This window comes from Podarcis pityusensis, assembly GCF_964106645.2.
Source record: "Podarcis pityusensis genome assembly, chromosome: 8".
Classification (NCBI taxonomy): Eukaryota; Metazoa; Chordata; class Lepidosauria; order Squamata; family Lacertidae; genus Podarcis; species Podarcis pityusensis.
Window position 1 is genome coordinate 15,882,401 of NC_138033.1, and position 51,974 is coordinate 15,934,374.

The window sequence follows — 51,974 nt, forward strand, 5'->3', positions numbered from 1 at the left end:
AAAACCATAGCTTTAACTATACGGACCTTTGTTGGCAAGGTGATGTCTCTGCTTTTTAAGATGCTGTCTAGGTTTGTCATTGCTTTTCTCCCAAGAAGCAGGCATCTTTTAATTTCGTGAATGCTGTCTCCATCTGCAGTGATCATGGAGCCCAAGAAAGTAAAATCTCTCACTGCCTCCATTTCTTCCCCTTGTATTTGCCAGGAGGTGATGGGCCCAGTGGCCATGATCTTCGTTTTCTTGATGTTGAGCTTCAGGCCATATTTTGTGCTCTCCTCTTTCACCCTCATTAAAAGGTTCTTTAATTCCTCCTCACTTTCTGTCATCTGCATATCTGAGGTTGTTGACATTTCTTCTGGCAATCTTAATTCCGGCTAGGGATTCATCCAGCCCAGCCTTTCGCATGATGAATTCTGCATATAAGTTAAATAAGCAGGGAGACAATATACAGCCTTGTCGTACTCCTTTCCCAATTTTGAACCAATCAGTTGTTCCATATCCAGTTCTAACTGTAGCTTCTTGTCCCACATAGAGATTTCTCAGGAGACAGATGAGGTGATCAGGCATCTTTGTCCATGGAGTTTTCTTGGCAGGGATACTGGAGTGGCTTGCTGGTTCTTCCTCCAGGTGGATCACGTTTGGTCAAAACTCTCTACTATGACCTGTTCATCTTGGGTGCCCTGCTCGGCATAGTTCATAGCTTCTCTGAGTTATTCAAGCCCCTTCGCCACGGCAAGGCAGTGATCCATGAAGGGGGGAATCTGACTTGGACTGAGTCAAACCATTGGCCCATCAGACAGAGTATTCTCAAGCAGGGTCTCAGGCAGAGAATACTGTATTTCCATACCTACCTGGAAAGGCCAGGGATCTGAACCTGGTACCTTCTTCATACAAAACATTTGTGATGGCTGTTTCCCATTACAAAAGAATAATTGTATTACAGTGGTACCTTGGGTTAAGAACTTAATTTGTCCCGGAGGTCCGTTCTTAACCTGAAACTGTTCTTAACCTGAAGCACCACTTTCGCTAATGGGGCCTCCTGCTGCCGCTACACTGCCGGAGCACGATTTCTGTTCTCATCATGAAGCAAAGTTCTTAACCCAAGGTACTATTTCTGGGTTAGCGGAGTCTGTAACCTGAAACATCTGTAACCTGAAGTGTGTGTAACCCGAAGTACCACCGTATTTGTAACCTGCACATCTGCCTGGGTTATCTACTTAAGAGAATTATATAGGGTGGAAGGGGCACCGGTGTTGGCCACCCACCTGCAAGGGAGGAATTGCAGCTAAAGCATCCCTGACAGGTGGTTATCTGCTTAGAAACCTCCATTTTTGCTTGATTGGCCACTGCGTTAGACTCTATTGCAGGAATGGGGAACTTAGGACCCTCCAGGGGTTGGATTCTTAACTTGCGTCCACAGCACCAGTGTTGGCCCACAGTCAGGGATGGTGGTGGTTTCAGTCCTGCAACATCTGGAAAGCCAGCAGTTCTCCACTCCTGCTATAGCACCTGTCAAGAGGTGATTCTAGAAGAACAGTCGTATGATGAAGCATACTAAAGGAGTTTATTCAGGAAGGATATAAAGCAAAGAAATAGCATTTTAAAAAAAGTTAAAAAGCATGATGTGAAGTGTCACTGCAGTGCCCCTTGATGCCGACATCCATCATTTGTAGCTTAGAGGCAACTGAATGTGTCATGATGATGTTTGATGCTTGCTGGGAATCTGCTGCAAAAAGTAACCCCTTGCCAAGGTGTCTTCTCACCCTAATTCCCACAGCTCAGATGCCATCGGGTGCATGGTTGCCCTCACACAACCAGGGCACCCTACCTGCCCAAACTTGATGCCACTTGTATATCTCGCAGCGTTGAGTTCACAGAATCGTCACAGATTTTGACGTGCCCCCCCTCGGCCTCCCTCGGAGGGCACCCTGAGAGGCAGGGTTTTCCAACAAGTCCTCTTTCAGCGTCTTTATAGTCATGCCTGTGAAAAGCTCTGTGGTATCTTCATCCTTCTCCCATTTCTTCGCCACCAAGTGACAAACACCTGTAAGCCAAAAGGAGCCCATTTCAGTTGCTGGGTGCAAGTTGCCCTCCTTCCTGCGTGTCCACCTAACTTCACGGCTTTTGGCCACTTGACTATATACTTGTAACATATAGTGTTGGTGGCTTTGCCTGCTCTGTTGCTTTGGCCCCACCCACTTTTGTCATGGGTGGCGCTGTGGCTTAAACCACAGAGCCTAGGACTTGCCGATCCGAAGGTCGGCAGTTCAAATCCCCATGATGGGGTGAGCTCCTGTTGCTCGGTCCCTGCTCCTGCCAACCTAGCAGTTCGAAAGCATGTCAAAGTGCAAGTAGAGAAATAGGTACCGCTCCGGTGGGAAGGTAAACGGCATTTCTGTGCGCTTCTCTGGTTTGCCAGAAGCGGCTTAGTCATGCTGGCCACGTGACCCGGAAGCTGTATGCCGGCTCCCTCGGCCAATAAAGCGAGATGAGCGCCGCAATGTAGGGATCACATGGGATTACCATGAGGAATTATAAAATATACATCAAGCCGTCGTGTCCATGATGAAAGCATTGTGTTGACTGGGTTTGATATATTGACGATAATTTCTGATTAAATCCCATAAGATTCTACATTCATGGCCTTTTCATGCCCTTTTGACTCTACTGCCCATTCCTCTCTTCCCCACATGTCACGTACACAGCAGTACACAGCAGTTGCTTCGCCAGGCAGGCATCCTGTGCCATAAAAAGATAGTGGGCGAGTTCTTTGATGTAGTTTCTTAATCTTGGAGCCAGAAAACAGATCTCACATGAAGGTGATAGTGGTCTGGTCTTTCTGGCCATCCTTCTTATCATGGTTATTTCTCAGCTCTGGGGTTGCCAGATGCACCCCTTTGTAGTTCTCAAGTTATTTACTACCCCTTTGTAGTTCTCAACTTATTTACCCCAAAATATATGCATGCTAATTAGTGTTGTAGTGTAACTTTTTCCCCACGTGGGGTTTGATGAAATGCTCAGAGGAAATATGATTGGTTCTTACGAGCACTGTGTAAAAGATTCTTTTGCTAATAAAATGGCCTGGCGAGGGGTGTGGTGAATGCACTTTCTCCGAGAGCCTTGCTGGTCAAAGCCTCGTGTCTTGTTTTTAATCAGGGTCCAGTCCTTCCTTTACTTTGCGAACGCAACACCGCAACCCCAGAGTCGGTCACGACTGGACCTAATGGTCAGGGGTCCCTTTACCTTTACCTTACTTTTGTCAGGCGGCCCCTGGAAAGTGTGCCATGAGGCAATGTGGCCCTTGGGTGTAAGTAAGAAAGCAGGCAGGGTGAGGCTGGGTAAAGGCAGGTTGAAGCTTGTGGGGCAGTGCCCCATTGGACCAGCCACCACTTATTTTTTGCTGCATCCCAGGATGCTAAATCCAGTGTTTCAGAGAGACAGATTTTACAACTGGGGTTGCAATTAATTGCCTAGTGTGCACTGAGCCCTTCTCTGCTTGCATTCAGGAAGTCTTCCCCACCTAAGTCCTGTCATCTTTCCATAACCCCCCAGGGCTTTGAATAGCTCGTACCTGCCATGGTTGCCAGAATGACAGAGAACCACCCTGGTGCCAGGGACCACGAAAGGAAAGTGTTGGTCATCTCGGTGGCAGCCCTCATGTAATTGAAGAGGCCCATCGCTCCATTGAAGCCTGCAAGGTGAGAGGCGAGAGAAGCAAAGAATGGGAAGGTCAAGCACTTGAGTTCTTCAGCACTCCAGTCTTTAAACAGCCATAGCTTCCCCTAAAGAATTCTGGGAACTGTAGTTAAGGATGCTGGGAGTTGTTAGGAGACCCCCTATTCCCCTTCCAGAGCTACAATTTGCAGAGTAGTTTAACAAATGCTTCTTCGTAGGGAACGCTGGGAATTGTAGCTCTAGGAGGGAATAGGGGTTACCGAACAATTCTCAGGACCCTTACAAACTACAGTGTGTGAGTACATAACTATAACTAGTTTGTGAACTGCCTTGGCATTTCTTCTCAAAATAAAAGCTGATATTCTTCTTATTTAGCAATCCAACACAAATAATTTGAAAGGACCACAGTGGAGTAATCATATTGTTTTAGGTCTGTTGTGGGGGGTCGTAAATGCCTGGGTATGTTAACTGGTTAACTGATATGTTAAAACAGGATGTCAGACCGTATGGTTCTGTCTTAAGATAGATCCATGCATATATTAGGTCATGTGTGAAAACAGCTTCAAACCCCCTGGAAGTAGCATGTGCGAAGTGTTAATTAACCTAGGCAAACTTGCTAATTTGTGTACAAGCCACCCCTTTAATGTTACCCAATGAATATGTGTAAAAGCTAATTAGCACAACAAGGCATCAAAAAACTAGGTATGATAATTCAGATGAGTGGGGCGTCTCTCTCTGTGTGATACAAAAGACCAGGGTTTAGGTTAGCAAGATTAGAACAGGTGAGATGTGACAATTTTTGGAAAAAGGCGAACTGCCAGGGCAAGGATGCTGCTGTGCCTATAAGAGGAGCAACCTCTTGCTGCAGGAATGCTGTGGTCTCCTCCATTGTCGGCTTCAGATTATATACATGTGTAAATAAACCATATACCATAAAGACACCACAGTCTCTGCTGTGCCTTATTGTCCCACTAGAAACTCAGACCCTGGGGTTACAGAGCATCTGGCATCCCTGGAACCTCACACTGCTTAGTGATTGGGGGGGTGGGGATTTTCATGGAACACTGCTGGATTTCCAGAAACCATCTCACCAGTCTCTTTATTTGGCCTCAGCAACCCATTCTTGTGACTGGTCATAAGAACATAAAAAGCGCCTGCTGATTGAGGCCAATGCCTCATATATCCCAGCATCTTGTTCTCAGAGTAGCCAACTAGATGCCTGTGGGGAGCCCTTTCTCCTGTGGTTTCCAGTAACTCCTATTCAGAAGCATTACTCCCTCCAACCATGGAGGCAGAACATCATGGCTGAAAGCTATTGATAACCTTTCCCTCAATGAAATTGCCCAGTCCTCTTTTAAAGCCATCAGATTTTATTATTTTTGCATTTTATTTATTTATACTTTTCAAAGTTTATACATTTCACTAGTTTTATACATTTCACTAATTTTACATTCATTTTGACTTTTCAAAACTCGGCTCCCACCCCCTCTTTCTGTGGTTCCTTAAATTTGTTTTTAATATCTTCTGCATATCCAAATTAACTTAATTTACTCATATGCTCTTATAAAACTGCAGGTTGTTACAATAATCCTGTCACTGTTTTTATCTGTTTATAATTTATCTGTAAATATTCAATAAACCATTTCCATTCTTTTATATACCGGTATATAAAAAATGTTACCTTGATTTTTTATTCTTCCGGTAAGTTTTGCCATTTCTGCTTATTCCATAAGTTTTTTTATCCTTTCTTCCTTTACTGCAGTGGTGGCCAAACTTGGCCCTCCAGCTGTTTTTGGACTACAGGTCCCATCATCCCTAGCTAACAGGACCAGTGGTCAGGGATGATGGGAAGTGAAGTCCCAAAACAGCTGGAGGGCCAAGTTTGGCCACCACTGCTTTACTGGGACTTCTGCTTCTTTCCATTTTGGGGCAAGTAACATTCTTGCCACTAGTGGCATACATGAATAAGTTTCTATACATTTTAGGTATCTAAATTAGTGGCCATCACTGCCTCCTGTGGGAACAAGTACCATAGTTTAACTATGCATTGCATGGAGATGTGCTTTCTTTTATCTATCCCAAATCTTTCAAATTTGTTGGTTGTTCCCTACTTTTAGTGTTATGAGAGAGGGAGGAGAACTTTCCTCTTTCAGCTTTCCCTATGCCACACATGATTGTTCACACTTTTATCAAGTCATCCTTCCTTTCCCTTTAAACTAGTGTTTCCCAAACTTGGGTCTCCAGCTGTTTTTTGGGTTTTTTTGTACTACAGTTCCCATAATTCCTGCTAGCTAGGGATGATGGGGGTTGTAGTCTAAAAACAGTTGGAGACCCAACTTTGGGAAACACGGCTCTAAACAAAAAAAGTCCTAAATGCTGCAACCTTTCCTCCATCCCTTTTGATCATTTTGGTTGCTTTTCCCTGCACATTTCCTGGACAGTCGAGGGCTAACCGCACGAAGTCTTTTTGGGGAACGAAAAGGGGAGGTGGCGGGGTAAATAAGAGTCAGAAGATGGCTTCTCTTACCCGAGACAAAACAGAGGCCGATGGTAAGCGTGGGCCACGTTGTCGTCCACCACTTTGGCGGTTGGATGGGTGTGAGGCAAAGTGTCCCAGTGACCACAGACCCATAGGAAGTCGCAACAGAGAGCAGCATAAAAAATCTAGATATGTAAATATAGTCTAGGAGAGAAGAAAGAAAGAAACTTTATCCTAGTGGCCCTCTGTTCGTCGCCCCCCTCCCTAATCTCAGACCTCGGATCCTCCACTACCACCACAGTCCCGTCTCTGAATTGCTCCGCAAGAGGGAGGCTCACAGCCCAAGCGCCATCCTAGCTTGAGGAGCAATTCTCTGTGATCCACGCAACGGTCACCTCCAGACTGGATGATTGTAACTCACTCTCCGTGGGGCTGCCCTTGAGACAGACCCAGAAACTCCAGCGGGTGCAGAATGCCGCGGCGAGACTCCTTACGGGGTCCTCGCTGTGGGATCACATTCACCCAGTGCTATACCAGCTGCACTGGCTCCTGGTGGAGTACAGGATCAGGTTTTAACCTTTAAAGCCCTATACGGCCTAGGACCCTCGTACCTATGGTACTGCCTCTCCTGGTATGCCCCACGGAGGACCTTACGGTCTTCAAACAAAAACATCTTGGAGGTCCCAGGCCACAGAGAGGTTAGGCTGGCCTCAACCAGAGCCAGGGCTTTGTTGGCTGTGGCTCCAATCTGGTGGAACGCTCTGTCACAAGAGACTAGGGCTCCGCGGGACTTGACATATTTCCGCAGGGCCTGCAAGACGGAGCTGTTCCACCAGACCTCTGGCCAGGTCACAGCCTGACCCCATCCTTTGGCAATCCTCACAGAACTCTAGCCCAATGGTTGCCATTAATCTGATTTGAACTGATTTTCTAATGAAATGATTTTAGAATGTTGTATCATTTTACTGTTGTTAGCCGCTCTGAGCCCGGCTTCGGCTGGGGAGGGCGGGATATAAATATATTATTATTATTATTATTATTATTATTATTATTATTATTATTATTGAGGTGTGGCCACCTGATGGGCTACCACAGTTCTGAAACGCCTCCTGATTGTTCCTGAGGCAGGACAGTCCCACCACAGTCCTTACTGGAACTTCTGGAATGGAAAATAAATCGGTTGGCCGTTTTTAACAGCTGATTCCGTCACTGAAAGAAAGGTGCCTGGGCAGAGTGATGCCATTATAATTTATTCTAAATTTCTTAAACCACATAACGTTTCAAAAATTGTCTTAAGTGGTGCACAGTTGTACAAATCAACATTCAACTGCTGCATCAGTATGTTTAAATAACAGACAGAAGTCCAATGATATATTTATCTGTGGCCATGAAGAGGAATGGCCAAGACTGGCTTAGATACTGTGTGACTCCAGTCTTGTGTTTTCTTTACAGTTGGTCCAGGAGACCAAGTTTTGACCTGTGCCCCAGCCCTGCCTTGCCAGGGACGAGGAGATGATTGCTTGAACTTCTGCTGCTGTGAATGCCAAGGATGAGGAACCTGTGACCCTCTCAACCAGCCTTGCTCAACCTTGGGTCCCTAGATGTTGTTGGACTCCAACTCCCATCCTTCCGAGCCAGCATGACCTGTGGTCAGGGATGATGGGAGCTGTAGTTATTTATTGAATTTATATACTGCCCTATACCCGGAGGTCTCAGGGCATTTAACAGAATAAAATCAAAATATAAAACCACAAAATACATACCATAGATTCCGGCGTATTAGGCGACTGGGCGTATTAGACGACCCCCCCAAATTGGCAGCTGCAATTTGGGGGTTCGTCTTACAAGCCCAGTCGCCTAATACGCTGGGCAGCTCCGTGCCGGGAGAAAGGTGGGCTCCGCTAGGGGGCGCATTGGAAGATGGCCGACAATACCATCTCTCCGACCCACACGGGGTAATTAAGAGGCTGTTATGGGAAGAGGCAGCCTCCCTTGTTGCCCCAAGGAAATGGGGAACACTGCCCTTGCCTGCTGTGCCCATAAATCACCCCCTAATTCGAAAGAAGGGGGTGAGAGCCCTAGGCAGAATGCCCCCGTGTGGACATCGGCTCTCCCGGACGCTGTCTCTGATCGCGCACTAGTTGCAGCAATTTGGAATAATTAATTACAAAAGAAGCAAATTCACATATTTCAAGTGAAGAAGGGGAGTGAAGTCTGCTAATTTAAGTGACCTCTGCGAAAGAAGACGACGGGTTGGAGAAACAGGAATATTTTACGATGAAGATACACCAAAGGCGGGGTATGTTGACAACGGGGCTGAATGGGGGGGGGGGAACCTTTTTTACTTTCCTTCTATGTGATTTACAAGAACCCCTCCTCATTAGAACCGTCGGTTGAACTGACCCAAGCAGGATGATTAAGGTCTGTGTGGAGATAAACTTTAACCAAAAGTATGCTTTATGGAGACCGAGGAGCAATAAGAGCTTTTGGGAATGGTGCAGCAATTAATTCGGAGTCGCCATCTTGCCAAAGGATTTATAGCCGGGAGGAAGAACGGATTTGTTTTCAGACTGCATTCCTAGTGAATCTCCTCAGAAGTTTTGAGAAAGGAGGCAGATTGGTGAAGATATATGACGCTAAGACTGTTTTGATGTATGGAAGTGATGTTATATGGAAAACGTCTGGATATGGCTACTGGATAAAAAAAATAATATCCACGCAGGATTACAAACTGTTCTAACCAGCTTGCGGAGACTATCAGAGGTCACAAAGAGAAAGGAAAAATATATGAAAATAACAACAAGAGATGTGGAAAAATAATAAGAAAGGACTGGATAGTACTGTGAACATCATAAGGTTAGATTTGTGGACATTAAAACAGCAGTAAGAAGCAAGAAGTTGATTGGATCCCTTCGGAACTTGAAATATGGGTACCCCCAACAAAAATTTAAATTTCGGCTGTGTAATTTGGAATTTATGTAATTTGGTTTGATTTGATGTGATTGGTCGGTTAATAAAAAATTATTCTTTAAAAAAAAGAAAGGTGGGCTCCGCTCTGCGCCGCCCACACCCAGCGTATAAGACGACCCCCGACTTTTTAACCTCTTTTCCGGGGTTAAAAAGTCGTCTTATACGCCAGAATCTACGGTAATCAAAATAAGAACAACAACCCAATATCCCCTCTCCAGGGGTTAGTTGAGAGCAAGCTGAGGTTGGTGGGGCAGTGGCCCATTCATCACAATGGACCAACCTTCACTGGTGCTGGATGGCAGAGGTGGCAACCGACTTGCATTGTCTTTTAAAAAATCACGGAGGATCAGGCTATCATTGACTACGAACTCTGATGGCTATGTTCTACCTCTCAGAGGCAGATGCTTCTGAATACCAGTTTCTGGAAACCACAGGAGAGGAGAGTGCAGCTGAGCTTAGGCCCTGCTTTTGGGCTTCCCATAAATAAGCATCTGGCTGGCTGCCGTAAGATCAGTCTGATGGACCAGATGGGCTGCTAGTTTGATCCAGCAGGCTCTTCTTATGTGCTTATGACTAGGATTCCACTCACCTTCCCAATATCCTGTTCCTTTCCTGCCTATTCTCAGCGCCCGTGAGGTCATGGATGGTGTACCATTCACATACTTGGTGTGGGCTCCCCAGAATAATTTGTTCGCCCAGTGTGGGCAATGGGATGCTGGACTAGATAGATGGACCTTTGGTCTAATCCAGCTGGACTCATATTCCTTTTGGCACAACACTAACCAAGTTGCCTCTGTACTTGATTCTGCCTGCTGTTTGTTTTGCATGGCAAAACCCACCGGGAAAGGTGGTACTAGCTCTGATCAAACTAGGGTTGTCTTGTTTGTTTGTTTGTTTTTTAAATTGGGCTTCAAATTCAAGGTATTCCTGGGGACCATGATTTCCCTTTCCCAGAAAGGGGACTAAAGCTGAATTCACAGATATCTGCGTAAGGATGTTGCAGGAACTGATTGGCTAGTGCCTGTACAGTTACTGGAACTGACACATGATCCTCAAATCTCAGAGCATCTTTGCAACTTTTTGAAACATATATGTTTATTGTTTAACGATGCATGCATATGGACATAAATGCATCTCTTGCTCTTTGGGGTAGGGGAATCTTTCCCTTGCAGAAAAGCCATGCCATTTCAGGGTGACATTAACATATGCTGATGCTGGGGGGAAATTTCTTAAGTATACCTACCCTGGATTCTCTGATCAGTGCCAGACTCATGGGTTAGGGGAACCCCTATTTTAAATCCCCAGTGGAATACCCTACCAGGGCACTGTGGCAAATTTACTGGAGGTTAGAAAGCATGGAGCATGGGTAGGCAAACTAAGCCCCGCGGGCTGGATCTGGCCCAATTTCCTTCTAAATGCGGCCCGCAGATGGTCCAGAAATCAGCATGTTTTTTCATGAGTAGAATGTGCCCTTTTCTTTAAATGCATCTCTGGGTTATTTGTGGGGCATAGGAATTCATTCATCCCCTCCCCCCCCCAATATAGTCTGGCCCCACACAAGGTCTGAGGGACAGTGGACCAGCCCCCTGCTGAAAAAGTTTTCTGACCCCGGCATAGAGCGACACTACACAGGGAGCATTGTGGGAAATCAAAATGGTCGCTCTCTGCAATGATTGCACTTCCGCTTTCCTTCCTTGTTGCCAGGAAGTGCCCCACAATTGTGGGAGAGAGTTTACAAAAAGGCGCTTTTATAAGTGTCCAATCAGAATTGGAGCTGGCCTTGCCAGCAATGCATGACAGCATGGTTGAGGGTGCACTCTCAGTTCACAGTGTTGTTCTGTGTGCAGCCTCTGCATGCGTGGAAATCCCACAAGGCACACAGGTTCTGTGAGTTATGCCCAGGGATTCCTCAGCAGAAAGGTCCATGTGTAAGGGATTCCGCATAGGTAAAAAGGTATAGGTAAAGGTACCCCTGCCCGTATGGGCCAGTCTTGACAGACTCTAGGGTTGTGCGCTCATCTCACTTAAGAGGCCGGGAGCCAGCGCCGTCCGAAGACACTTCCGGGTCACGTGGCCAGCGTGACGAAGCTGCTCTGGCGAGCCAGCACCAGCGCAGCACACGGAAACGCTGTTTACCTTCCCGCTATAAAGCGGTACCTATTTATCTACTTGCACTTAAGGGTGCTTTCGAACTGCTAGGTGGGCAGCAGCTGGGACCGAACGATGGGAGCTCACCCCGCCGCGGGGATTCGAACTGCCGTCCATGCGATCGGCAAGTCCTAGGCGCTGAGGTTTTACCCACAATGCCACCCGCATCCCTCAGGTAAAGGTAAAGGTACCCCTGCCCGTACGGGCCAGTCTTGACAGATAGAAACTTTAAAAACCAATTAGACGGGGCCACTGGCAAAAGTGTCTTTTCTGAAGTTTCTTTCCTGAAGTGTTATGAGCTAGCCAGCAGATGGAGCAAAAGGCTCATACAATATTGGGTAAGAACATGGAACTCTTGTGTACTGGAAATGTCCAAAGCCCGATGCTGCTTTTAGAATGAACAGAGACTCTTTAGAGCAATCTTGTGGGGTTTCCATTCCATGATGTGAGCCCTCTTTGCACTTGAATTGCAAATGTACATACCCACCAGCAAGCTGAACAGCCTCTGCCACACTCTGTTTTTTATACACAAAGGAGGGCTAAATTGCCTTGTCCTTCCTTTTAAAATACTTGCAAAACTGTTCCAGGGATCTGCGGGGCAAGGTGTGTTGATAATAACTCAGGCACTAGCCAATAGGTGCTTCCACAGCTGGCTTCTATCCCCATTCAAGTACTTTGAAAACCTGCAGAAGCAAACCCCGCTCCCTCAAGTAGAGGCAATAAGAATTCAGTATTTCCTTTGCTTACAAAGAAGGAGAGAAACTATCAAGTTGCCTGTTCCACTGTTTAAATGCTTCTATCACTGGCAGGAAATATTGAGACCTTCTACAGTGATCTCTAGTTCAAAATTCTGAGCATTATGTCGCCCTTACTTGGTCTGTCGGCCAGATAGACACAGTTCCCCAAAGAGCATTCCTGCCACAATCCCTGGAACACGAAGATTCCCCGAACAAACCGCTTGACCCAGGATACTGTCGAGATCACTACCACAAGCAGAATGGTCTCCAGGCAAGAGATAGCGATGCCACCTATCCGCAGCTTCTCAGTATTTGTTAGCTTCTTGAACCACGTAAGCAAGGGCCATTTGGAAGTGGTAGCAGTACCAGGACCCTCAGCTTGGGGTTGACGGAGGCAATTAAGGCAAGCACCCATCTTCTAGCCTCGGAGCTCATTTCCCTTGGAAAAGAACTGCATTCAGCACCCCCAATTCCCCGACCTTTTGGGTGTCTGAGCTCCAGCCAAAGGTTCTACTGATGAAGGTTGGAAGACCATTGCTCCCATAGTAACTCCAGCATTCTGGAACCTCTCCAGATTCCTAGATGGTTCTTCCACAAGAAAAGAAGGAGGTCCCATCGGTATTTCCTTCTGCCAACTCAGGACGTGAGCAAGCCACCAACAACCCAGCCAGACTTCCCCTATAATCAGTTTGGATACGGTCAAGATTTGAGTGATTTTGGACAAGGCTTTGCATGCAGTCCAAAGCATACCCCAGTGCATTCATTGATCCAAGTTCGAGACTGCTGTATCGAGTGCTTTTCACCCTGGTTCTTTTAAGAATGGAATGTCTAACAATCAGAAGCAGCATAAGCATTCTTAAGTTCCCATGAACCGAATCAAGAGTTGTTTCTGGGTAAATGGGCTGGTCCATAAATAGAACGGAAAACCTGATTGTGGAAAAATGAAATTTAAAAAAGCTTAAAATTCAGAAAGTCAGGTTTGAAACCTGAAAACAACCCCTCCCTCCTCAGGATTTCTGAGTCTGCACAAAATTTCTTTCTGCTTGAGCCCTAGGAGGAAAGCTTTAGTTAAAGCTACGGTTTTCCCAGTAGTGATGTATGGAAGTGAGATCTGGACCATAAAGAAGGCTGATTGCCGAAGAATTGATGTTTTTGAATTATGGTGCTGGAGGAGACTCTTGAGAGTCCCATGGACTGCAAGAAGATCAAACCGATCCATTCTGAAGGAAATCAGCCCTGGAAGGACAGATCCGGAAGCTGAGGCTCCAGTACTTTGGCCACCTCTTGAGAAGAGAAGACTCCCTGGGAAAGACCCTGATGTTGGGAAAGATGGAGGGCACAAGGAGAAGGGGATGGCAGAGGACGAGATGGTTGGACAGTGTTCTCGAAGCTACCAGCATGAGTCTGACCAAACTGCGGGAGGCAGTGGAAGACAGGAGTGCCTGGTGTGCTCTGGTCCATGGGGTCACGAAGAGTCGGACACGACTAAACGACTAAACAACAACAAAAGGCCTCATTCAGACCATGCATTTAAAGTGCCATGGTACCATTTTAAACAGTCATGGCTTCCCCCAAAGAATTCCGAGAGCTGTAATTTGCTTAAGGTGCTGAGAGTTGTCAGGAGATCCCTATTCCCCTCCCATAGCTACCGTTCCCAGGGAACTAAAATCCCCCTTCCCAGGGAACTCCTTTCAAGCCTTTCCCAATGCAAGAGCATAAAAAAATACCCCCAAATAGCCCAGCTGGATCAGACTAGTGGCCCATCTAGTCTAGCATCCTTTTCTGACAGTGGCCCACCAGATGCCTATGGGAAGCCCCCAAAGCAACACTCTTCCCACTAGTGTTCCCAGTAACTTATATCCGGAAGAATACTGCCTCCACCAGTGGAGATACATCATAGTCATTGTGGATAAGAGCTGGAGACCCTTCCTGAACCTCTCTCACCCTCTGTTAAAGCTACCTAGGTTGGTGGCCATCACATGTTTTTGCAGGAGCAAGTTCCATATCTACACTGTGTGAAGAAGTCCTGGTGTTTTTTGGGGGGTTTTTTGCCTGCCCTGAATTTTCTAAGTTTTGCCACGGTTAGAAATTAAAGAGGAGGCAAAGGCAAGGATGAGAGAATCTGTTTTATTTTTCCAGCCTTACATTTAGTTCTCCACATTTCCACATCGGTTTGCAGTTTGGTCGGTGGCCAACACCACTCCCTGCGAAACATCTTTTGTTTGCAACCAGTGATTCCATGGCAGACGCTCAACCTGTAGACAAGGAAATGCAGAAAACGCTCCCTGAAAACAAGGCAGCTCGGATGCCCTATAGGGGGTGCTGTGAATGGATTGGGGATGAAAGCACAATTGGGACAGTTGGGAAGGGGATTTCACTGGCATGGGAAGGGGGTGGGACAGGTTTCCTTTGTGTGTTGTGTGTCGACTGCATCGCAAGGTTGCCTTTGCTTCTTAGGAACCAGGTCCTCACACATTCTCATAGCCAGGCCTCGAAGGGCACAAGTGAGCAACAAGGCTGAAGATACCTGCAATGACAGAAGGAGAGAACATGAGAGGAAGAAGTAAATTCCAAGTGGAACGGCCTCAGGAAGCCAGAGCCAGCCTCACATGGCATTTTGTTTATCAACCTTCTGACTCTCACTGGAGGCTGGGTGCCTCTGACCATGTGCAGAGTTCATTTCTGTCCAAGGGAAAGCATTTGTTTTTAAAGAGACCTATGGACAAAGTGCTAATGAGCATGTGCGAAGTCCTTCCTTTTGTGTGAAGCGAATGTTTCCTTACTTATCCAGAGACTGCCTATAGGCTGGTGGTTGTGCAATGCAGAATCCAGAACCTCAGAGAGCCAGTGTGGTGTAGTGGTTAAGAGCGGTAGTCTCGTAATCTGGGGAACCGGGTTCGCGTCTCCGCTCCTCCACATGCAGCTGCTGGGTGACCTTGGGCCAGTCACACTTCTTTGAAGTCTCTCAGCCCCACTCACCTCACAGAGTGTTTGTTGTGGGGGAGGAAGGGAAAGGAGAATGTTAGCCGCTTTGAGACTCCTTAAAGGGAGTGAAAGGCGGGATATCAAATCCAAACTCTTCTTCTTCTTCTTCTCAGGTAGCTTGCTGAAGGTCCATTGACAGTGCATGTCACACATGTGAGGTGCTGCTATAGAGCTACCTACTTTGCAGAGCTACGCGGTGGCAAAAGGGCATTGGAATGAGCGTTCACATTGCCTACACAATGCTAGGGTGTAGGTGAGTCAATCCATTTTGGTCGCTCATCTTTGCAATCTTAAATTCAGTTATCTCCAGTTCTGAATCAGTTTGTGGGGTTGTTTTTTAAGCTGTCATGAAAATTCACCAGCATTTTAGTGCAAATTTCTCCTTAAAATATACATGCTTGTATGCAGTTTTCACTCACGCACACATCGTTGCAAAGCAATTTCCTTTGACACAATGCATTCTTGCATGTTGTTTTCACTAATACAGTGGACGCTTGGGTTGCAAACGTGATCCGTGCAGGAGGCACGTTCGCAACCTGCAGCGTTCGCAACCTGCAGCGCCATGCCTGCACATGCATGGGTTGCAATTCGGCACTTCTGCGCACGCGCAAAGTGTGATTTAGCGCTTCTGCGCGTGCGCGAGCGCCAAAACTCAGAAGTAACCAGTTCCAGTACTTCCGGGTTCAGCGCAGTGCACAGCCTGAAAATGTGCAACCTGAAGCATCTGTAACCCAAGGTATGACTGTACATGCATCTTTATATACATTTCACCTTAGTACACATTTTTGTACACATTGCATTGCTGGAGAAACGCATTGCAAAATTCAGAGGAGTGCAAATGTGAACGGCTGCTTCTGTTTCACCTTGCGTATTGTTTCAGAAAGCACAAATGAGGCAGGTTTGCCTTTAAATGTGAACTGACTCTAACTCCCTTCCCCACCCTCCCTACTCACCAGTCAGGAACAGCATGGGAAATGCTACCCAGGCAAGATAGAAGGACCATTCATAGGTGAGCTGGATTTGAGGGTCCCTGTTCTTCCCCCAGGATTCAGTGGTGAATACGACTACACCAACCAGAGTGAAGAGTGCTACAAAAGAGCAGAGGAGTCAGGGCAGCCAACATAGCACTGATTCACACAGGCAATCTCACCACTCAATTATCAAGGGCTGGTTGGTATGTATGTTGCAGATCTAACCCTACTGGCTGGTGCTCATTGATGCTGATAGGGCAGAAGGCAGGGAGACGAACAGTAGGTGGCACCGCCAGAGGCAGTGAGGGAAAATCAACTAATTCTGGTTTTGGCCCCTCCCTCCTCCCTGCTGAATTCTACAGAAGAAACACCGAAGCTGTGAAGGAGGAAGCTAGCAGCTGGGGCCTCCCCCTAGACTGGTCATAAGTCAGAAGGCAGGCAGGTGAGGGCTGCCTGGGGGCAGACAGGTTGGCGGGGCAGTGTGCCCCATTGTACCTCCTCAGTCATACCTCCTCAATCATAACACAATTTTTGGTGTCTCCATGTTCTTGTATCATCATCGTCATCTAAAAAGATCACAGCATGGTTCACACATCCAAGTGCAAACTGTAGGTTATTGCACTAAGGGTACATGGGTCCTACTGCATCTGATGGGTTTCCCCTTTGCTTTCATTACAGGCGTAGGGGTGGTTGGTTTAAATCAGGATTGCAATGTGAGGCTTATCTCATCCTTTCCCAACTATGAAGCTGATGCATAGGCTCTGTCTCATAGGGTAGGGTTGCCATATTTCAAGAAGTAAAAATCCAGACACAAAAAGTTGTTGAGCTTTTTTAGCGGAGATTTCAAAAATCTGGACATTTGGACGATTTCCCGAAGTTCCCCCTAGACCAGTGGTTCTCAACCTGTGGGTCCTCAGATGTTGTTGGACTACAACTCCCATCATCCCTGAACTCTGGCCTTGCTAGCTAGGGGTGATGGGAGTTGTAGTTCAACAACATCTGGGAACCCACAGGTTGAGAAAGGCTGCCCTCAACGCTAAGTACGTCATTGGAATCCCGGAGGTATTCTATTCACCCCTTTCTATGCTCCAGCAGTCCTTTCCCCCTTACAAGATCCTCTTTCTCAATTCTAGAGCCATGCCTGATCTCTTTGCAGGATAATAATGTAAGAAAAGGCGCACAGCATCAGCTGAAAAGCCTATCTAGTCCAGCGTCCATTTCTCCCAGGGGAAAACCAGGTGCTTATGGGAAGCCCAAAAGTAGGCCCAGAACACAGCCGCCGCCTCCTCACTTGCAATTCCCACCAACTGGTCTTGAGGGGCATACTGTCTCCGATATAGGAGGTAGACCATAGCCATTGTGGCGAGTGGAAGCTGACAGCATGTGGGGCATAGCCATGAGGCTATTTAGCACCTGCGACTGTGACCAGGTTCTTCCTCATAATCTTTGGCACACCTACCACCTGTGAAGGCAACGATGGACATGACGAAGACTCCGCCAAGGAAGCCGCAGTCGCAAGGCATGAAGGAGGCGGTAAGAGAAATGACTGAGGCCAAAGCTGCCAGGGAGCCCAAGATCAGGAACGCACGTGTGGCAAGGATGTATTCTGTAAATGAAAGCATTGAGGGGAAAGAGTTAGTTGATCGTGTCTTCATTCCTTGTACCCGGAACCTTCCAGAAGCCTAAAAAAGAGAAAAGGGGTTAGTTATGCCCAGTGAGTAGACCCATGTAAGGCAATAAACTTATGTTACTTGCCACAATTGATCTTAATGGGCACAACCAAGGTTGGATATCACCCATGATATGTTGAAGGTTTAGTTATTAAAGTGTAACTTGCCAGTTTAAACTGAAAAGGCTTCAATTTCAAAGTGAAAGAGGACCAAGTGTGAGAAAGAGGATATTTGCCTAAGGTTACAAAATGTAACCTTGGCTTGAGGTGAATATAGTTCCCCCATCTGTTGTTGTTGTTATTATTATTATATCAAAAAGTACACATAGGTCCCGCTACCTAAACGTTCATTATACAAAAATTCACTTATCCAAACAGGAAGAGTAAGCACCCAGATCTCTCTATACACCACAGATTCAGATATCCAAACTGCCAGACCTGTATGCAGTACTGTAAACGAATAAACAGCCTTAAACAAACCTCATTTTTGTGTTTTTCTGGTCTGTAGTGGCCATTTGTCAGAAACCATGGTGGGTGGGAGGGAGACTGGACAAATAAGAGAGCTCCCCCCCTTCCTTGTTTGCCTTTGGAAGGTTTCAGATGGTTTTCCTGAGTGTTTTCATCATTACAGGGTCAAAATTCTGTGGTCAGGAATGCATTAGAAAATTTCCCATAGAAATCAATGGAAATTGTCAACTCATTGTGCAAACACCTAACGAGCAATTTCCTGAGAATGCATTGTGTTCTGATAACTGGTCCTGCGTGTACCACATGCATGGTGGATTTTCTGAGGGGATTTTTTACTGAGACTTTTTGAGAGTGCCACAGCAGGTGCCACCAGGCACACTGGTGCCCCTGAGCACCTTGATGACCCCCCCTCAACCCATAACCTTTGTGAATTGGGAGGGGGTATCCCTTGGCAGTTGCCACCATTCTCCTTACCATTAGCCTTGGTTGGCGTCCAGCAGTTCCCATCCATGCACTCCTGCCAGAGGCCACTGTGGGCGATGCCAGCTGGTCCGTAAGCCACCAGCCAGTAATCGGTGGTCAGGGCGATGAACAAAGCAATGATGCTTATGGAAGCCACCGGTATGCTTAAGATTCTGCAGAGCAGCATCCTTACGATTGTACGGAAGAGCCTTGGCAAAATTAAACCCTGTAGGCTGGTTTCTTGCCTGGAAGGACCCTGAGGGCACAATCAAGAGAATGGGATTTAACGCAGAAGCAGAAAGCATGGAAACAACATTGGGTAACAAGGTGCCAAAGGCAAACAACCTGCTACCAAGCAAAGAAGCAACCATGGTGGTGTAATTTGGAGCACAAGGTGGGGAGGGATCAGTTCACAGACATTCGTGCCACAGGTGGCGCAGTGAAGGGGCCACTAACCAGGTGGAGTGAACTGTATTTTCCTAACATTTATTTTAGTATTTACTGCGTTGGATGAAAAAAAAAGTGGGGTTGTAGCCAACTAAGTTTTCCTCACTGTATACCCATTGAAATGAATGGACCAAACTTCGGCATGTTCATTTATTTCAATGGGTCTACACTGAGGATGATGCCGTGTGGCTTGAAAGACTTATAATAGCATGAATTTTGCACATCAAATATTAAACTACCCATGCGTAATTAATAAAACTAAAAAAATACCTAGTGCTTAATAGTTTTAGTACTCCCTTGTGGTAAGTTTGATTATTGGCAAAACATCTTCAAGTGTATGCAGTTATAATGTTTTTAGCTCATATTTACTGTTGATTGCATTAACGTGATTTTGTGAAATCAGGTTTTTACTAGAGCCTCAGTTTAATTAGATTGAACTATGGATGAAATTCAAAGACTATTTAGTTAAATATGTTAAGATAACTTAATTGGAAAAAATTGCAAATATCAGATAGGCTTAGGATTTATATATGTATTGTTAGAGAATAACATGTTTAAAGGTAAAATGAAAAGAAAGAAAGATGTTAAGTGATTAAATTAATTTTATGAGAAAATTGGTTTTGGAAAACTGTTAACAATGATATACACTGAAATTCAGCCAGGGGGATTTGAGGAAGTCACTTAACAATGTTACTAAGATTGGATTAAGTACAATTAAGATGTATGTTTGTTTGTTTGAAAATTTTGGAAAACCATTTTTTTAAAAATAATAATAATAATAATTAGATTGAACTAACTCGCCTTCATAAAGCCATAGTCTGGTATTTGTGACTTTTCTTACAGAATTCTAAATCCAAATCTGTGGTTCTGATTTAAATAAATAGCAATAGCAATAGATAGCAACATGATTCAGGGGAGGGGGAGTGCAATAGATTTCCTGAGATCCAAGTCCTTAGGCCCTTGGAGCCAGTGTGGTGTAGTGGTTAAGAGCAGTAATCTCATAATCTGGGGAACTGGGTTCGCGTCTCCGCTCCTCCACATGCAGCTGCTGGGTGACCTTGGGCTAGTCTCACTTCTTTGAAGTCTCTCAGCCCCACTCACCTCACAGAGTGTTTATTGTGGGGGAGGAAGGGAAAGGAGAATGTTAGCCGCTTTGAGACTCGTTCAGGTAGTGATAAAGCGGGATATCAAATCCAAACTCTTCTTCTCTTCTTCTTCTGTGAGTATACACTGGAGGGTGACATTCCTACAGGTATGGTGTCAGTGTGTATCATTCTTGGGCAATAGCCAGAGTTCGCAGCTTGGGCCACCAATAAAATTTCCCAGGCTGCCTTGGAGAAACCTGCTGCTGTTCCATGCAGCTGGCTGTGGGGCTCTCCAAATAGTGTTTTGCTGCAGGACCCCTCCACCTTGGGGATGGTCCTCCACGGGGTCCCCCAGAACAAAGTTTGAAAGCCACTGGCTGGAGAGGCAAGGTTGAAATGTGCTAAGTAAATAAAACTGTTTCTTTCTGGAGGGACATGATGAGGGGGGTTGAATTCAGTGGTTATGATGACAGCTCACAGAGTCAGATTCATATTTAACCTTAAGCCACTTCCTGGAGCCTTCACGCTTTGAGTGTTGATGACATCAAAGGAACCTTGCTTCTGAGTCCTGGTCTCTGCATGCAGCAGGATGGGTGGTAGAATAGACTGCACCCCTTCAGACCTCAGAAGTGTGTGAGTGTGTGTGTGGGGGGGGGTTACATATTTAATATATCTGTTGCAGTCAAAAGTCCCTGCAAACAGAAACCCAGCATGGCAGGCAAAGGGCTGGCCTTGAACATTTCCTCTTGAAGTGTTACCTCTTCAGTTTTCAAAGAAATAAGTGTGCAGGTGGCACTGTGGGTTAAACCACAGAGCCTAGGACTTGTCGATCAGAAAGTCAGTGGTTCGAATCCCCGCGACAGGGTGAGCTCCCGTTGCTCAGTCCCTGCTCCTGCCAACCTAGCAGTTCGAAAGCACGTCAAAGTGCAAGTAGATAAATAGGTACTGCTCTGGCGGGAAGGTAAACGGCATTTCCGTGCACTGCTCTGGTTTGCCAGAAGCAGCTTAGTCATGCTGGCCACATGACCCGGAAGCTGTACACCGGCTCCCTCGGCCAACAAAGCGAGATGAGAGCCACAACCCCAGAGTCGGTCACGACTGGACCTAATGGTCAGGGGTCCCTTTACCTTTACCTAGCATTCAGAAGCGTTATTTTTCAATGGGGTGGTATACATATCAATCCAGTAGTTTTCCCCTCCAGAACTACATTTCCCACCAACCTTAACAAAATAGTTCCCAGGATCCTTTGCAGGACAGGAAGTCATGTGCGGTAACTGTGGCTTTAAGTGTATGTTGTGCATGCCGCCTCAATCAAATTCAGGGCCAAGAACAGATAATCTCAGATATTCTCAACCTTTCAATGGACCACCAGTGGTCCATGGGTTACATCTGAAGACCTCTGGTCTACAGTGGCTCTCCAGAGTTCCAGTCTGTCTTTCCTAGGCCAACCCTGAGATGAATCTGGCTCAGTATTGTCTACAGTACACAGTTGGAAATGAGGTGTCCAGGGTTTTAGACAGGCCACATTCCCACCCCTGTCTGGAGATGCTGGGGACGAAACCTGGGACTTGCTTCTCTTCCACTGAGCTCAGGGGTGCCAACTTGAATAAAATACTGTGGGGGCCCAGGTTAAGCCCCGCCCTGCATAACCCTCCCTTGATGCAGTGCACACACACCATTTGCATGGGAATGCCCATCAGCTTTGTGGGGGCCCGGCCTCTTCAAATATTTTATTGTGGGGGCCAAAGCCCCCATGGCCCTTAGGAGTTGGCTCCTATGACTGAGCTACAATTCTTCCCCTTTAATTCAGCCCTTATTTATTTATTTATTTATTTATTTATTAACTGTATATAGCCTGCCCTTTCTCTCTGAAGGGTTTCCAATGAATTCCAATCCAATGAAATCCAATAACTGAAATAACAGCTCTATGTGCCTTAAATGTGCCTTGAATGTATCGTGTGAATGCAGCCTTATTCCAACTTTTACTCATGCCATGATCTACAGAAATAATCCATAGAAAAAGTTCAAATCAGCACACACACCATTGCAAAACAGCAGTGGGCAATCCTATGGCATTTTTGTCCACAGTGTAAGAAGAACGAATTTTGCAAATGACAAAATCTCGCCACTGCAGGAGCAAAGGAAGCAATTCCTATCAGAATCTCTATCTCAGCACAACTGTTAGGCATTTCCTCTTTGCCTCTCCTGCCTCCACCTGCAGCAGTAGGGACTTTTGCACCCCAAGTAGGCTGAAGGAAGGATGGAGCTTTGTGAACTGGGCAGAAATATTTGTCAATAATCACGATGCAGAAAGCATATCACTTGTGCAGGTAAATTCTGTATCCAGGGCAGCTGTCTCCCAGCTTCATCTGGTACGCCAGCTGAGACCCCACCTACCCGTGGACTGTCTTGCCAGAGTAGTGCATGCTCTGGTTGTCTCCCGCTTGGACTACTGCTATGCACTCTATGAGAGGCTACCTTTGAAGGTGACTCAGAAACAACAACTAATACAGAATGTAGCAGCTAGACAGGTGACTGGGAATGGCCAGCAAGACCATATAACAATGGTCCTGAAATACCTACATTGGCTCCCAGTATATTTCCGAGCACAATTGAAAGCATTGGTGCTGATCTTTAAAGTCCTAAATGGCCTCAGCCCAGTGTACCTGAAGGAGCGTCTCCACCCCCATTTTTCAGCCCAGACACTGATGTCCAGCTCTGAGGGCCTTCTGGTGGTTCCCTCACTGCAAGAATTGAAGTTACAGAGAACCAGGGAGAGGGCCTTCTCGGCAGTGGTGCCCTCCCTGTGGAACGTCCTCCCATCAGATGTCAAGGAGATAAAGAACTACAAAGCTTTTAGAAGATATCTAAACACAGCCCTGTATCAGGAAGTTTTTAATGTTTGACGTCTTATTTTGTTTTTATATTTTGCTGGAAGCTGCTCTTGGAATTTCCCTAAACCTTACTCCAGACCATACTGGCTGGGGGCACTGGTGGAAACTGTCTCTTCAAAGCATTTGAAGGGGCACCAGGTTGGGGAAGAGCCTGCCTTATTTTTTTCTAAAAAGGGAGGGTTAGAGAGGAGCAGAACTGTTGCCATCCTTACCTGGCTCTTTTTGCGGAAAGAACAAGTGTTGGTCAGATAGCGATGCTGAGGACTCCAGAGCAGGAAAACGTGTGTCAGGAGCTGCTGGCTTGAGGTTTTTTAGGAGGAAAGGCTGGTTCTTGTCAGCATGGGGTCAGGACAGAGCTCTGGTTGCAAAGGAAGGAGCCTTATTGGTCTTCTTCTATAGTCTGTCTCAGCTCTGCTTTCCCCGTTTCCCTCCTCCCTGTGTATTTGACCCCCTTCTCCTTTTGCCACGTCATCCCCAAATTCTACTGCAGCTCTTTCTTTCCTTTTTAAGCACTTATCGTCCTCTGTGCCCCCCATCCTGGGGAAGTGGTCTTGTGGGGGGAGACTAAAGTGTCTGTGGTTTATGTGGGGAGATGCTGCAATGTTCTCAGGGTTGATCTAAGACTGATTGCTTCCTGAGGCCCCGGGCAGCACCTCTCCCCTGATTCCACAAAGAGGAGCTGACCAGGCTGGCAATTTTCTTATTCTTTTAATTCAACGTAACAGTCAGATGCAAACATTGTGGAAACTGTCACAGCTCTCATATCCCTCCCCCAACAGCATCCCAAACCAACATCCCAAATTCAAAGGGGATTGTTCGGTGAACACAAGGCCGTGCGTGCATGCTAGTGTCTGGGATCTCTCCCACGGGATCTCTGGGAATCGGGGGTCAGAGTTCACCTGGTTTAGAGGCAAAAATATGAAATGAAAGGCAATATGGAGTAAGCATATTGGTATGTAATGAATGATGCTTTGCAGGGTTAAAGAAAGAGAAAAACGGTGTAAAAAGTGGAAAGATAGAGGTAATCTACATGAGACACAGCAACTTAGAAAGAGTAAAAATTTCGAGGTCTTAGAACAAAGGAAGGAAGTCAATATGTGTATATGTATGTAATGACTAGATTAGAATGATGATATGGGTTTATTTGTAGATGTGTGGTTTTTTTGTTTTTTGCGGGGGTTGTTCTTTTTTCTCTTGCATTTTTTTCCTTGTTTGTACTGTTTTATTTTGGATTCAATGTTTGTATTTTTTTTTTTTTAAAGAATATTTATTCCAATTTTGAAATTACAGAAAAAGAAAAAAGTAAAGAAAAAGAAAAAAAAACAAATCACATACATCTTACAAAAGACAAACAGTAAAAAGAAAAAGACAAAAGACAAAAAATCACAATAAAATATAACAGAAATCAAATTAAACCATTACAACCGTCTTCCCATTTACTTGTTTCCATGACTTCCTCTCACCTCTCTGCTTTGTATTCTAATTTGAATCGTATCTCCAGCAAATCCTTCTAACCTTCTTTTCATTTACTTATTTTAGCATTTGAAAGTATTTAATTCTCCTCTATCTTTATTTTACACTTCATATTTACTTATTCCATTATACTCTGTCTGCCAATACGATCTAATATTCTTCTCCAACCTTTTCTAACATTCTTTTATATTACAGTGTTTCTGAAGATATATTTTAAATTTTTTCCAGTCTTCTTCCATCGACCCTTCTTCCTGATCTTGAATTCTGCCGGTCATCTCAGCCAGTTCCATATAGTCTATCACTTTCCTCTGCCATTCTTCTCGGGTAGGCAATTCTTGTGTCTTCCAGTATTTCCCAATAAGTATTCTTGCCACTGCTGTCGCATACATAAAAAAATTCCTGTCTTCCCTTCGCACCAATTGGCCGACCATGCCCAAGAGGAAGGCCTCTGGTTTCTTCAAGAAAGTATATTTCAATACCTTTTTTAATTCATTATATATCATTTCCCAGAAGGCCTTGATCTTTGGGCACGTCCACCAAAGGTGAAAAAAAGTACCTTCATTTTCTTTACATTTCCAACATTTATTATCAGGCAGATGATAGATTTTTGCTAGCTTGACTGGGGTTAAGTACCACCTATAAATCATTTTCATTGTGTTTTCTCTTAAGGCGTTACAAGCCGTAAATTTCATACCTGTGGTCCATAACCGTTCCCAGTCAGCAAACATGATATTATGCCCAACATCTTGCGCCCATTTAATCATAGCAGATTTAACCATTTCATCCTGTGTATTCCATTTCAACAGCAGATTATACATTCTTGACAGATTTTTAGTTTTAGGTTCTAACAACTCCGTTTCCAGTTTAGATTTTTCCTCCTGGAAACCAATCTTTTTATCTAGGTTAAAAACCTCCCTTATTTGATAGTAGTGAAGCCAATCTCGAACTTTAGTTTTTAATTTATCAAAGCTCTGCAATTTTAATTTATCTCCAACTTGTTCTAAAATTTCACAATATTTTGGCCAATTTGTCTCCATATTTGTTTTTTTCAATGCCTTTGCCTCCATTGGTGACAGCCACCTTGGTGTTTTACTTTCCAACAAATCCTTATATCTCACCCAAACATTGAATAATGCTTTCCTGACAATATGGTTCTTGAAGGCCTTATGCGCTTTGACTTTGTCATACCATAAATATGCATGCCACCCAAACACATTATCAAAACCTTCTAGATCTAAAATGTCCACATTTTCAAGAAGTAGCCAATCTTTCAGCCAACAAAAAGCGGCTGATTCATAGTAAAGTTTAAGATCTGGCAGGGCAAATCCCCCTCTTTCCTTCGCGTCTGTTAGTATCTTAAATTTTATTCTAGGCTTTTTGCCCTGCCAGATGAATTTGGAAATATCTCTTTGCCACCTCTTGAAATAGTCCATTTTATCCACAATTTGTAATGTTTGAAACAAAAACAACATTCTAGGCAATACATTCATCTTTATCGCTGCAATTCGGCCCAACAATGATAACTTCAATTTTGACCATATTTCTAAATCCTTCTTCACCTCTGACCAACATTTTTCATAATTATCTTTAAACAGATTCACATTTTTGGCAGTCATATTCACCCCTAGATATTTCACTTTATTAACAATTGTTAATCCTGTCTCTTTCTGAAACCTCTCCTTCTCTATCTCTGTAAGGTTTTTCTCTAATACCTTAGTTTTCGTCTTGTTTAATTTAAAACCTGCTACTTGACCAAATTCTTGGATTGATTGTAATACTCTTTTTGTACTAGCTTCTGGCTCCTGTAATGTCAAAACTAAGTCATCAGCAAAAGCTTTCAGTTTGTACTGTTTAGCTCCGAGTTGTATACCTTTAACCAGTTGGTCTTTTCTAATCATGTTGAGCAAAACCTCCAGGACCGATATAAAAAGCAATGGGGAGATTGGGCAACCCTGTCTTGTTCCTTTCTCTATCTTAAATTCTTCTGTAACTACATTGTTCACAATAAGCTTTGCTTTTTGTTCCGAATAAATTGCACCTATACCATTTTCAAAACTTTGGCCTACCCCCATCCCCTGCAAATTTTTCTTCATAAAACTCCAAGAAATATTGTCAAACGCTTTCTCTGCATCTACAAATATTAAGACAGCTTTAGTATTGATATTAACTTGCAATTTTTCCAAAATATTAATAATGTTCCTAGTATTATCTGACAAATGTCTCCCAGGGAGAAAGCCCGCCTGGTCTTTATGAATCTCTTTTACCAATACATTTTTTAATCTTTTAGCCATAATTTCCGCAAAAATTTTGTAATCCACATTTAGTAGGGGTATGGGACGGTAGTTCTTCAACTGTGTCTTCTCCACTTCGGTTTTTGGTATAAGTGTAATGTATGCTTCTTTCCACGACTCGGGTGCTTTTCCTCCCCGTAGTATTTCATTACAAAGTTCTTTCAACGGTTGCAATAACCATTCTTTCAAAGTTTTGTAGTACTTTGCAGTTAGTCCATCCGGCCCTGGAGATTTGCCCAATTTCATATTCTGAATGGCTCCTTCCACCTCTTGATCAGATATTATAGAGTTTAATATTGATTTACTCTCTTGAGATACTTTTTGTAATCCATTATTTTTCAAAAATCGGTCAATGTCTAATTCTTTCTGAGTCTCCTGCGTATATAACTGTTTAAAATAATTCTGAAAGCACTTCCGAATCTCTCCAGGATTCTGTATGTTCTTCCCTTCTACTACCAAGTTCGTAATCGTATTCAGCTTTTGTCTTTTTTTCATTTGCCAGGCCAATAATTTCCCACATTTATTTGCCGATTCGAAAGTCTTTTGTTTCATCTGTTTGATCTTCCATTCTATCTCCTGGTTCATCAATTTCGTATATTGTACTTGGTATAGCTTTATCTCTTTTAAAATCTCCTGTGAGTTCGGTTTCGCCCTCAGTCTTTTTTCTCCATCCTTAATTTTCTCCAAAATTTTTTCTCTCTTCTCATTTTGATATCTTTTCCTAATTGCATTTTGTTGTATCAAAAATCCTCTCATCACCGCTTTGCTGGCATCCCAAATCACTCTTTTTTCTGTCGTAGTATTCAAATTTATCTCAAAATAGTCTCTCAAATTCTTCTGAGCCTTTTTAATAATTTCCTCATTCCTAAATAAGGAGTCATTCATCCTCCATCTAAAGGCCCCAATTGGCGTTGATATCATTTCAATCTTTACTGGATTGTGATCAGAGCAAATTTTCGGGCAAATCACCGCTTTTTTAATTTTAGGGGCCAGTCCTCTAGTTATCCAGATTTGGTCTATTCTTGTCCATGTCATATTTGCTTCAGAGAAGAAGGATCCTTCTCTTTCCAAGGGGTTCTTTATTCGCCAAATATCCACACGATCCATATTGTCAGTCATTTCAAAAAATGTCCTTGGCAGTCTTCCATCTTTTGTCACTGTTTGTCTTTGGGCTTTATCCATATTTGTAGACACTACTCCATTCATATCTCCCATCAAAATAATGTTATAATCCAAATAATCCAGGAGAGTTTCATGCAGTTTCTTAAAGAATTCTGATTTTCCCTCATTTGGTGCATATACGCCTATTATCAAAAATTTCTGTCTTTGGAATTGAATTTCAATTGCTATATATCTTCCTTGATCATCTTTAAATATAAATTTTGGTGACAGGCTTTCCTTCGCATAAAGTACTACCCCTCTTTTTTTTACATTATCCGATGAAATAAATTCTTCTCCCAATCTTTTATTTATCAAAATTTTCCGATGTAGCCTTGTCACATGAGTCTCTTGTAGGCAAATCAAGTCCAAATGTTCTTTTTTCAATGTATGAAATACTCTCCCCCTTTTTGCCGACGAATTTAGACCGTTAGTATTCCAGCTTAAAATTTGTAGTGTCATTTTGTAGTTACTCTCCTTCTCCTCCAACAGCCCCAAGAAGATTGTCTATGTCTGTCGGTGGCGTTGGTTTCACTTTTTTTTGCAGACTCTTATCCGATATCGCAATGTCTTTTCCCAATCCTTTCTGTAGATCTTCTTCGTATGCACTCAGAAACTTGTTCTTTTCCTCCACTGATCTAATCTTGGTCTTTCTTCCTTTGAAGCTAAAGGATAGACCTTGGGGAAATTCCCACCTGAAAAGAATTTTATTTTTTCTCAACAAGTCCACCAGATCTCCAAAGTCCTTTCTTAAATCAAGAAGATGTTTTGGTATATCTTTGAAGATTTCCACTTTTGATTGTATGATTGTCAAAGGTTTTTCGTAATGCAAGCCCAAATTTTTGTCCCTTTCTTCTTTGGATCGGAGGGTAATCAAACAGTCCCTTATTTTAATCTTTCTTCCTCCTTTCCCCAGTCGAAAAGCCCTCACGATCTTAAAATCCTCTTGTTTCAATTCCGATTTCCAAAAGTCCAAAAATTCTTGTGTCAAAAAGTCTATCAGGGTACCTTTCTCCAACTCAGGAACAGCTCTAATTCTAAGATTCGTTTGTTTATCTTTAAGGTCAATCATAGACAACGTTAACTTATGTTCTGCAATCTCTTTCTGCAAGTCTGGTACCTTTTCAGTTTCCAATTGCCCCAATTTAAATTCTACAGCAGCAGTTTTTTCCTGTATAGACTTTGAGTCTTGCAGTAGTCTCTGAATAGATTCCGTATTGCTGTTTACTTTTTTCTCCAAATTACCTAATGTTTCTGTATTTAAATCAATTTTCCTGTTTGCAATGTCCACTTTCTGGTTCGTTTCTTCCACCTTCCTATTCGTCTCCCCCACCTTTGTACTTAATTGTTGTATTGATTCATTAATCTTAGTCAGAGCACTGGCTAAAAATTCCTCAGACATTCCACCAGACTTAGATTGTATTGCCGATGCAGGCAAACCAGCAGATGATTGCCTTCTATGTGTCCAAGGTTTCCCTGATCTCAGAGTTGACTGGTCTTTTTGACCATCAGCCATAACAAAATGAAGGTCTAATTCCTTTCCCACGTCTGGTGTTCCTGTTTACAAGTGGAAAATTCCTTTCCTCTCCTGTAATTGCAGGGAGTCCCACTAGGTGGACACTGTTACCACCTAACCAGTTACTGTCCTTTTAAAATAACAGGAGAAAGATACTAAGTAAAAAGACAAAAATAGAGAACACAATGTAGCTTTCCAGTTCTTTCCAATCTTTTCCCAACGAAATTGGGCACAGTGTATCTTCTTTGCAGCCAACAAGCAGCTTTAACAGCTTTGACAGCTGAGACGTCCCACTGACAGGTCACACATTAAATCCTTAAATTTAAGCAGTCCGGTAGAATCAGGAGTCTTTCCCTTATCCCTCCAAAGGGTAGATCCCTCCAAAGTTCTCAGGTCAGAAAGAAACACTTATTTCAGTTCAATTTTCCCACGTTTAGCTCCAAATCTCTATGCTTTATTCCACATACAGTGCAGGGAAGCAGACTTCCTGTTTACGCTTCCACCGCGGTAGCCAATTCAGATGTTTTTAAACGGCTTAAAACTTTTCCGCTTTTACGCAAATAGTCCAATTAATCCAAATAATGCTCTTTTATCCAATTCTTCTACTCACGGTTAAATTTTAAGTCCAAATGTCCCAGGAATAAGTCAGCGCTCTCCAGCAATGGCAACACGGCTTCGCTCAGTGAAAGCAGCGATCCGCTCGCAGCACTGCGCTTCTCCCCCGCTCCCTTCTGAAGCCTCAAAAAAAGGCTTCCTTTCGGGTTGGGGGGGCGCTCCAAGGTGCCCACCGAGCCTCCACGTTCGCAGGCGTCCGCGCCTGCGATTTCTGAGGGTCCCCGCTTCGCCGGAGCGCACAGGACCCGATCTCCCGCTGAGCTACCCCCTCCGAAACTCAAAGGAGGTCCGCCATTGCTGCTGGCGCTGACCGGAAGTCCAATGTTTGTAATTTTTGTTGTAATGTTGCATTGAAAAGAAAAAAAGAAAAGGCAACTAGTCTCCACACAGCTTAAAGGTAAAGGGACCCCCCCCCCGACCATTAGGTCCAGTCATGGCCGACTCTGGGGTTGCAGCGCTCATCTCGTTTCATTGGCCGAGGGAGCCGGTGTACAGCTTTTGGTTCATGTGGCCAGCAAGCCGCTTCTGGTGAACCATAGCAGTGCACGGAAATGCCATTTACCTTCCCGCTGGAGCGGTACCTATTTATCTACTTGCACTTTGAAGTGCTTTCGAACTGCTAGGCTGGCAGGAGCAGGGACCGAGCAACAGGAGCTCACCCCATCATGGGGATTTGAACTGCCGACCTTCGGATCGGCAAGTCCTAGGCTCTGTGGTTTAACCCACAGCGCCACCCGCGTCCCTCCACACAGCTTAGGTCCAGGCTATCTCCCTAATGTAAGCTTTCCTGGGCTTTGCAATCTTCTGGGGGGAGGCCTGTATCTCGGCCCCATCCCCTTCACAGGCCTGCTCAGTGAGGACAAAAGAGAGGGCCTGTGGAACTCCCTTCCACAGGAGGGTAGACTGTCTGCCGCACTGCTTTCCTTTCACCAGCAGGCAAATACTTTTTTTTTTGTTCCCACAAGTTTTAGGCCACTAACTGGCCGTTGTGGCGAGGTCTTTTGAGGATGGGTGTTCTACTTCATTTTTGTGTGCTTTTAAATGCTTTGAAGTGTTTTCACTTCTGTTTTTAATAGGGTTATTTATTTAATTGTCACACACACACACACACACACACACACACACACACACACACTTCTATGCATGGCACACCCAGTTACAAGAGTTGTCACTTTCCTCCTCCCTCCTAATAGGGCTCCTCTGCCTCTTAGAAAATTAGCAGCTGATAGTTTCACTATTATTACACATCCACCATGCTGGAAAATATTTAATCTATCACAATTTTCCATATGCTGTGCTGATGCCACCCATTTTTTCAGAACATCAGAGAAACACTGCATCGTACTGGGGAGCACAGTCAGGGGAAAACCCATTTAGAGAGATGAATTATAATTTTTTAAGCACTCCAAGGATCTGTCTTCACTGCACATTTGAAGCAGCCTCATGTCACTTTTAAGCAGCCATGTCTTTCCCCCAAAGAATTCTGGGAACTGTAGTTTGTTAAGGGTGCAGAGAGTTGTTAGGAGACCCTAAAAGTTCCTGGTGAAATGGACAGCTCTCTTTGGCTTTACTTACCTAAAAGGGGGGGGGGGTTGGTGGGAGCGAGAGAAGGAACTGTTACAGACCAGGCATTGAAAACGGAAATAACTTTATTACAAGATTTAGGTGTTGGTTTTTTTAAAAAAATCAGACATTGGAATATTTAAAAAAAAAATACAGGAGAAGCAGTAGGATGGATAATTTTTTTTAATAGACAATGCGGATTCAAAATAAAATAAAATAAAAAATAGCATGGGAGGGAAATGAGAAACTATCAGGTAGAAGAGTTTAGATTATGGTGGAATTAAGACAGATGGATGGGCTTGGGAGGGGGCTTCTTGCAGGTGGAGCAGCCAGGCCCTGACCTTGGAGAACTGACAGCCCCATAGCTGTGTGGTCCCCAGCCGCAGGTTGCTGCATGCTCCCTTCCAAGAGGATTGTGTTGAAATGTTGTTCGCTGCCAGTTTGGATGGTCAGCAAATGTGTCATCAAGCTAAAGAAACCTGTGGGGAGAAAAGAAGGACCATATTCCTTTTCTATTTTTTTAAGTTGAACTGAATTGATTCAGTTTCTCCTAGGAGCTCAGGGTAAGAGGCACTTCCCAATTACTCCTTGCGGTGCATAACAGTAATAATGCAAGCCACACTGAAAGCATTTTGATCCCCAGGTTTGGAAATGGGAAACACACAGAGAGCTGTTAAATTATGGGGATCAAGGAAGCTCTCCTGCGTAAGCCAAACTAGAAAGAACATGAGCTCTGCAAAATGGCCTGTGTGGTTCCTGTTCATTTCAACAGGGCAGGGGTCACCAATGTGGTGCCCATGGGCACAGCGATGCCCCTGTGATCTTCCACTGCTGTCCACGAAGCCTCCTTGGTTATGAGATGGTGAGGATGGTTAGCTTTTTCTTTCTCAAAAAGTTCATAGAGTAGAAGGAAGGAGTTGGTAGAGTGGCACTCTTCCCAACTTCCTTCTTTCAGCTCTAGGTCCTGTTCAAGGCAAGGCTCTGATTAATTCCACTGGATCTGACTTTGACCCACATACCCTGGGAAACCTAAACTTTAACTCTCTTTTAGTCCCCCAGAGGGGTGGCTGACCTGTAGGAGAAGGGAGAGAATTGATCAGAGGGGGTAGTGCCTCGGCACTCACTCAAAACTCCCAAGGAGGTCACAGGCCTAAGGAGACTGACCATGCCTGCCATAGGGCTTACATGAGAGGACGTCCTGCTGGACTGTGCCCTATGGCTCTGATCCACCTTCCACTTTGCTGTCCTAATAAGTGATGGCTTAATATAACATCCTGGCCTGTTAGCAGTACTTGAACCACGGTTTCCCAGTAGGGATGCCCCAAGAAACTGTGGCTTAACAAAGCTCACCATTCATGACATAGAGGGTGAACACCAGCCAGGCGAGGCAGAAACTCCATGTGAAGTGAAGGTGGCCGACAGAACTCAAATCTTTCTGGGTCATGTCGACTGTGTATGAGGCCATTGTGACAAAGCCGAAGATGCCTAACAAGGAGTAAAAGTGAGTTAGAGATGCCACCTGAGTAGGGATGGGGGATCCATTTGATCCAGGTTTTTTCATGAACCTGCTGAATGGAGGCTTTAAGCATGCAAAATAAGCCTTGTGAATGCACAGGAAGGTAGGAAGCTGTCATATACTGAGCCAAACCATTGGACAACCTGGTTTAGTACCGTCTACACCAGGGGTCAGCAAACTTTTTCAGCAGGGGACCGGTCCACTGTCACTCAGACCTTGTGGGGGGCCGGACTATACAGTCATACCTCATGTTACGTCCGCTTCAGGTTGCGTTTTTTTGGGTTGCGGACTGTCGAAACTTGGAAATACCAGAACAGGTTACTTCCAAGTTTTGGCAGGCGCGCATGTGCAGAAGCACTAAATTGTGCTTTCCGCATGCGCAGAAGTGCTGCATCGCAACCCGCGCGTGGGCAGATGAGCAGACGTGGCTTGCGAATGCTGCGGGTTGCGGACGTGCATCCCGCACGGATCACGTTCGCAACCCGAGCATCCACTGTATTTTGAAGGGGGGAAATGAATGAATTCCTATGCCCCACAAATAACCCAGAGATGCATTTTAAATAAAAGGGCACATTCTACTCATGTAAAAACACGCTGATTCCCAGACAGTCCGCAGGCCGCATTTAGAAGGCGATTGGGCCAGATCTGGCCCCCGGGCCTTAGTTTGCCTACCAATGGTCTCTACACTGACTGGCAGAAGCTCTCTCGGGTTTCAGACAGGGTTCCCTCCCAGCCCTCCCTAGAGATTGAACCAAGGACCTGCATGCAAAACAAATTCCTCTACCATGAAGCCACAGACAACACAAGCTTAGTATTGTCTACACTGACTGGCAGCTGCCCTGTAAGGCTCAAGACAGAGGATTTCCCCAGCCAAACAGCAGATGCTGGGGAAAGAATTTGATGTCCAGGCTGCTCAATGGGGTGAGCATATTACACTGAATCTGGGCTGACTTAACTGGCTGCCAGTTAGTTTCTGGGCCCAATTCAAAGTGCTGGTTTTGACCCATGAAGCCATAAACCTGAGACCTTTTGCATGTGAGCATTTGTTGTGCCACTGAGCCCTTCCTGAAATCAGGGGGAGTCCTCTTTCATACCTGTGGTGAAGCTTGCTGCTGAGGACACCAGCATGTTGGAAGGTCCCCCACAACGCCTCAAGCATTGGCAGGAGATGAGGAGGGAGATGGCTGCCACGAAGCCAGTGACCGTAGCGAGTGCCAGGAGGATTCTCGAAACTCTCATGAGACCTGCCAGGGAGAGAAAGATTAATACGGATTGTTCATGCTTTGTGTCCTGTCTGAAATGCTGGAGAATTCCTGCATACAGGTGGCTTAAGTCCATTGGTTTCATAAAGGGTGAAAAGGGTAAAGAACCCCTGGATGGTTATTTTTTTAATAACATTTTTTTTGATTTTCCAAAAATAACAAAACCGGGGGGGGGGGCGGCAGAAAAAATAATAATAACCAAATTAAACCATAATTTTTGGTCGACTTCCCTCCACTCCCCCTTTTGGTTCCATTATAATATACTGGTTCATGCACGTCCATAAAACCTTATACAGTGGTACCTCGGGTTAAGAACTTAATTCGTTCTGGAGGTCCATTCTTAACCTGAAACTGTTCTTAACCTGAGGTACCACTTTAGCTAATGGTGCCTCCCGCTGCCGCCGCGCCACCTCCGCACAATTTCTGTTCTCATCCTGAAGCAAAGTTCTTAACCCGAGGTACTATTTCTGGGTTAGCGGAGTCTGTAACCTGAAGCATCTGTAACCTGAAGTGTCTGTAACCCAAGGTACTACTGTATACTTAACAGTATACTTAATTTTAAAACCTCCTTCATCTTATTACAAGTGAGTTTTAAAAGTTATACTTCTTAAGGAAAATTCTGGGTTGAGACAGCCCAGCTCGTTGGGGTACCAGTCCCCCGTGGGTCCTAGTGGTCAGTAAAAGAAGGAAATTCCAGCCAAGCAATTTGGAGCAAAACAGCAGTAAGTAGACTTAGATCCTTTATTGTTGTGCAACAGGTTCAACAGCAGCGAGTGAACCCAGAGCATGGAGCGACATTGACTTTTAAAACTTCCCACCACATCCCAGAATACAGTTCACACAGCATCATTGATATATCATCTTTACATCACTGACATGTCACCAAAGGGGAGGGGAAGACAGTTCAACCTTAGCAAACATGTCCAGACAAGTTACAGGTAGGTAGCCATGCTGGTCTGCCATAGTCGAAACAAAAATTTAAAAAATCCTTCCAGTAGCACCTTAGAGACCAACTAAGTTTGTTATTGGTATGAGCTTTTGTGTGCATGCACACTTCTTCAGATACACTGAAACAGAAGTCACCAGAGCCTTATATATAGTGAGAGGGTGGGGAGGGGTATTACTCAGAAGGGTGGTGGGAATGGGTGATTGGCTGATAGGTGTGGTAAACCTGTTAATGACTGTTAACGACTGCAATTGGTCTTACAGGAAAAAGCAATGGGTGAGATGGCTAAAAATAGCTTTATCATGTATAATGAGATAAGAATCCAATGTCTCTATTCAGACCAGGTCTCAAGTTTGGTAATAAGTTGCAATTCAGCAACTTCTCTTTCCAGTCTATTTCTGAAATTCTTTTTTAATAAGACAGCTATTTTGAGATCTTTGTATAGAATGTCCTGTATAGAATGTTTATTACTGGGGCATGGAACATAGGAAGCAAGAAGGATCATTGGTTTGTCTAAATTAGTTTTGTCAACACTGACCAGCAGCACTCTGTCCTCCATCTAGAGAAGCTCAAATGGGGTTTCCCAAACTTGGGTCTCCAGCTGTTTTTGGACTACAACTCCCATCATCCCTAGTTAGCAGGACCAGTGGTCAGGGATGATGGGAATTGTAGTCCAAAAGCAGCTGGAGACCCAAGTTTGGGAAACCCTTAACCAGAGGCATGATCAGAGTTCAGGGACACAGTCAGACTAGGCAAAACAAAACAAAAACACTTTGGCCACATTGAATGGAGATCATTGCTAGGCCTGGATAGAGAGAATTTGGGTTCTCCCTTCCTGATCTACCGTATTTTTCGCTCTATAAGACGCACTTTTTCCCTCCAAAAATTAAGGGGAAATGTGTGTGCGTCTTATGGAGTGAATGCAGGCTCCATGGCTTCAGCGAAAGCAACACGAAGCCTCCGGAGTGCAGCGGGAGCTCCCGCTGCACTCCGGAGGCTTCGCGTTGCTTTCACTGAAGCCAGGAAAGCAAGAGGGATCGGTGCACACCGATCCCTCTTGCTCTCCTGGCTTCGCTTCGCTGGAGAGGCGCTGCACAGCTTTCCCTCTCTGCGCAGTGCCCCTTCAGCGAAGCAGGAGGAGAAATGGAAGGGGCTCCACTTCTCCTGCTGCTTAGCTGAAGAGGTGCTGCGCAGAGAGGGAGAGATTTTTTTCCCTTGTTCTCCCCCTCTAAAACTAGGTGCGTCTTGTGGTCCGGCGCGTCCTAAAGAGCAAAAAATATGGACATACATAATTCCAATATCCATCAATCCCTAAACAGAAGATGCATTCTTAAAGATGTGGAACAGTTCAGATCCCTACTGGATCTCTTACTGGGTGTTGGGGTCACTATTTCTCACCCTAATCTACTTTGCAGAGCTGTTGTGAGGATGAAAATGGGTGAGGGAGAAAATTGCACATGCTGCCCCAGGCTCATTGGAAGAAAAGGGCACAGTTGAGGTGGGTGGGTGGGGAGGATTAGAAAAAAAAATCAAGCAAAGAGATGCATCATCAGTTGTGAATATCCCTACTTGCTTTAAACAACAATGCACCTGACCTCTGTTCCAGAGGGTAGGAGTGTTTATTTCTTAAAGCTGCCTCTTGACAGCTTAACAGCTCAACTCTCAGGAGGCAGCAAATGGGATGTGGTTTCCCCTTCTAAACATCACTCTTGACAGCTCTAGTTCTCAGGAGGCGCTGGCGGTTGTAGACACTAGTACAAATCATCATTATCAGTAACTTTCCGACAGCTTGTAACAACAGTGCCATATCATCTGCACCAGCTGTCTGTCCCCAGGCCAGCTTCAAAGTTTGGGAGCTAGAGTTCAAAGCCCTAAATAATTTCGGACCAAGATACCTTAAGAGGGTCTTGCTCCCTATAGGCTGGCATGTTCAGGGGCTGAACTTTTGGAGGTGCCTTATCATGCCCCTGAGCATAGCTGTCAACTTTTCCCTTTTCTTGCGAGGAATCCTACTCGGGATTTTCCCTTTAAAAAAGTAAAATGTTGACAGCTATGCCCCGAGACAAAATCTCTCTATACTGTCTGGATTTTTAAAAATTCAATCACCTGACATTTGTTAACAATAATCAGCAAATCTCTGCTCCATATCAAATTGCTTCAGATCATGATATGGAGATGATAGATAAGTAGATAGATATATAGATATAGCCGAATATATATCTATATCTATAGTAATAGTTATGAGTTTGGAGGGACAGTGTTAGGTTGTTTGCAGACACCCCTCCTAATCCGTGGATCAAATAAGTGTTAAAAGCTAATCAAGCCTTCTAATTCTTGGGACAGTCAGGTTAGTGTCCTGTTAAGGCGATCGCTTGGGTGATGGGCCATTAAGGGGAACAAAGGAAGCAGCTCTGTGGGAGATGGCAATTGGGTGGAGTTCTACCCTCACTCAACTCTGAGTAGTTAAGAGGATAAAGCCAGGGCTGTGAACAGGAAGTAGAGTGATGTGAGCTAGAAGCTAAACAGAGAGAGAGCAAACAATGTTTGTTTTCTGTTTGAATCCAAGGCTGTAGCTATGGGGGAAGCAAGCTCTCTTGGGTTGTTAATTCTGTGAACCGTAGGCTCAGGTTGCATATATGTGTAAACAAACCATAAATCATAACGATTCCACTGTCAGGAAAAAGCACCAAGGCAAAAGCCAGCTCCAGATGGCTGGAATGCAAAACAGTGCAGATGTACTGTTGGAGAAAAGGTGGAGCCTATTCTCTGTACTGAGCACCGGATGTTAGCTCAGTGTGTCATATGACCTGTGCTGGAAGTACAGGGGAGGAGGTGTGACTCTTCTGATGGAGTCTGAAGGGTGCAGTCACATTTCTATGTACTGTTGAGTGACAGGAATAAAACATGTAGAAAGGACTCCTGTCTGTCTCACTTCCCCTCCCTGGGGAGAATGCAGGGAGGGAGAGAGACGCAGAAAAGCAGAGGGTGTGTTCTTCTCACGACTAATGAGAAGAATCGCCGGGTTTGTTTACCTAGCCTGCCGGAGGGCGCAGACGGACGGTAAACACACAGTATCTCGCTCAATTGCCTCGGGGGAGGCCAGGTACCTCTGCCTGTGAGCTGAAGATACTGACATATGGCAGCCTTCGGATGGTTGCGATTCATCGGACATCTGCATGAGAGGCTGGTGGATTGTCCTCCTCTGCTCCAAGGAGGAAGAAAAGCGTCTGAGAAAAGCCAGAGGCTCAACAGACAGCTGGTGGAAAGAAGAGGTGTTTTCCAGAGCAACAAAGTTCAAGGTATGATGCTGCATTTCGGGCTAAAAGTGTGAACGCAGTTGGATTAATTCACTGCTTCACGGGGAGCTGCGTCTTGGAAAAATACAGCTCCGGGAGAAGAGGCCTGCATTCCACAAATTCTTGTGGTTAAGATAAGATGTCCCATTGAAATGCATTGTTGCTAGGTAACGGAAAGTTGGAAAGTTACTGGCAAAGGGGCTGGACTGTAAGTGTAAGCCTGGGAAAGCGAAACAAAACCAGAGAGTGTTTTGGCTACAAATTTGAGTGCCCTTGGAAGGGACTTTCCATGGCAGCCAGAGTTTAGCTGCCAGGTGCAAGAGGGCGTAAACAACTTGCAGTTTCCCTGCGTGAGAAAGGAAAAAACAACTGTTGGATTTTACAGTTTGTTTTGACAGTGTGAGCTAGAGGCTTGGATTCAAAATGGATGCCAAGAAGGGGGGAGACTTGCCTACTCATCTCCCCTGACCAGAGACAGTTATTCATCAGGGTCTGGATGGATAACTACCCCAGAAGGGGTGAGCCAAGATGACGCTGGCCAAGTTCCTAAGAGCTCATCGAAAGCTGAGGAGAGCTTTGACCCCAGAGGGGAGAGTGCAGGAACTGTGGTTGTTGGAACTGTTGGTGTTCCTGAACAAGGTGCAATGGGTGTTGCTGACAGGGGGAGGGAAGAACAGAGTTCAAATCTCCCCACTGATGAATCTACTGGAGAGCATGGAGTAGCATTGAGTGCTGTCCGATGCTACAATTGTGGACAGACTGGGCATCTACAGCGAAACTGTAAGAAGCCGCGCCAGTCAAGAGGAGCAAAGAGCAGCTCTACGAAGCCTGAGGCGTCAGGCAAAGGCCGTACCAAGTGCCAGGTGAAACCTGCAAAGGCTATGATGGCGAAAGGAACCACGCCAGATGTTGGGAACTCCTTCATAATCGACACGGGCTGTACAAAACATTTATGCCCGCACAGAGGACTATTTTCGACGTTGAGGAAGCAAAGCTTCACTGTGAAACAGCCCAACGGTCAGGAGTTGGAAGCGACTGGAATTGGGACTGTGTATCTTGAGAGTCTGAACTTGACTATAAGTGATGTTTACCTGGTTCCAGAACTGAAATTTAATCTGCTGAGCGTGTCGCAGATTGCAAAGAAAGGACTGAAACTGACCTATGATGCTAAAAGCTGCAAGATCTACAAAGATGGAGAACTGTTTCTTACTGCCAAAGAGAAAGATGGACTGTATTTGTTGACTTTTGATCGAAGTGATTACATGAAATGTAATTCTTCTGTTTCTAACGAAATCTCTCTTGCAGGTGTGACCAGTGTGAGCACCAGGAAGCTGACCAAGAAGGTCGACAGAGCATTTCAGCGGGTGTATGCTGATGTGATTGGTCCTCTAGAACCATCTAGAGGCAGTGCAAAGTATTACCTTTTGTGTGTGGATTGTTTCACTAATTATTCTTGGGTTTATATGATGGAGAAACCGCAAGAAACTTTAGAAAAGTTTCAGGAGTTTTGTGACAAGGTTAAAAATATGCATGATGCTAACATTGATTGTCTTTTCACAGATCACAAGCAAGTTTTTCTGTTACAGAAGTTTCAGAAGTTCCTGGATGGAAAAGGGATAGACCACAAAGTTGCAGTTTCGCAAGAAGCGTGGAACAGGGGGGTCTGTGTTAGAGTGAACAAAGAATTGCAAAAGGGGATGAATGCGCAATTGCTGAGTTCACATTTGCCACATGAATATTGGGCCGAATCGCTAGCGTCCTATCTTCATGTGTGGTTGAGAAAAGTCTCAACAGAGTTGGGATGTTCTCCTTTTGAGAAGCTGTTCAATAGAAAACCTTCTGTTGCCTATTTTAAGGTTTTCGGGTCTCATGTGAGAACAGAAGCTCCAGGTGGAGTAAAGAATGCCAGAGGCATTTTTGTGGGTTATGAAAAAGGTCTCTACAGAGTAATTTTGTCTGAATCTGGTCAGGTGATTCTCACAAAGTTCCTAGAGAGTTCTCCAGAGCAAGAGCGGGTTGTAGAACACACATTTCCCACAGGAAACGATTCAGATGATGATGATGATTTTTCTGATGTCACAGATTACAGTGGTACTGACGATGACAGTGATAGCTCAGAGAGTTCAGTTGTAACAGTCATTGAGAGAAAATCTCACACAATGGATAGACCTTCACAGATGAAGGAAGGACCACTGATTGCTACTGGTTCTCAACAGAGTCCAGAGGTTGAACCAGTGAGCAGAGAGGATCAGCACCTCATACGCAGGTCTGAGAGAGTTACAAAGGGTGTACCATCAAAGAGGTACTCAAAAGAGTTTGCTAACGTAGCTGTTGCATGTGTTGCTATTGTTAACAACTCAAAGCAGGTTGAAGCAGTGTCTAAGTCAGAGACAAAGACACAACAGAGAGTAGCTAGCCAAGGTAATGCAGAAGCACTCATTCCTTGGAAGCCAGACAACCAGAGAGGTACACTGGTGAAACCAGTGGTGGGGAGTTCCAAGGGTGGAACTGAAACAACAGGGGACTGTTATATGTATAACAACTGTTTGTTTTCTTCTCTGGATCATGTTTTGCCAATTGATGCTTTTGGGGGAGGATGTCAGGAAAAAGCACCAAGGCAAAAGCCAGCTCCAGATGGCTGGAATGCAAAACAGTGCAGATGTACTGTTGGAGAAAAGGTGGAGCCTATTCTCTGTACTGAGCACCGGATGTTAGCTCAGTGTGTCATATGACCTGTGCTGGAAGTACAGGGGAGGAGGTGTGACTCTTCTGATGGAGTCTGAAGGGTGCAGTCACATTTCTATGTACTGTTGAGTGACAGGAATAAAACATGTAGAGAGGACTCCTGTCTGTCTCATTTCCCCTCCCTGGGGAGAATGCAGGGAGGGAGAGAGACGCAGAAAAGCAGAGGGTGTGTTCTTCTCACGACTAATGAGAAGAATCGCCGGGTTTGTTTACCTAGCCTGCCGGAGGGTGCAGACGGACGGTAAACACACAGTATCTCGCTCAATTGCCTCGGGGGAGGCCAGGTACCTCTGCCTGTGAGCTGAAGATACTGACATCCACAGTCTCTGCTGTCCTTCATTCCAAAGGAAACACAAACCCTGGGCCCTGGAATCTCGCACTGCTTGGAGATTGGGGTTGCATGCAACAATAAAAAGGACCCCTGACCATTAGGTCCAGTCATGGCCGACTCTGGGGTTGTGGCGCTCATCTCGTTTTATTGGCCGAGGTAGCCGGCGTACAGCTTCCGGGTCATGTGGCCAGCATGACTAAGCTGCTTCTAGCGAATCAGAGCAGCACATGGAAATGGCATTTACCTTCCCGCCGGAGCAGCACCTATTTATCTACTTGTATTTTGACATGCTTTTGAACTGCTAGGTTGGCAGGAGCAGGGACCGAGCAACAGGAGCTCACCCCGTCTCAGGGATTTGAAGCAAATTGTTTATCTCCTCAGGAAATAATGAAATAAACATTTCAAAACACCTTGCTTCATTTGGGCTTACACATCCGTACATGTTGGCATGGGATCTCACTGGAGATCCAAAAACTGACTTAAACATCTCCTGAAGGGCAGATCCCCCAGGACTGGAGCCATGCAGCCGTGGGGAAGAGGAGACAGTTGCTTGTGTTTGGGGTGGAGAGCCGGGAGGTGTAAGACTGAGATGAGCGGGCACCGGCGCATCTCCTTACCACTGCTCCTGCTCAGTTGAGTGCAGGCCACGTTGTTGCAGAGTTTTTTGGCCACGGGGTTAGGAGGCCCGTTCGTGTCTGGGACAATGATTTCCATCCAGGAGGGACTAAGAAGGGAGATGGAGAGGAGGAGGAAACTGATGCAAGTAGAGGCGGCTGTGGTGGCTCGATAGGGCAAGCTCACACGGAGCCACTGGCAGGCATTGGCTGGGGGCATCTTCGCTAGGTGGGAAAAGCAGCCACCGAGGACCACCGAGAACTTGTGGAGACACAGTGGTTCCTAGGGTCTTTGCACAGCAGTTAAGGCTCCTGCAGATATTTCTAGCTGGTCTCAACTGCCATGGAATCTTGACTTCCTTCATATCCTTGGGTTGAGGGGGTAGGAAGTGGCCTGGCACAGGGTTGATTTATTTACTGTGGCGGTGATTTGTTTAAACTGTTTTTGATCTTGAATATTAAATCTCTGTTAATCTGCCCTGGCCCCTATCAGTGAAGGGCAGGTCTTAAATGTAATGCTGGCATTATTGGTGATGATTGATGGTGGTGATGATCATGATAATTAATAATATAATAGGTGCCGCGGCAATGACTGAGAAGAGTAAGCTGATTTCTGCCTGTCTTTTTTGGCCCAATGGTCAATCATATCTTACGGGTTGTATCCAATGTTATTCCTGCTCAGAGTAGCCCCATTGAAATTAATGGCCAGGACTAACTAAGGTCCATTAATTTCAGTGTGGGCCTGCTTTGAGTAAAATGTACTCATGGTTTTTAGTTTTATTTCATTTTTCATCATCATCATAATTACAGTTTTTATACTGTACTTCATCCAAGGGTCACAAGGCAGTTTAGAACATAAAACCACAATTTGTAGCATTTTACTTTGTAGTGTTTACAGAGGTTTAGTTATTTGATATGATTGTTTCCCCCTTATACCTGTTCTTGATTTTTAGAAGCAATTTGAATTTTGATTCCCCAAAGGATGCTTCATTCAATTGTCAACGCACCTGTGGTGCATGTTTTTGCAATGTTTTTGTATTTGCTGTTTGTTTTAACCTACGTTGCCTTGCTTTAATATAAGCAACATATCCACTATCCAAACAAACAAACAAACAAACAAACAAACAAACAAACAAACAGGCAGGCAGACAGGCAGGCAGACAGACTGAAGACCAGACAGTGGCACTATTCATTTATTTAAGAATTTATAAAGCACACTTTCATCCCCCCCACCCCACCCCAACAAGGCAGCATACAATTTACAAATCTTTGTTTACATCCAAGAAGGCATCTCCCCTCTCCCCCCCCCACCCCCATCTCCCATGCATGCACTGACAATTTCTGAACCACAAAGGATTGCTTGGAACCCATATGCCCCGGACAAACACAACACAGACAAGCACCCCTCTCCATTATTTATGAAGGGACCGCCTTGCTGATACAGACATCTTTCTTTCCTCTTCTGAATTCTCCAAATAGCTCGACGAGCTCGAGGTCCATTCTGAGGAGCTCGAAGTGATTGTGGAGCTTTCTCCATCTGAGAAACTGGATCCGTGCACCAGCAAACGTTGATGTGCCATCAGGCTGAACAAACCTACAGAAGGGGTGGGGGTGGGGGAGGGAGGTGGTGGTAGCAGCACAAAGTGGTGAAGCGGCACATTATTTCATTTAGATATTTCATTTAGAATTTATTTTCTTATTCCTTGATCCCTTGTTTCAGGGATCTACTCAATGGCTTGCCTTGATGTGGAAGGAGGCCTAAAACCTATTTAAGCAAAAAAAGATGATGGCACCAGCATAAGGTGCAAAAATCACTGAGTAGGATTGACAGTTTGGTAAGCCTGAGAATGAATCTGGCTCAAGTGAATTCTGCCCCAGACTTTGACATTCTGCATTTCCAGCACAGTTCCTGGATAGGAACTTGGCAGGGTGCAATCCAGATTAAAGACGAGAATTTCGGATTCCCCTTACCCCCCGGACCTTGGGGGAGGCTGAAATGCTAATATAGAATTTCTAACAAATGCCGTAAATGTATAGTTTTTTGTGTTCTGTTGGTGCGTCTGCATAATAAAGGGGGGGGGGGAGGCTAATGTAGTTTCAGTGGTGACCTCACACTTTTGCAACTTCCTCTCTAGGCTATATCATAGAATCATAAAGTTGGAATGGACCCTGAGGGTCATCTTGTTCAACCCCCTGCATTGCAGGAATATGCAGCTGTCCCTTACGGGAATCGAACCCGCAACCTTGGGATTACCAGCATTACCATGAGCCATGCAGGCTGTGTGTGTGTGTGTGTGTGTGTGTGTGTGTGTGTGTGTGTGTATATACACACATACATACATACATATGAGAACTTTAACAGCATTACTTCCTGAGCACATTTTATGTATTTTAAGTAAACTACAGTCCCCAAAGGTACTTGGTGAAAGTAAAAGTGATCAGAGAGTGTTTTGCATGTATGTTGTGGATGTGGCCAAAGTATGCTTGGCTTTAAGATCAGGGTTTCTGATGGCAGGGAGGCTTCTAAGCATGTTTCTAGCTGAATGCACCAAGAAGTCCCCTTTGCCCCTTCATGCTCAATGTGCAGACAGTCTGAACTGGAACTGGTGCACACAGGGAAGGAGATCTTGTGCCGTCTAGTGTCCAGAGGTGGGAAATGCAACTCATCAAGGCATATATGAGCCCTTCCAGTCCTTACTCCAGTCTGTTTCATGGGGAGGCCAGCTCAGGATACAGTCCAAGCCAAAGGCAACACAAAAGAGAAGGGAGGGGAAACACATTCACTGAAGAAGACAAAGCAAAGGGGGAGGGGAAGGCAGCAGGAACTGAATGACCTTGACTCTAAGAAATATACATCCATATTACAAAAAGAAGTAGATGCATGAAAACCATGGCCTTAGCATCAACAGGCATAAAAATGCTGAATTAGCATTAATAAAGAAAAGAAAAGAAAAGAAAAGAAAAGAAAAGGTAAAGGACCCCTGACAGTTAAGTCCAGTCGCAGATGACTCTGGGGTTGCGGCGCTCATCTCGCTTTACAAGCCGAGGGAGCTGGCCTTTGTCCACAGACAGTTTTTCCGGGTCATGTGGCCAGCATGACTAAGCCGCTTCGGGCGCAACAGAACACCGAAACCAGAGCAGCACACGGAAACACCGTTTACCTTCCCGTCGGAGTGGTACCTATTTATCTACCTGCACTGGCGTGCTTTCGAACTGCTAGGTTGGCAGGAGCTGGGAACAAGCAACAGGAGCTCACCCCATCGCGGGGATTCGAGCCGCCAACCTTCTGATCGGCAAGCTCAAGAGGCTCAGTGGTTTAGACCACAGTGCCACCCGAGTCCCTTAAGAATTAGCATTAACAGGTAGCAAAATACAGAGGAATGTGCAGATACAGGTGTCTCAAAGTCCAAAAGCGAAAATGGCAGCGGCCCTGAATGCAATTGCACTAATTCTCAATAGGAACCATTTTTTGTCCGGCTAATGAACAATAATGTGATGTGACACCAACCATAAAAGGTAAACGATACCCGTTTGGGATAGAGACATCCATGTGCCTGACATACATTAGGATAATAGGAATAAACTGATGCTACCCCAAAATGGCCATCTTGCTGCCAGGCCTTTTTGTGAGGCTGGAACAGGGTTTTAGAACTGCCAAGACAGCAGGTCCACGAGACACAGGAGCTGGATGCATAGCTTGTGTTGGGTACAGAAACTTGCATGGCAACTCCTTCCCAGTTTAAGCACTCAGGTGTTCACTCAGAACAGCCATTTTCCTATTATTCCTCCCCAACGTACCACACCACAAGCAGCCTAAAACATTATCCTCTTCCCTCCCCACTAGGGATGGAAGTATCAGTCAACTTTGGTTTCTTCTCAGTTTCTCGTTTTTTCCAATGTGACATTCAGGTCTCCACATTTCTGCAGCAATTTGCAGTAAAAAATAAAATAAAAATCCTAATGCAAATTCTTCACTACTATAGGGCAAATTTATCTTAATGAACACATTTTGTATGCAGTTAACATGGTGCTGTTGTTGTTTGCAAGCATTTTCTCCTAATACAATGCCTTTTTTATATATCGTTTTCACTAATATATCCATTTTAATGCACACTTTCCCCAAATATATATGCATTTTTTTTTATCAACGTTGTTTGGCTGAAGAACTGCGTCACAAAATTCTGACAAGAGTTGTCCTTAAATGCAAATTGGACAGAATATCTTCTCCCTCCTGACTCACCGCTTAAAATGAAGGAAGGGCAGGAGGTCCAGGCCATGTAAAAAGACCACAGGTACGTGATATTGCCTGTTCTGCTGATGGAGTGCGTGGAGATACGGATGGTGTAAATGCTCAGAGCTAAGAACACCAAGGCAGCTGGAGGGAAAACAGAAGGAGGAATTTAGTGTGTGGTCCCCTGTAAAGTTTTAAGAGAGACAGCAGAACTGCAACAATCTAGCTTCTACTTTTTAGGCCAGTTTTTGGTTTGTGCCCCCTGAACCAAACCAAACTGTGCCCTGAGGAACTTGGGCTTTGCCAGGAGCTTATCTGAGGTTCCCCAGCTAAAAGAGAGAGAGAGAAAGTGGGTGAGCTCCTTCGGAAGAGAGCTTGACTATTGATGTGCCCCAATCCTAGTGCCAGTGGTCAGCTGAGTTGGGCACTGGCTGAGGGTCCCTGGAGTTCAGAAAGTCCTCTCACTGGCGCATCTCTTGCTCTTCATTTCCCCCACCAGGAGGCAGAAGTCCTTGCTGCTCTGATGCAAATTATTATTATTATTATTATTATTATTATTATTATACCACCCTTAATTCTAAGATCTCAGGGCAGTTCACAGAATAAAATACAGGGGATAAAAACAAGCAAAACAAAGCAGCAAAACAATAATCCCCACCCCATTCCCACACAAATGACCTAGCATCCAACCTGCTGTCTGCCCACCCCCAAAACCAGGTTAGAGATGGACTGACTTAGTGTAAGCTCATTCTGTATGTGCCCTGAAATGCAACATTCTTCTACTACTTTATAAGTTTATTTATACCTGCAATCAAAGATCCCATTGCAGCAACCAGGTAGCGGTATATTGTGAAAGGGGAGGAGTAGCGGTAAGTGAATGTCATAAATGAGGCCCCAACAATTCCACAGAAAAGGGCTAAGACCAGGAGCGTCCGGGCACCATAGACATTGGCTGCAGTGGTGGGACAGAAAACAAAGGAAGACTTATTAGAGGTGGGGGAATAGTGAGGTTCTTCCATGGTCGCCTTCTCTCTCTCTCATACACACACACACACACACACACACACACACTCCCATGCCTCTTCCCAAACCCAAATTCTCCATCAAGGAAATGTACCTTTTATAGAAGGAACCCTTTTTCAGACTGAGCTCACTCCCTTCTGAGCAACTAAGTTTCACCTTTGCGCAGTTAGGCCAGCTTCCACACACAGGAAGACCAACAATCGCCCCTCTCCATCATAACAAGCAAGAGGTATTGCCACAGTTCAAGGACACGTTCCTGTCAGGTGAAAAACACTCGAGAGGCACAGCAAGGCCACTGAGAGGTGTGTTCTAAGGATAGTGCTGAGGGCCAGACTGTGAGACTTAGAGGGCCACATTGGAAGGTATTGCAAGCCCCCCCCCCACCTCTCTCTCATCTTTTCCCAAATCCAAATTCTGCATTTAGGAAATCCACTCTTCCCACCCCACACTAGTGCCATTATTTATCTTTTACAATTCAGCTGTGATATAGGCAGGGCTTTTTCCCCAGCCAGAACTCCCAGGAGCTCAGCTGCAGTATCTCTCAGGTGGGCGCCATTGCCATTCTAAGAGAACAAAGGAGAAGTTTGTGGTGAGCTCTGGTGCCTCTTTTTCTCAAAAAAATAGCACAAGGTAGGATGGGGAAAAGGTGGCTTTTTATATCCTTCCTTACAGGTGAACCTCTAAATGACCAATTCCTGATGAAAAGAATCTGGGGCTGTCCACAGGTGTGGGAAACTTACGTGAAGCAGCAATGAGATCAGAGCACACCTGCTTGATACAGACTTTCCAAATGCCACTGTAGTAATTCTGCATCTTGGTCTCGACTAGGATCCAGTGGTGATCCATAACAGCGCAGACAAGCAAAATGATAGTGAAGACTGTGAACCCTGTAGCCAAGACTTCGTTCCACCCCATAGCTCTGTCAGTAGGTCTGGGGGCTTCCCTCTATTTTGGCACTTGCTTTCTCTAAGCGGATCCCATTTTGAACAGTGGTTTCCTGACAGGATTTCTCGACATGGCCAGAAATGGCAATCTACCCCTGCTTCCTCTCGATTTATGAAAAGCTCACAACCTGGAATCCTCTTTAAAAGCCTTCTCTTTAGAGTCGAATCCCACTCCTAGTTCCATCGTTTGCTTCTTGGTTACCTTGACTACCGTGGAACATCCCATAGCCATCAGTAGGGTTTCTGTTGGCCAAGCATGTTAGGATATTTCCGTTCCACCTTAAAAGGGAGCAGGCTTTGTGAGTCACAGAGTCTGCGCATTTCCTGTTCACAGGAAGTTTATGTTTTCTATTGCTTTCGTCTCTCTCTGTGTCTGGAGACACTGAAGCAGGCAGTCATGTTTTTCTTTGTTCTGATCAACGCTGAATAAAACTTGTAAATAATGCTCTCCTGAGTGCGACTTTTGCTGTACCATCCTCTGCTGACAGAGCGTGCATTGAGTTCTGGAATGTGGCAGGCTATTTCTGGAGCGCATGTCACTAATTGCTGATACTGCGTGTCTACGGGAGATCGATGGACGTCCGGACACGGCTTGGCGGCCATGATGGACTTTGTCTCCCTGGCAGTATCCCAACAAAGCAGGCCTGACTTAACTATCTAATGGGTGGGTGCATCTTCGCTGATAGGGGGCAAGGGCTTTTAGGCCATCTTCACACCATACATTTAAGGCACCACGATAGCACTTTAAAGTCATTGCTTCCCCCCCAAGAATTCTGGGAGCTGTAGTTTTTTTAAGGGTGCTGAGAGTTCTCAGGGGACTTCTACAGTGGTACCTCGGGTTACATACGCTTCAGGTTACATATGCTTCAGGTTACAGACTCCGCTAACCCAGAAATAGTGCTTCAGGTTAAGAACTTTGCTTCAGGATGAGAACAGAAATCGTGCTCCGGCGGCGCAGCAGCAGCTGGAGGCCCCATTAGCTAAAGTGGTGCTTCAGGTTAAGAATAGTTTCAGGTTAAGAACGGACCTCTGGAACGAATTAAGTACTTAACCTGAGGTACCACTGTATTTCTCTCACAGAGCTACAGTTCTCAGAATGGTTTAACAATCAATATCTCTTCACAGAGAACTCTGGGAATGGTAGCTCTGTGAGGGGGGAGAATAACAACAACAACAACTCAATTTATATACCATCCTTTATCAAAAGATCCCAAGGCAGTGTACAACATTAAGAACGTATTTTATGGAGCACAATAAAAAAGCATAATAAATAACAGACAGCATAATAATAAAATTACCATAATAGCTGGCCCCTCGCCTAGCTTTAACAGGCCAGAGATTATTTAATGACCAAAAGGCTTGGGTAAGGCTGACTGTTTTTGCCTGGCATGTAAATACATGTAATGATGATACCAGGTGAGCCTCTTGGGGGAGAGTATTCCAGTTGGAGAGCCACCACAGAAAAGGCCCAGTCTCCTGTTGCTACCATCTGAACCCCTTTGGGTGTGGGGACATAGAGAGGGGCCTTAGATAACAGATAATAGTTTGTATAGGGAAAGGTGGTTGTTTAGGTCCTAAGGTCCTGAACAGGGGTCTCCTGACAACTCTCAGATCCCTTAACAAACTACCACTCCCAGAATTCTTTGGCTGTTCTTCCCCGACTGCTTGAAGTGGTATCATAATGTTTTAAATATATCATGTGAGTGCAGTTTTCGGACTCACTGAACTCCTCCAACCCAGTAGACCAGCAATATGCAAAGCCTCCTTCCACATGTCCCTTGCCTGCTCTAAATATGAATATTTCTTTTTAGTGCTTGTTAGCACATGGAGAGTGACTTTCCTCATTAAGCAGTGTGCTGATCTTGCTTCATCTCTCCCCCCCACCCTCATGCCCATATATTTTAGATTGTAAACTCCTCAGGGCAGAGATCTGTGTAACTCCCTGAAGTGGAGTGCTGTATCAACAGATGTACAGTGGTACCTCGGGTTAAGAACTTAATTCATTCTGGAGGTGCGTTCTTAACCTGAAACTGTTCTTGACCTGAGGTACCACTTTAGCTAATGGGACCTCCTGCTGCCGCCGCACAATTTCTGTTCTCATCCTGAAGCAAAGTTCTTAACCTGAGGTACTATTTCTGGGTTAGCAGAGTCTGTAACCTGAAGTGTCTGTAACCTGAAGTACCACTGTAATAACAGAAATGACACATTCCACATGTCTGGAATGAAGGACTGGTGCTTCTTTCCAGAGCACAGTGGCAGGTTGCCCAGGCTTGGTTAGGGATAGCCACCAGAGGTGAGCCAGAAGCCGGCAACCAGGAACTGTGGGACAAGCCAGGAATCAGTGAGCAAAGCACCAAAGCCAGGAGGCAGGATCAAGTGGCCAGGCCTAGCCAAGGATACAAAAAGACAATGATGCTCAAGCACAGCTCAATTGCAACAGGAAGCATTTCAGACCCGCTTCCTGTCCCAGAGGATCCAGTGGTCAGGCTGGGTGGACATAGCCAGTCTAGGGTCTGAAGGTGCCTCACTGGGGACCTGTCCCCTTCAGTTCAGTGCATCACCACACAGCGGAGCTGCACAGAGATCTGGCACAGACGGTGTACACATGGCTTCTCCCAAATATTCCTAGGACCTGTAGTTTACCCCTTGCAGCAGTGCATTTTCCAGCAACCTTAACACACTGCCGTTCCCAGGATTCTTTACAGTGGTGGGGAAATCACACGCTTTAAATGTATGGCATGGATGTGGCCACAGACTTTCCTATCGGGCCTATTGCTGTGCTGTATCTCTTTGGTTAACAATTGAGCACACTGCCCTCAGTTAAGACAGTTTTGGGACCGCAAAGTTTCAAAACCGTGTGCCCTGAATGAGGGGCAGTGCATAGATATGGGCTCATCTGTCAGTTTTGGTGTCTCACCACATCACCGCTAAGCCTTACGTGGACACCCTGACCTTGCCATACCCACACTGGTGTGTTCCCACCGCTGCCACCATTAGGTGTCGCTGTAGCTTTGAAATCCATACAAAAGTTGAAGTGAAGTTTGGAAATGTTGAGTAAATCAGTTCACACACATGAATCCTCAACAGGCATATTGGGGAAATGGGAAAACTCAGCTGAAGGCTGCCCTGGGTCGGCCAATGTCTCCAAGGCAAACAGACAGATTGGGCCTCTTTCTTTGATGGTTGAAACCTTACGGTACAGATCAGAGGTGGGATTGTGCCTTCAGGAGACAGTGTGTGGTCATGTCCACTTGTAGATTCTGTCCCATACCCCATATCTTCTTCTTTTTTCTTTTTTTGTCCTGTCCCCCACACTTCCCACACTTCCCAGAGATAACTGTGGCCTGATCCACAGAAGAATTAACCAGAGGCAGATTTACGGCAATGTTACTGGTTCCCCCACATGAAGCACTGAGCCCAGGGGGTGCAAAAACCACCCCAGAAATTTGTAAAGGAATGT

At 45.1% G+C, this 51,974-nt stretch overlaps 4 protein-coding genes and 1 long non-coding RNA gene across 6 annotated transcripts; 1 reads left to right on the plus strand and 4 right to left on the minus strand.

Annotated features, from left to right (window-relative positions):
- Nucleotides 1–1,545: 1,545 nt before the first annotated feature.
- Nucleotides 1,546–12,535, minus strand: LOC308484392 (claudin domain-containing protein 2-like). 2 transcript variants are annotated; one of them, XM_081019315.1, is made up of 4 exons: nt 12,145–12,535; nt 6,203–6,358; nt 3,572–3,691; nt 1,546–2,044 (listed from the first exon to the last, which is right to left on the minus strand). In XM_081019315.1, exons 1-4 carry the CDS (start codon nt 12,422–12,424, stop codon nt 1,872–1,874), a joined length of 729 nt encoding a protein of 242 aa, XP_080875441.1. In that variant the 5' UTR covers nt 12,425–12,535; the 3' UTR covers nt 1,546–1,871. The 2 variants fall into 2 exon arrangements, with proteins under 2 accessions (XP_080875441.1, XP_080875442.1); XM_081019316.1 differs by lacking the exon at nt 6,203–6,358.
- A 58-nt stretch (nt 12,536–12,593) lies between these two features.
- On the plus strand, nt 12,594–17,417 carry LOC308484560. Its single transcript, XR_013989981.1, has 4 exons — nt 12,594–12,902; nt 15,108–15,247; nt 16,040–16,168; nt 17,099–17,417. It is a non-coding gene; the product is annotated as an uncharacterized lncRNA (long non-coding RNA).
- On the minus strand, nt 14,123–23,443 carry NKG7 (natural killer cell granule protein 7). The gene is made up of 5 exons (XM_081019465.1): nt 23,203–23,443; nt 18,577–18,820; nt 17,425–17,571; nt 15,948–16,082; nt 14,123–14,536 (listed from the first exon to the last, which is right to left on the minus strand). The coding sequence occupies exons 2-5, from the start codon at nt 18,749–18,751 to the stop codon at nt 14,478–14,480; spliced, it is 516 nt and encodes a 171-aa protein (XP_080875591.1). The 5' UTR covers nt 18,752–18,820; nt 23,203–23,443; the 3' UTR covers nt 14,123–14,477.
- Nucleotides 23,444–31,771: 8,328 nt separating this feature from the next.
- LOC308484397 (uncharacterized protein) lies at nt 31,772–42,658 on the minus strand. The gene is made up of 4 exons (XM_081019322.1): nt 42,320–42,658; nt 34,217–34,366; nt 32,957–33,091; nt 31,772–32,085 (listed from the first exon to the last, which is right to left on the minus strand). The coding sequence occupies exons 1-4, from the start codon at nt 42,534–42,536 to the stop codon at nt 31,871–31,873; spliced, it is 717 nt and encodes a 238-aa protein (XP_080875448.1). The 5' UTR covers nt 42,537–42,658; the 3' UTR covers nt 31,772–31,870.
- Nucleotides 42,659–43,620: 962 nt separating this feature from the next.
- On the minus strand, nt 43,621–48,661 carry LOC308484428 (protein NKG7-like). The gene is made up of 4 exons (XM_081019385.1): nt 48,311–48,661; nt 47,353–47,499; nt 46,557–46,691; nt 43,621–43,910 (listed from the first exon to the last, which is right to left on the minus strand). The coding sequence occupies exons 1-4, from the start codon at nt 48,483–48,485 to the stop codon at nt 43,729–43,731; spliced, it is 639 nt and encodes a 212-aa protein (XP_080875511.1). The 5' UTR covers nt 48,486–48,661; the 3' UTR covers nt 43,621–43,728.
- Nucleotides 48,662–51,974: the final 3,313 nt, after the last annotated feature.

Bases quoted from the DNA above. Each gene is read 5' to 3' on its own strand.
- LOC308484392 (XM_081019315.1), bottom strand. From the start codon at position 12,424: ATGGGTGCTTGCCTTAATTGCCTCCGTCAACCCCAAGCTGAGGGTCCT. The intron at 3,692-6,202 runs GTAAGAGAAGCC...CTCACCTTGCAG, and splicing joins CGGCCTCTGTTTTGTCTCGG to GCTTCAATGGAGCGATGGGC. The intron at 2,045-3,571 runs GTACGAGCTATT...TTTGGCTTACAG, and splicing joins CATTCTGGCAACCATGGCAG to GTGTTTGTCACTTGGTGGCG.
- NKG7 (XM_081019465.1), bottom strand. From the start codon at position 18,751: ATGCTGCTCTGCAGAATCTTAAGCATACCGGTGGCTTCCATAAGCATC. The intron at 17,572-18,576 runs GTAAGGAGAATG...TTTCATTTACAG, and splicing joins GACGCCAACCAAGGCTAATG to AATACATCCTTGCCACACGT. The intron at 16,083-17,424 runs GTAGGTGTGCCA...GCTCTTTTGTAG, and splicing joins CATCGTTGCCTTCACAGGTG to CACTCTTCACTCTGGTTGGT.
- LOC308484397 (XM_081019322.1), bottom strand. From the start codon at position 42,536: ATGCCCCCAGCCAATGCCTGCCAGTGGCTCCGTGTGAGCTTGCCCTAT. The intron at 34,367-42,319 runs GTAAGGAGATGC...TCTCCCTGGCAG, and splicing joins TCAACTGAGCAGGAGCAGTG to GTCTCATGAGAGTTTCGAGA. The intron at 33,092-34,216 runs GTATGAAAGAGG...ACTCCTTGTTAG, and splicing joins AGCAGCAAGCTTCACCACAG to GCATCTTCGGCTTTGTCACA.
- LOC308484428 (XM_081019385.1), bottom strand. From the start codon at position 48,485: ATGGGGTGGAACGAAGTCTTGGCTACAGGGTTCACAGTCTTCACTATC. The intron at 46,692-47,352 runs GTATAAATAAAC...TTTTCCCTCCAG, and splicing joins AATGGGATCTTTGATTGCAG to CTGCCTTGGTGTTCTTAGCT. The intron at 43,911-46,556 runs GTGAGTCAGGAG...CCCCTTCTGTAG, and splicing joins CCCTTCCTTCATTTTAAGCG to GTTTGTTCAGCCTGATGGCA.